The sequence below is a fragment of the Anopheles marshallii genome, chromosome 2 (assembly GCF_943734725.1).
Source record: "Anopheles marshallii chromosome 2, idAnoMarsDA_429_01, whole genome shotgun sequence".
NCBI lineage: Eukaryota > Metazoa > Arthropoda > Insecta > Diptera > Culicidae > Anopheles > Anopheles marshallii.
In genome coordinates, this window is record NC_071326.1 from 66,256,978 (window position 1) to 66,320,454 (window position 63,477).

Genomic DNA, 63,477 nt, shown 5'->3' on the forward strand with positions numbered 1-63,477 from the left:
GTCTCACCGATAAGGTAAAGGGAGGATCCCAACATCCTGTTGCATTGCAATCTGTACTTGCCTTGTTGGCGGGACCAGTTAAGCTTCAATATAATGTACTGCACAACAAACTTACCCGAGATCCGAGTTCGCTTCCAAAAATCCCGGAAACGTTGTTGCCATTTACACCCATCCCCAAACTCTTGAAAGGCTGCACCGCGCTGTTGGTTGTGTTTTAAGGACAGGCGGCATGTTAAATGAAATCTGAAAACAACTTCCGGAACTAAAACAAAAGACTATTTGTATTTATGTAAAATAATGTGTATTTAATTGTAAACTTAATTTATGTACATGTACATTTTCCAAACTCACTCTCACTCCTACACACCCACACACGGACGCGCGAGCACATTTACACACAAACACACGTCTGACACACAGGACAGACTGCGTAGGGCATAAGATTGACGGGAAATCGGCAGGAATGGACGGACAGAGTGTAGGCACTAAAGAAATCTGGGAGGAAGTCTGTGCATTGTGTGCACCTGAGGATTTTTCTTGATCGTGTGTCTTGGTGTCCACCACAAAACGGAACGTCTTGTTTTTGGCCCGCAACCCGCAATGGGGGTGTGCCATAGCGTCGGTGTGGGGGATTGTGCCGTGTTTGGCAGGTGATGTCGCACAGAAGGAATGTTTTTGAGTCTGTGATTAAAGCTTCCATCACGAACCATCACCCGGAAAACATCATTGCAAAACGGTAGATGCAACAGAAACAACAAAAGCAAAAGGGGGGAAGTTACACAGATTAGATCCAACGACGAGACAGATCGAGAATAAAGGTTTTCCCCTTTCTTTACGGTTTCACAAAAAACCACCCCCAAATGAATGTTGCATTTTGCGTTATTTTTCGTCAAACGGTTTACGGTCCGTTCTGCGTAATCTCACATCCCCGGCTGTGCTTTATGGTGTGGCTGGGGTTGATGTGGGAAGGTAGACTTGTTCGACAAGAAAAAGAATACGAGAGCTCATTCGGTAAAGACATAAAGGGGGGGTATAGAACCTTTAGAAAACATTGTCCTTGTAAGCAGATACGGTTTCCGTTTCAATGCTTTTTTTTTAAACAAGAAGTAGAAGTGGCCGCCACAACTGTGCAGCGGATACGTAACGTACAAGAGTATTAGCAAAGTTTTTTGTTTTACGTCCCGGAATCGAACTATCTCGATATGAACACAGCTAGTGGACGACATACCGAAGCAAACGCGCGTGTGTGGATGAGTGAGTACATCCGGTGGCAATAGCGAATGAGTGGAATGGAGGAAAGGTTTTGAAGGATGTGCATATTATTGAGCTTAATTACCAAGGGTTTTTGCACGTTTTTGCATAATATCGCAAGAAACGAAATGAATCCAACAAACAAAAGGGAGCTATGCAAACAAAAATGGCAACGGGCGATAAAATAAGAACACTGATCGCGCGTGCAAAACAATTAAGGATAAAACTAAAACCAGCAGAAAATGGGAAAGGGAAACAAACTATACATTCATATGCGTTCGTTACACGTACATGTAGTAATATTCGATCATTATCATCATCATAGGTGTACGGAAAGAATACAATCGCGAGACGAGACAATTTTTCAAATAAGCTTAGGGGAGAGAAGAAACATAACAGCATTAAAACATCAGCCAAAACCAATTAAAAGAGATAGGACAACTGTTAGGGCACGGCATGGAGCAGCTCGAACTCCACAACATCTAGGGCGACCAAGGTGGTCTCTCTGTGCCGTGTTCTAAAGGACGAATCAAGTTCACTGTATGGCGCCGCCAAAAGGCGCGATAATAGGGGCTGTATTGTAGGATGGAATAGTTCTTATTTTACCAAATCAAATCCAGATCTACTGACAACCGTTGTCACCCATACGATGGTGGGGTTACGATCGAACTCCGTGTCTGTGAGGAATAGAATGGAGTTTGGAATTTCTTTCGCCGAATCGGTGATCGCGGTTGTCCACTTTGCACAAGAACAGATTTAGCAAGAAGAAAACATCAAGAGGAGAGAGAAGACACACATACGTAAGAGATACGACTAACATCTTCGGTATCTTACTAAGACCAGACAGAGGGAGAGAAGAATAAAGGAAGAACACACGCGGTATCTCTTCATGTAAGAGATACTGTGTCCCATAGGGTCACGATTGCCAACGATCCCACACCAGTTGCGTGTATATTGTATATAAATAGGGAGTGACCATTACTGGTGCGGAACATCTGACCAGACGAGAGATAGAAGACACACACACACACCGATACAAAACGATCAAGAAAATCCCATGCCAACCAGCCCATTTGGTAGGGCAATCCGCGCGCACATGTCGTGCAGATGAACAACCCAACACCACTCAATTATCACCACCACCTCCAACAGTTATATATACCCCCCGTGGAAGGAGTGGTCCCATGCGTGTAGTGCGCGGATGATTAGGCATGGGTAGAGGCAAACAGTGGAAATTGTGGCAAAATGGTTTCCTCCGAAGCGAGAGCAGCCGATTAAGTCCCTTCCGCGCGTTTAGATGCTGAAACAAACGGAGCTGGATGTCACCGGGTGCTCAGAGTGTTACTCATGGGCATAATTGCTTCTTCGCGAGGAATCGGTTTTCCCACGCTATTTTCAACTGGCTGATCCTTTCTTGCCTTCGTTGTGGTCGCACGGAACCCGCTGGATGAAAATGTAGTTCAATACGTCTTAATTCAGCAGGAAGAAACGTAAGCTGGTAAAACATACTGCGCTTTTGAGGGTTGTACGGTCAACAAACCCGGCGAATCTTCCTGTTCCGAAGTCAACATGAGCGCAGCGAGCATTCCTGAAAAGGAAGCACAGGCAAGCGAGGAGTTTGTGAGCACAAAACACAAACAATCTAGTTCCATCGCGCACACACACACACCCTCAAGTGGAACGGAAACGGAAACACGTGTGCATTAGATTGTGAAAACTGTTGAAAACAAACCGAGTGTTTTGTTGTGAGAGGAAGCTTTAAACAGAAAAGGAAAGGAAGATCCTGATACCGTTAACTAGCTAAAAACAACACACCGACTACCTTAACCTGCTACGCGTACATTTACTTTTAACCGATTAGTTACAAAGTGGAACACAACAATCCCATCTTTTGTTAGACACAACCGTAAACCTTTGTAATCCGCCACCCCGTTGGACAGCAATATTAGGGGTTTATGCGGCAGAGTTACAAAGGAAGCAGAAGAGAATGAATATAACAAACAAAACCCCCGTAGGTACAACATTCACCTGAACTACTCGGAGGGGTTACAATGTAAAGATCTACCGAAAATAATGACAATTGCGAACATCATCATGAAACACAGAGAGAGAGAGGGAGATATAGAAAGAGAGAGCGAGTGAAAGCGAAAGAGAAGAAATTCAATGAAAAAAATGTGAAAAATTATGAGAATAAAAAAAAGAAAACAGAAGAAACGAAGAAGAGAGTAGTTGAATGAGACCTTCTTTTATTCCGAAAAGTTCAGCGCCGTGCACGCACGAAAGAATTCTACAGCAATCAAAGTCACTGCAAGCTATTCCCTAACACAACACCCAAAGTAAATTATTCCCTAGATTTTTAGACGCTTCGAAAAGTACGATGAGACTCGTAAGGTTCCTGTGGTCGATAAAACAAAGCAGAAAACGAAGTAAACCCTCATTAAGATGGAGTGGTGACATAGTTACGCTAGAAAAATCGGGATAATGGGCCAACTTAGAGGACTCCTGTAGCATTCCAAGACCGTCAAGCGATTTTACTGCCTGGTAAGTAAATACGTAGTCTTACACGCACAGTTGTATAATCTCAAGAATGCTGATAGCAGATGAGTTTAGTTTTTTAAGTTAAAGATGTTATACAATTTAAGTAAGAGAATAATAAATATCCCCTCTATCTTCAAACGAATACTCAGTTTACTACTGACGATGTTGACGATTGCAAATCCGTCATGACCAACCATTGTGCAATAGGAACACGGTGGAAAATGGAACGCACGTTTGGTCGTTGTCAATAAAGAGCTGTCAAAATATCACAAACACAAACAACAAATAGTCGCACATGGTCCAACGAAAGCATGGTATCACTGCAACAGAAGGCCAGTAAGAATATAATTTGAGTGATTAAATGTGTTGTTCTTTGCCAAGTTTGAAGAGTTATCGTTCGCAATGAAGTTCGCTTATAAGGTAAGAATACAGTGACAGTGAATTAGCTACATTTGAACACGAGGAATCTTTGTTACAGTTTAATAACCTGCTCGGTGCAGTTTTTCGGCGGGGAAATCTCTTGTTTACACCCGATGGCTACTCGGTGATAAGCCCGGTAGGAAATCGCATATCCATTTTCGACTTAAAGAAGTAAGTAGAAAGATAGATTGAAGTTAATGGCAAATAATTGTTAACACATCTCCCTCTCCTCTTCTCCTTTTACAGTAACAAATCCACCACGCTCTGCATCGAAAGCCAATACAATTACACCGCTCTCGATCTGTCGCCCAACGGATGTCTCCTGGTGGCGGTGAATGAGATCGGTGAAGCGCAGATGATTAGCATGATCTCGCAGACGACCATCCACCGGTACAAGTTCCGCGATGAGGTAAAGCATCTGCGCTTCAGTCCAGATGGTCGTTTTTTTGCCGCTTGCGTAAATGCGGCTGTGTTGGTGTTTGTGACACCGGGCGAATCTTCCGGATCGTACGGTTCGTTCGTGGTTCACCGTGCGTTCGAGGTTGGTTTCGATGATACAGTTTTCCTTGATTGGGCACCGAACTCACGGGTGCTTGCCATTGGCTCGCGGGACAACACGGTCCGACTGCAGAACGTAACCTGGCTGCAAACGTTCCGGGCGTTTGTACTCGGTGGCCATCGTGATGCGATCGTGGGATGCTTCTTCGAGGAGAAAACGCTCGACGTAAACACTATCAGCAAGGAGGGTCTGTTGATGCTGTGGGAGTGTGGAATGCAGTTGGAAGATTTGGATAAAACTCGTGAAGAATTAGCGGGCGAAACGGAAGAGTCAACCGGTAAGAAGAAGCGTGTCACCGGCAATGACAGTGACGATGAGGATGTGCCGGACACATTTACCAATGAGAAGGATCAGGAAGGGGACGATGTTGGTGATCAGCTTGAACGACTTAAGGAAGCGGCATCGTCCAAAGAGGGCGAAGAGCGAGATGAGCAGGGAAAGGTGATTGCGCAAACAAAGGGCCACCCGTTCTATTACAAACGACTTGCGCGTCACTATCTCGCGAATTTGCCACGTGCCGAGAACCGGAATGCGTACGTTACGGCGGCGACGTATCATCAAAAGTTGCGCATCCTTGTGGTAGCGTTTTCGACCGGCTCGTTCTACCTGTACGAGCTGCCGGACGTGAATCTAATTCACTCGCTGAGCATATCCGACGCGAGCATTGGTTCGGTAGCGTTCAACGACACGGGTGATTGGTTAGCGTTGGGTGTATCCTCACTTGGACAGCTGCTCGTGTGGGAATGGCAGAGCGAGCAGTACATCATGAAGCAGCAGGAACATTCGCAGGGCATGAATTGTTTAGCATACGCCCCGGACGGCCATCAGCTAGTCACCGGGGGCCAGGATGGCAAGGTAAAGCTGTGGAACGTTACGAGCGGCTTCTGTGTCGTCACATTTTCCGAACACACGGCCGCAGTGCAGGCGGTGGAATTTAGCCGTAACAAAAAGTTCCTCGTAAGCGCTTCACTGGACGGCACGGTACGGGCGTACGATGTGATACGGTACCGTAACTTCCGCACCTTCACATCACCGGAACCGGTACAGTTTGCATCGGTGGCGATCGATTCTTCCGGTGAGCTGGTGGCTGCTGGAGGCCAAGACGTGTTCGAGATATACCTGTGGTCGATGAAGTTGGGACGGTTGCTGGAGGTGCTGAGTGGACATGAAGGACCGGTCGTAACGTTAGCCTTCTCACCGCTCGCAGCCTCGTCAGCAATGGTGTCCGGTTCGTGGGACCAGACGTTACGCATTTGGAATTGTTTGGAGTCATCCGGAGCCCACGAAACGGTACAGATGGGATCGGACGTGGTGTGTGTGGCGTTCAAGCCGGACGGCGAGGAAGTGGCTATTTCCACGCTGAACGGCAACATTACCGTGTTCCACGTGAAGACCGCCGCACAGCTCGCATCCATCGAAGGCAGAAAGGACATGGAGGGTAGCATCTCCAAGACGGATATTGTTTCGGCCAAAAAGAACCTAATGGGCAGGTGAGTTCAATCGTCACGGATGGTGCTGTTTTCGAAATGTATTTTAATTGTTATCTTCTTTTTGCTCGCTTAGGACTTTTACGTCGATTTGCTACTCGGCGGACGGGGAATGTTTGCTGGCAGGTGGTAAATCTAAGTACGTCTGCATCTATAACGTGAAAGAGGCGATCCTGTTGAAAAAGTTTCAAATCACGCAAAACCGCAGCTTGGACGGCATGGATGTAAGTTTGGTTTCGAGTGAGCTTTGACCTTGCGATGGCAACACTGCGACAAGAACGGAACAGAACAGGTCCTTTTTTTTTAAATCAGAACTGACAAGTTCATTCGTATCGTTCCGATCGTGTAGTTATGTATTATGCGGACAGAAACGGCTTCATTGGAAGCTCATTATTGCCCAATACCGTTGCTACGGGACAGTACATGGGTTAACGGGTAACACACAATTTTAAAACGAAATAACCGGCTAATTTTTAGTGTCGTGGTGAAGAGATCTTGTGTTGTTTGTAAGGTCTTATTAAATTATCTGTCAAACCTAATTATAAAATCAGAATCATTGAGGAAAGCCCATCACTAATCTGATCTACATAATCAGAATATGGAGCTTTATCCAGCTTTAGTTGTATTAAAAGGAGGTCGTAGGCGCATCCTGTGATCGGTTTTATCCTTATTCTATTTCCCCTTATCTATTATTTTTTCCCTTGAGCTATATGACAGGTCGTTGGGACAATCATGCTAATTACTACAAGTAATCTTAATTTATTACCTTCCTTACACAGGAATACATAAACCGACGCAAACTGACCGAGTTTGGCAATATGGCGCTGATTGAGGAGCGTGAAGCGCTAGAAGGTGGTAGTGTGAAGCTTAAATTACCGGGCGTAACGAAAGGTGATCTAGCCGCGAGAAATGTGCTGCCGGAGGTGAAGGTGGTTTGCGTTCGTTTCTCACCCTCCGGCCAATCGTGGTCAGCCGTCTCGACGGAGGGTCTACTCATGTACGCACTGCACAAGGGCATTGTGTTCGATCCGTACCAACTGTCGACGGAGGTGACACCGCGGGCAACGCGCAATCTCCTGCACAAAGAGCAGAACTACGGCGGTGCACTACTGATGGCGTTGAAACTGAACGAAACTGTACTGATACAGGAAGTGGTGGAAAGTGTACCTTACCGCGATAGTAAGTTTAATTGCGCAAAAAACACAGAACAGGGGCGCTGAAAAAAATATGTTATTTATTTCAAATTTTCACAGTTGAACTAGTGCTTGGTTCGCTGCCGGATGAATATGCGCTTCGTACGTTGCAGTTTGTGGCGAAGAATGTGGGCACCAGCCAACATATCGAATTCTACCTACGTTGGTCGAATTTGCTACTTACAAGGCTAGGCCAAGACGATTCACTGCTAGATGCGCAAACGCTGGTAACGCTGCACCAAAATCTAAACCGAAAGTATGAACAGCTGAACAAAATGTAAGCGAAACTACCTGGTCCTTCCTTTACACTCTACAAGAATGCAAGATCACAGTCGATTGATCGTATCTTTCGTTTATTTGCAGCTGCGATTTCAACAAGTACACGCTGCAGGTACTGAAAACGCTTTCCACCGCGAACACTTCATCGGCAAAGGTATCTAAACACGGGGACCAAAATGGGAAAAAAGACGATAGTGAGGATGAGGATACGATGGCCGATGGACGTAATGGGGACGCGTCATCCGACGATGAGGATGAAAATGAATGGATGTTGATAAAGCAGACGGCAGGGTTGAGTAAATCAAAGGCCGACGAGGAAAGTGACGAATCAATGGATGATGAGAATTAGCATGCACAGTGGTGCTAATTTAACGGTTACAAGGCGACGAGTACGGTTAACGAGAAGAACCGCACGTGGTACAGAGCAAGCTAGAATAAAATAAGCTAAACAGCATGTACAAAATATTAAGATGTTTGCGTTCCCAATTAATGGAAGCAACAAATCCGATGGCTGTGTGCAGAAAAAAAATATCGCTTGTGAAGGTAAATATCGTTACATTTTCTTTCCTCCCAGTATCAAAATTGATAGCTAATCGTATCGAACTGTTTCGTTATATTTTTGTTTTAAGTTTCTTACTGCTAAACTAGTATTTTCTTCCCCTTTATTTTCTCTCACACACGCACTCATTCTTTCTCAGCTCTAGGTAACTTACATTACTATTCCGAACGTTATAAAACATCTTTGGATGTATAGGGTGACAACAAAAAAAAAAACATAACAACTGTGGTTTTTAACAAGGTTTAGTCTCTCAAGCGTGTCCATATTGTTGGGAGTTAAAAACAAGGAAACAGGAAGTTGGGCAAAAACATGTTTCGTGAGAGCATAGTTCTTCTTAACTGTTCTGTTTTTTTTTGTTTTACTTTCTTCTGTTCACTACTCTACCGGTTGCACTGTAGCGTTATTTGATTTTGTTGTTGAAGCTCAGTTTGTATCGTTACTTAAATGACACTATTTACATTATACTGCACCATGCATCGAATTATTACTGTTTCCTTTTTGTCCTTTTGTGTTTTTTTAGCGCGTCGTGTTGGCGCATCGTATCGCAAGCCGGGTATGTATGCATGTGTATTATATGACTCTCTTCGTTGTGCTAGCGTAGCTTGCTCGCGTGTTTGGTTGATGTGTATTTATGATTTAATTGCTGTTTGCTTTACGGTTTATTGATTTATTATGTTTTGTAGTTTACCTTTGGAAATGCACTATGGTAATTATTTGTTCACTATATCCCCTTCCTTAATTACCGCAACCGCCCCGTACACCATCTGATTTCTGTTTGCTCTGTAGTCTAAGCTTTTGTCGATTGAGTCGTGTTTGTGTTGGTTTTTTGCTTGCCGGTGTATGTTATTGTTTCCGTTTTAAATTTTCTATCTAGCTAATAGTTATCACAATGATTTGCGATTCAATTTTGTGTACAAGTGTTCGCAGCAGGCAAGCGGAATACACCTTCTTCGCAAATTACCGTCCACTCTCGAAATCGGGTGCGCCTTATTGTATACTGTTACTTCGATAAAGGCATTACTTCTTGTTAGGTTTTAGTTTGCTACTTTTAGTGTGTATTAGTACCATCGCTTAGTACGTGGCGTTTTACTCGGGGAGGAAGTTTTGTGAGTTTCTTTACACTGCTACAAACAGATATGTGCAAATGGAGACACAGCGCTGTGAAATGGTTCATAAGCAAAAAGCTTCTCTTGATGTTCTGTCGATGTTCAAGTAGAAAAGAATCTGTATTACAGTTAAAAGGCAAAGTTCGTTATGAATGCTTGAGTTCTCAAGTTCCAATCAGAAATATTCAGGGAAGAAGATTCATAAAGACATTCTAATTGATCAAACACCAGAAGGCCTTAAAGAACGATGTAAGCGTATCTTATGTTATCAGTAATATAGTTCCATGACGTACATTTCCAATCAGTAGTACTTCCCCAATACCAACTACGGTACTGACTTTAGCACCACGATCCTCCACCTGGCTGATGATATTGCTATCGTAAGCCAAAGCTGCTTTGACATGCAGAGTAAACTCGAGGACCTGATTGAATTCTCCTCAGCGGCGAGTCTTTACAGTCAACTGTTTTTGAGTTGGCTTATGAAGACTTTGTGTCTTTCGATTGCATTCGTCTCAACTCTCGTAAAATCAACGTCAACAAGACCAATTCGTTTTACGGTAGCGCGGCAAACAGTGGAGAACGTTGAAAGTTTCCAATATGTTGGTAGCCAAATGACCGTCGAAATAGGTGCACCGAGGTGCCAAGAAGGTCTTTGCCTTTGCGAGATTAAGAAACCATTGTAAAAACAATCAGATTAGTCGACGCGATATATAAATCATGGTCGCACAGTTAGATCTCTAATACTGAGCTTCAACGACGATGCCTCCTGAAGCAGGGGTGGACACGAAGTTTGCAACTATGTTAGACTGGAGCCCAACAGGACAACGCAGCAAAGGCAGACCTAGCGGTACATGATGGCGCATACTTTATTAAAAAATCGAAGAAGTCAACGAAAACCAGACCTGACCACAGGTTAAGGTGATATCTGGGAATCACCCAGGATGGAAATCTTTCACGTCGGTCCTCTGCACCAGACTGACCAGTGCTGACTATCAACCCAAAGATAAAGTTTTAGATGTTTTGGATGATTTCAAAAGTGTGACCTCCATGACTCTCTGTGGAAATCTTCAACCTCAATGTGATGCGCCAACTTGAGAATTGAGTGGTTTAGAAAATAGAGCTAGGTGAGTTCTCTTGTTAGGTGAATAAAGTCCCAACAAAAGATTTCAATGCGTCGTAGGAGACATTGTAAATTATGAAGAGATGGACTAAAGACGAGGCGAACATCTTATTGGGATCTGTCGTGTGCCCGAAGATTTAATCGAGTAGTCATTCAAAAGTGGTTGATATTCTAGTATCTTCCTTGACAGTTCCCAACTCTCGCCTGAACCAATGGGACAAGCAGATCTTGCAGATCTAAAGACAATATCTCGTAGAAGACACTCAACGCCGTAATCAAACTGCAGTAGTTGTAGCATTCCAGTTTATCTCCCTTCTCTGATATGCATTCCAAACGATTCCATAATGTGATCAGTTCAGCCCAGGAAGAAAAGCACCCACAACACTCACCCATGCCAAACGCCACGTATCAAGTCCAGGAACCAATAACGTGCACAGATAACAGTTGTCCTTTTTGTGTTTGCTTTAATGCATCGCTCTCGTTACCTTTATGGCGCCCTCGATAAAAAGATGGCCGAGCTTACGGCTCGGCAAACATAATAGTGGAATAAAGTTTTCCTTTTTATGAAAGGCACAGCGTTTTGATGCGTTAGTGTCGTTATCCGTTTATCCATTCCGCACCGCCAATCCCATTCCCGAAGCAACGCAACGCATTGTTGCCCGTGTGTTGTTAAGTTCTGTTCTTACCCTCTGCGTTTGTCCTGCTCCACGCTTTTAACACTATACGTACTTAAATATATAAGGTACTTATTGCTTTCACAGCTGCTGTTTAAATTCTACTGCCTTTTTTTCTGTTGTATATCGGAACGATACAACCTACTCTACACTACGGTTTGGGATGCAGCTTGCGGATAGCTGCGAGCGCGCGGGCGGTGCCATTTTGTTTAGCGTAACGGTTCCTTCTACCAAAATGTACAATCTTTTCAATCACGCTTCCGTACCGCCATTTTGTGCCGCGGTCGTGCGTATGCGTCGGTGCGGTCGTGTTGCTTCAACTTCACTTCTACTAATGCACGTATTATGATATTGTCCTTGGGCCAGCTGTTTGCTGTGATCGCCTGCGAGCTTGGTGATTAGAGCGCCTAGGGCGATCCGGTAGCTAAAGTGATCGTAAATAACGTTATTTTGTTTTTGGTTGACGTTCCACTTCAATCGTGGTGTTTTCCATTTCTAAAACCTTTCGAAAGAATTCGTCGCTTGCAGACAGTTTGAAAGATAAACTAATCCTAAACGGGAGCTGTTACAGCAAATAACATCCTTGTCCCCTCTTGTCGTTGTAGGTTTTTTTTATACGTATATATATATATAATAAAGCTTTCTTTTTTTACCTACATCTTCCTACCTAGTCTTCGCAGTGTTCACTGCTTCACTTTGCTTTTGAATTAGCTTACCTATCCGTGTAAGATTGTGGAAACCGGTGTAGTAATGTGGTTTGTTTTGTGCATTTTAGAATGTTTGCCAGAGAAGCGGCTCCGTGTGCTGCTTGAGTATTTCAATTACATTCGCGCGGAAAACCCTGCAAAACATTGACCCGTCCCTAACGGCGTTCCAGTTGTGCATGGTTCCACTATATATGTATGTATGTATATATCCTGGACCTGCTTTGAGCGTAGTGTACTAGTGTTTGTTTTGTCACGTCAAGCGTCACCGACAGCAGCGTTTGGGAGTCTTTAAGGCACCGCATGCCACTCCCACATTACGAGGTTTTAAAAATCAAGATCGGCCAATAAAGCACGACGAAGACGAGAAACAGACCGGGAAAGATGACGCGCGACATCTTGTCGATCTCGCGCCACATTATCTTCTCGATGCCGGTGTCCGTGTCGGTCCAGGCGACGGACAGGATGCTTTGACGGCGTGTCGGTTGTTTGGTTGGTGGCAGCGGTGGCTGTGGGCCACCGTTCCCCTGCAGTGACACCTGGCCCGGTGTTGTTGGCGTTTGGGTCGGTTTCCGGGGACGTACGTTCACCGTGCCGCCTTCCCAGTTGGCGACGGTACCCACGCACTGGCCCTTCTCCATCGCACTGATGCGCATCGGCAGGACCTTCGGTACCTTGTTCACCTGATACTGGTACTGCACGTCCAGCACCTTCACGACGACAAACTCACCGAGGGCCGAAAACACGAACAGCATGCAACCGGCCATCCACAGATCGAGTGCCTTGAACGCAGAATGATTCCCAATAGGAATGGATTAAACGCTAGGTTGCGATTTTCTTGATCTTGAGGCTGTCTTAAGGTAGTATCTCACCTTCACGTAAGCAACCGGCGGAATGTCGGCTCTCATCCCGGTGAACATTGTCACGAGCGTCAGCATGCAGGTGACGAGCAGCGTTACCCGACCCGGTATCGCATCCAGACCAAGCCAGAAGCTGAACCACGACAGCATTACCACGAGTGAGGACGGTGCAAACGTCTGTATCAGATGGTGTCCAATCTGACGTTCGAACCGAAAGTATACTGCCAGACGGGAAAAGTTTCCTAGAAGAAATAAGAGAGAAGAGAATGAGAACACGTACAGGCCGCTCTGAGTCATCTTCACTGCATCTCTATGCGTACCATACTTTTCCGGCATGTAACCGTCCGTCTCCTCGAGCTGTAACGGTTGCCCGAGATTGTACTGGAGCAGCTTCAACTCGGGATTGATCGTCACACCGTTGTCCGCCCACTTGAGCCTGATCTTTTGGTTGTGGTACGAGAAGCTTTCGATGTAGATCGGACAGATCTGTATGTCCATCGGGTACAGCTGGAACTCCATCTGGCAGGCGATGATGGCATGCATCATGCACGCGTACCGCACGGTAGAGTTTTTGTACAGCGTCACCGACGAGAACTTGTGCGTGAGTGTTGCAATTTCTGGTTGCGAGAGGACAACGTAAATGGTTCGATTGTTAGTGAGCAGGTGGGAATTATTGCTGTCGACAACTACAGATATCGTTTGCCGTCGTTTGTGGATGATGCAATGATTTCACAAGAGGTGGGAGAGAGATATAACAATAAAAAAGTCCTAAACCAAGAAAGACATTTACAAACTAAGGTAACTTAATCTGGAAATTTAATCTTAGAAAAACGAAAGAGAGGCGCATTTGGAACTACTCTTGGAGTTGTTGGCGATCTCTGTGATTGATCTGTGTGGATCATAGTCTGCTAACCGCACAACGATAATTAAAGATCAACCAATCGCTTCAGAACCATTTCCAAACCATCTCGATACGTGCACAACACATAAGAACGCAAACAAACACCTATTGTAGCTAACCGTTCGTCTACAGCCGTAGGCACGCTTAAAAGGTAGCTGAAACAAAGAAAAAAAGAATAACGACAAATCATCTATGCAGCTCTGGCCAGCAGAAACAAAGGATGCAACACAAACCCCCCGAACACAAAACATTAAGCAAGCAACTCATTTACCAGCACCAGCAGCAGCAGAGGACCTCATCAACAGCAAAAAGCAGCAACGAAACAACACGATACATCGACGAACGAAGGTGTGCGTGCGCGTGTCGGGAATGTGGATGAACCAATGTTTGTTTGTGTGACCGTGCACTACCTGCGCGCGTTTACTACAAATGGCACTACACCGTATCGGGAGGGACACGCCTTATCCTACCGGGAGACGTACATGAGTATCGCTGAAGATGAGTGTACAGATACAGATGTGTGTGATCGCTTGTGATCGTTTGTGATCGAATGTGTGAGTGGTGAGAGGTGTGTGTCTTATATCCAGAGGTCCGATTCCTCGGTTCCGTGTCGCCACCATCTTGTCTCTTCAGGGTACACTCACCTTGCTGGCGCATGGCCGTCATGCAGCTGATCTTGCCACACAACACCCTATTCATACCTTCATTAATAAATGTTTGACCTGCGAATGAGGTATGTAGCTAACGTGAGCATTGCGATAAATCATACGAACGACTGCGGATCGATTAACCGTTGACCAGACGCTATATGTACTGGTCGTTCAGTTAGAGGGAATGTTCTTATTGGGAGCATAGTTCTGCGTTGTTGCTGTTGCTAGTTTGCTGCTGCTAGTGGTGTGGTGTTGCGTGTGTTTTTTTTTGTGACAGGAATTGTTACCATTCGTTGTGTGTTAGTGGCAAAGTGTTTGAAAGTATAAGACTGTATTGTGTGTTTGTTCAAACATAGAACGAACAAATCAGTGCAACTTGAAGCTGCCGTTGTTGCCGTGGCATCTACTACAGCAGCGCCATATGGTGTATACTTGAAGCGCCTTAACCTCATTGACTGTTGTTGACTCATGTATTAGGATAAGCTTATGGGCCATGCAATGCTGTTTATTGTTTAGAACATTTGTACAAATCTGACGTAGTCCGTTACTGAGGATCTTAGAGGTTGCCAGCAAATTAAGATGTTAAAGAAAGCGAAGTAGTATGTGAAGTAGTTTTAATTTTCCGCTCTTAAAAAATTACTAGCTTACTACAGTGTTGGATTAATTAGATGACGCTACCTATGAGTTTTTTAAGGTCTTTCACATAAGCAACAGACCAATTTCAACTGGGCTATTGCATGATTACAACTTCCACAAAACTTTGTCAACCGTTCTAAGGTATAGTGAAGATAAACTAGACCATCAAGATCAAGATCTCAACTCTCAGTAATGATTTACTGTATTGGGACACATGGCTTTGTTTCTGAAGTAACTGCAGATTTAAAGAGATCTCCGGCAGATATCAATGAGCGGTTAAACACGCGACTGAGCGGCGTGTGTACGAAGAAAAACTAGAGGAATACGTCCTCCGAAAGTAGCTTTAGTAGCAGTGTGATGTTAGTAGCAATTATCCAAAGTGTCGTCATGTCCATCATGGACATCTTCACTCTCTGTGTTCCAAAGAAGTTCTCGCAGGATATCGATCCTTCGTCTTTCGTAAGACGGACTTTTAGATGGCAAAGTATCCTTGCAACACAAAAAACAACTGAAGACCTCACACCTGACTAGAGTGGGACTTCCCCATTCTCAAGGTCACTTTGAAGTTGCAGCGTGAAGAAAAGTTTGGAAGAACTTGTCCAATATTCATTTCTATACAAACAGCAATATCTACATTTTATTGAAATAGTTATGTTATCAACACTTTAAATGTGTATCTCATTTATTACATGCTTCTCTAACGGCTCCAATTTCAAGTTCCTTGTGATGTACTTTGGTACCAATCGGCGTCAGACGACGTTGCAAATCCGCCCATGGACACTGAACAAAAAACACAGAAAAAGTTTACCTTTGGCAAAAGGTTATCATAGACATTTCATCAGCTAATGCAAATTCTCTTGCATCAGACATCTAAGAGCCGTGCCGGGAACCTTGAGCATGAACTTGCGCTGAGCCAAGTTGGAGGCACTTTCTTCCCCGCATCCTCACACCACGTGGAAACCTTCGATAGGACATTAACCGGAAGCTTTCCCGATGTGTTACACGGCCATTAAAGCTAGGCAGACATTAGGCGATAAGGGATTCAACACAGACGGGCAAGCATACCGATGTACAAGGCTTTTGCACGATGCAAGGCCATTCAAAAACCACCCGATATAATGATTTTCGAAGCAGTTGCCGTGGGGGAAATTCACCGACTTCACGGTGAGAACATTCCGGGCAGGGATGATCCCACGATCGATGGCTGTCGACAAGTTCTCGTAGCATGGCGCGGGCCAAGGTTAACAGTGTGCGTGGATTGCTGTACGAAAGCAGTAACACGCAAAAGGGCACCAAAAGCACAGGAAGGAAGGCTAAAATCAATTGCGATTGTAACGAGGCGATGGCAATTACGGTCAGACAGCGTGGAGATGGGTTAATTTTTCAACCACTGGGCAAGTTTTTCCTCACATGAAGGAAAGAGAACGGCTTTAATGTGCTTCAAGCTGCGTTTAAGTTATTATCAATACACTAGCACAGTGAACGAAATGTATCACGCTGTACTGAGATTATTGGAGGAACATAAAGTTTCATAAGTATAAAGACAACTAACAACATATTAAAACGAAGCAATTGAGTTTAGAAAATCTCTTTTACCACACTAGCTATAACAAATCAATCTACTGCTACTAACAATGCACAGTGGTTGCAGCTACTTTTGACATTTCTGTCACGTTTATAAAGAAGCGTTTGGCACTTGCAGAAGGTGAGAGAAAGATGGATTCACACGCAAAAACACGAACCGAAAGTAAAACTCGGAAAGTAAACACTGAAAAACTTACATCAACAAAATTAAGCCTTTAAACTGTTCTACACAGTTTGTAAATAAAATAAAAATAAATCTGCTTAATTAATAGAAATAAGCGAAAGTATAGAAGGAAGCATTACAGAACGAACGAACGGAAGAGCCAGACTTGGTAAACCCGACGGATTAAAGAAAGAATGGAAGTTCCACACACCGTCACCACCGTCACCGTAGCGGTTAGTCCATCTAGTCCGGACGTGCCAAATACACCAAAACATTAGAACAGCCATTTACCTGATATCTTCGAGTTGAGAAAGTACGGATCCGGTTGCCATAGATTATCGAAAAACTCCGGCGGAAGTATCACGTGATCGTCGCCATCCTCGAAAATGTCGTCGTGCAGATCCAGCCTCGACTCGACCCACTTCTGGTGCACGAACATATCTACTCTGGATATGCCGGTGCCGGTGTTGATTTGTTTCGTGAGATTTGTGTGTTGTTGTGGTCGGGCCGCGTTGGTCGGTCGGTCGGTTGGTTCGTTTGTTTGTTTGTCGGTCGGCATCGAACCCGTTGGAAAGGTGCAGGCATACCAACAACAACAAAAAAAAAAAAAAAGGGAAAATTGCATTATTAATCGATTGCTTTCCCATCACGTCCAAACCCCCCGGATGAAGGGGTTTTTCCACAAGGTTTTCGGTTTGTTTGTGTTGATGCAATGCAAGTTTTAAAGGACCGGGATACATGCGAGGTTGTGCATTGTGGAGGTGCAACAGCCTTGGACATGAACCATTTCAGGAGCAGGCAGGCAGGGAAAAGGAAGGAAAATTAGCAAATGAAACAGCAATGAAAACAACAGAAAATGGGAAACAAAATTTAGATGTACGATTTGATTGTGAATCATTTATGTCTTCTCTTTCCCACGCTCCAACGTTCTTTTCCACTCGTTTACTCTCATTCGTTTGGATTTCTTTCCTGGTGGGTGTCCCCCTGTCACTGTGACAATCGGCAAATCCCGTGCAACTGCACCGGAGTGTCACCTCCGGTCCTCCGATGTCACGGCGGAAGTAGGCTTGTACCCATTGGCAATTGAGCCGACCGCGCGACCCGCCCAAGTTATGGGCTGTTGTTTAGTGTCGTGTGACCCCAAACCCACCCACCACCCATCCGCCTGTTCAACGCAACTGGGTTTGGTAATTCGGCTCACCGGGCTGGTCTAATTGAAGGACACCGGGCCTAAATTGTGGTGCGCCATTTTGGTGCCACCGAACCACCAACTGGCGCGCGGTGGTAGTGGTGTGACCACAGCAAGCGCACGTCATTCGCGGCGTGGATACTAAGGCAGCACGGTGTGGTAGTAAACCGAGTGTGTGCATTTTATGTTCATGGCCGTCGTGCACCGCCATGGTGCATGAGTTTTGGAATGAGTGAACGGAACAATAAGTAGCGATCGAAACCGACCGTCAGTTAGGTTTTGTCGTTTTCGTGCTCGAAAGATTTCAATCGTAGCTGTTGTATTTCTAGGTTGGGTGACTCAGATTTATTGGTGGTTGACCTTTTTTTTTGCTGTGTTTTGCATATCATTTGTTGATATGATTAGGAATTTAGTCCAATTTTAGGGCTTTAAGAAAGGATTTATTCCAACGAAGAAGTTTTATACACTTTTATGTGTTGATGTTAGAATAAGAAACTACACGCTGGTATCACTACGCTAATTCCTAATCAAAATTTGTGATCAACGTACTGATTTATCTTCAAAGTCTTGACTTGTAGATTTCATTAATTTTGATGTTGTGATATGTCGACCAGAACCTACCGGGTCGAAGTCATCCGTACAAGTAGCTTCGGTAGATACAACCAAGCATAAACGAATCCGAATTCCGTGACCTCCAAAGAGGTCCATCGACCGGTCGCTTGCCTCATAAACTTGTATGGGGCTCCAGGGCTTTGAGGATTAAAAATTGTCAGAAAGTCCCTGTTTAAACATATTTTTGTGATTGTTACCACTAGAAAGACCTACATGTCATTTTGAATTGTTCAGCGATTTTAAAAACTGAAATAATTCTCTGAAGGTAAAATAATTCGAACTTTGCTTGCATATTTAAATTTATTATCTACTAAAGTGTGTAATTCCTTGCATTAAAATAAGAAAAAAAAGAAAAGAAAACTCCATGCTTTTGTTATGTCGATCTACTCTCGACCATTACGAAATGATTTATCGTTCTCAAAATGCCAAATTGAACGTTGATATAGTTAAATTGCAGCCAAAATCCCATCTTTTCACAAAAACTCGTGCAAAACTGATAAAAAAAACTGCACAGGGGACTTCGATCTCAAACTTGACAAGCCATTTTGACACGTCCGGTCGAAGTGACATTTACATTTAATCCTGCTAAAGTATTCTCATGTAACGACCTTGATAAACGGTGTACGAAGCTTTAGCTAATTTATATTAATTTAAATCAATTTTCAATCGTCAGGCAATGTTTCATTAGTGGTAGTCACAACAGACGGTTTTTTCCAATGTGTTTGCCTACCTTTAGGCGTACAGAACTATTGCAAGTTTAATATTTCGCATGGGATCAGGGTTAGCATTGTGATGGTTCTTATGTTGGGTGAATCTGAATCAGATTTATGATTCTGATGAGTTACACGAATGAATCTGAATTTACATTCTTGCAAATATTCGAGAATTCGTAAACCTTTGAGTGATCCATGATTCTCTAAGGATTCATGAATCTTTTGAGAGTCAATTCCAGATCTGAATGACTCGTCATTAAAGCACTCTCCTCAAAAGATTAATTAAGCACAGCACTAAATGATTCACGTTTAGAGTTGATTTTTTAATGGTGATTTGTGAAGTTTTCTTTAGATTACTGTTTAAAAATTATGCTGACGAATCGTATGAAGGTTAGAAATAGCTAGTCATTTAAAAACCATAAAAAGCGATTATGCCGCTGCAGCGCATATGCAAGATGGAGTGGGTACAATATATTTGTTTGGTTATTGTTTGCTTAGCTGCTTTCGATACCTAAAATCCATATCCTCGACATTTATGGAATTGATATCTACCACGAATATACTGAACTCTACCACAACCGGGCTGCCTTTTTGTGACGGTGGCCGAACCTCTGAAACGAAGAAAAAGAGAGAAAGAGAGAGAAATCATTAAACAAATGAATTGAATGAAGCAAAATCCGGTTGATGAGTGCACCATTGAAACATTTTCGGACCTTTTCTGCACATAATCCTATAAGCACTCATAAGCGGTTGGCCAGCTCGAGCAGCCTGGTGGGTTAAAAATAGTACATTCTGCGTACAGCAGTACACCGGTTCCGGGTTTCCCGTGCGTGCATTTATTTCCGGACCGGAAACACAACGCACTGCCGGGTTGGGTGGCTGTTATTTACCGTGCCAAGCGAACATGTACAGCACACCAACGCAGGGAACCAAGGGCGCTAGGCTGCAGTGACCTTGTGAACTTATTACGAATCGTGGTGGGCGCACGGGCGCAACCATAAATAAGTAGGCACGTTGCAATTGCACTTCCGAAATTCGTAAAACATTTCCGCGTTCTTGGTTTACACTGGCCTTCCCCGATTTGGAGTGGTGACTGGTGTGAGTGATGCGAACGAATGCCCAAGGTGCGAAGTGCATTTTAATGAAGCTAATTAGCTGTGAGTAGTTATTTTTCACCACCGGTAAGTTTATTCCTGAAAGGCACGAAAGAACAATTCTACATTTCAATTGTGTTTTGCATACGAAGTAAAGTGTGCTGGTGCTTGATTTATTTCCCTTTTTAATAAATGTATTGCATTAGCAAACTGGTGCAGATACATTTTAGGCTCCCTTTTTTTTGCAAGCGGAGATGTAGTTCATTGCCATCTTCATTAGCACATATTGGATTTTAATTGGATACGAGATCTTTGGATGTCGAGAATTGGATGTGAGATCTTCTTTGACCGAACTTTAAACGGTTGTTTTGGGTCGTTTAGTAGAGCAGAGAATTTGCTGTTTTATTTAACGCATTCACCGAAGATTTCCACAAGCCTAGACAGCCATGATCAATCGCTATCGAAGCAATGTACTCAACAATGTTGAGGCTATAACGAGCTCTGATTACTTTATCCGCAAAGTCTTGGGTATTCTGACAAAGCGTTTAGAATATCGCTTATTTGACTTCCTGCTCATTGAAGTATCTCTGGAAGTGAATACACTGAGCTCATGGTTAAAAGAGGTGCCTTTGAGGGCAGCTTCTTCGAGAGGTCGATTTCTCATAACGAGTGTCTTTGGACTCCACATCAGTTTTGCATGGTTTGGTGGCAGAGTATGTGGAGTGAAGATAGACTCGGGAGGTCACACTACAGGTATCCTTGCGTTTCTGGTGTACCAGGCTCCCGGTAGTTCATTCGTAGGATGTCTAGACTTATGTCGAACCGTTATGCAAAGAATGCGCACCTTCAACGAATAGGCATGTCCGACTCCAAGGTTTGTAGCTGTAGCATCTAGTTCCACGACATCGATCAAATCCTCTGATCATGTGTGGAATACGATGCGACAATATCCGCGCCTCTAGCAGCCGTTCGGGCATCATAAAGAACACCTGCAGTGGTCCCATTCTCCAATTGCCTCATTCTGGATCAGATGGTCTACGAAAATGCACCGATGCTGTTCGACTTTGTCAGAGAGATCGGAGTCACGGAATGATTCCTTCCCTATCGTGTAGGTAGTACGCACTATCGCCTCCTTCCTTGTTTGGGTGTAGTGTGTTATGTGTGGGGTTCTTGTTCCTACATCAGTGGTTAGCACTATTGTTGCGTGTTATTGGTCCACATCTACATTACATCTTCTGGGTGGAGAGCAGGAGCAGCAATGCCTACCACATGTAGGAAACACCCTATTATAGTCGCAGGTCAACGAGACCAATATAAGACATCAGCTGGCAGTGTAAAATTTGTGCATTTGGACATCCGGGACTACATCGTATGGAAGACAGCCTGTTGGGATTGGAGATGGCGCTACAACCACTTCAAGGCCAGGATGCCGCTAAAACACTCACGGCGGAGTGTCGTCGTTTGGAAGTACTTTACACTGACCTTTTTGGCGGACTCATTAACGCCATTTGGACCTACCGGAGGCGCGGTCCATGTGGAGGGCTTAAAATGACTTTCACGAGTATATCGTCATGGTAAACATACAGGACATGTGTGGATGTACACTGTATGCAATTTACATTTCACCTGGAGTTCTCCCGTGATAAGGTGCCACCTTAGGGTTATGCTAGTTAAGAAGGATAGTTTTTGAAATTGTTAGTTAAGAAGGCCAGTTTTTGAGATATACAGCCCGGGCGTTCCTACGCTAACAAAAAAAGCAACCAAATAAGAGTTGAACAACATCAGGTGATCGTTTCTACCTACACGCAAACAATTGTAAAATTGCAATTCATTAAAAGGATAGCAATTATTGGGGCTTTATTTTTGGTTTTTGTGTTATGCATTCTCTCCCATTTCACTGTGACCCATGATATCTTAAAGCATTTGGCCAAACAAATCATACTTTTAAATTAAAGTTATGATGGTCCCTCCCTTCCAGTGCAGTGCATATTCGTCTCCAAACAGCAGGCAAAAGTAATCGCTACAAATGGACTAGTTGTCAAGTTGCCAAATTGTCTGTCGGAACATAAGCGATAAGTATTAAGGATCGAATCAATTTTTTTTATCACCCTCACGGTCTTGCTATCCATTAGAAAGACAAAAGAGAGAGAGGGTATTGTTTACCGTTTCATTTCCTAATTAAATACAACCACGCTTCAGCAGGTGGATTTGTGTATTTTCCACTATGGAATAGTATTGTTTGTATACTAAAGTGGAGCCAACCGGTTTTTGCTGCTTTGCAGTCCGAATTATCAATACGGGCGGCTATCGTTCTGTACTAATCTGAATCAATCAAACTAAACATCAAATTAGAAATTACCAAATTGATTGGCATGCTGAAATTCTAAACTTATCGATGCATCCATTCCAACTGGGTTGCAGTTTCGAAAAAAAGAAACTAGGAACGATTCAAGACGTCTTTCTAAATATTCTGCAATAATGCAATCACTGTACGATATTTAACAGGTGAATTAAGTCCGAAAAACTCAATAAGTCAGCTAAATTGATGAACTGTTTGATATTTAATTTGATTGGCGTAACATGGTTAATGTTTTGAATTTGCGATGCGATGTTGTTTTGTTCGTTTGTTCGATTGCTTCGGCAATCATCAGTGGAATTATGCACTTAACCTTTCGCTTTTGCTTTACACGTTCCGTAGTTTCGCGTGTATAACGTTTTGTATCCACGGTTTTCTGTCGAAAAGTAGGAATCGTGCTATACACGTAGAATTTGTTTTGTAACGAATTATGACGGATAACGAACTGAATGCATTTGATCGCTGTCGGATTTTCGAACGGTTTTTTTTTATGGCACAATTTTAACCAGCACGGTTTTAGTTGCACTCGTTCAAACTTATTGCCGCTTAATCTCATCAGTTCTAATAAAAAGAGGCCCTTCGGCTCGAAACTACTCGATTGTGATCGCTCTCGCCATCTGCCGGAACCAACCGCTACTTCCCTGATGTTCAGGGGCGTCAAACTGCTTTAACAAAAACCTTGAAGTAAGCACTGTGCAATATTTTTATCTATCGTTTTTGAAAAATGATTACAACATTTTAATCATATAGAGACATTTTCAACGATCACCGTAAATTCTCCCCTAGGCAAACGGCTGCATTCTTTATCGCTTCCCACTCATCCGTTCATCAGAAGTAAACCTCAATACAACACGACATTAGTCATCGATCAACGCAGGACCTCTAAGGAAGAAAATGCATTCTTGTAGCCCGACTCTTCGGAAGCCAACATCCTCCGCAAGCGCAATTCCCACTATAGAGCATTTCGCAATAAGACATCTATCACTTATCTTGGGTCAAAAGTCAACACCGACTATAACATTGATGTAGACATACGCGCTAGAGTGCTGGCTGCAAACCGGTCATTCCACAGTCTGAGGAAACTTCTCCACTCAAAACACCTGTAACGACGAACGAAGCTAGGATTATACAGAACCTATATAGTTCCAGTACTCACATAAGCCTCTGAGACATGGAATTTGTCCAACACTGACGAATAGTTATATAATCTCGGCAGTAGATGCATTGTAGTGGATCAGTTTTTACATAGTCTCGACAAGACTAGACGATTTGATCACGATTTTTACGAAATTTGGACTGTGCAAGAGCTGATAATTTGATGCATCTTAGTGCGGCGTCTTGATTGCTGCTCCACTCACGTTTCCATGTTTAAGTTGACACTCTATTTGCGCATAAACAAAAATCTACATAACATAACTCTGCTTGATGTAGTTTGTATGACACATGGATATACACAACATAGCATGTTGCGTCCCTCGTTTTCCAACGCGAAGGCCTTTTCGTTGCCTTTTGGCTTGGTATGGGTTGGAATCCAGCAAAAAGTTATATTTTTTGTATGAGGAATATCGTCGAGATGCGTCGAGAAGGGTCTTTGGATCTCTCGTGATCTATTGCAACCAATAAACTATCGCTATCCTGAAAGATAACATTAGGTTTGGAAGGGTTCATCAGATGCTATGATCTATGCAGTTGCCTCTGCCAAAAAGATTGAGGTGTGATCCACAAGCTTTATTACACAATTCGATTTCGATGAGTGTAAGTACTTTAGGGTAGTTGTGATTCCAGGGATGATTTCCGGACGATTCCGGGATGCAATTAATGTTACAGCGTCCGCGCATGTAAAAGCTCTTATATCAGGTGGTAGATATGAATTTATAGACTCTCTACTTATTGGCAACAGAGTTGAAGGGAACATAGCACCTTGAGGTAACCCATTCTCCAACTGTTTGGTACTGGAGTGGTTTCCACCGAAAAGGACCCTGAGTGTTTTTCAACACTGATATCCAGAATTTAAATGATTTCTTCTGTTCTTGTTGGCTCAAACAGCTGGTAGGTCTCCCAGCTACGCGGAAATTCAAGAGACGTTGATCTATGCGGTCCGCATTCGGAAACTTCCTAAACATTGGATCTATACCAAAAATATAATTTAAATTCTGATCTACAGAAAGTTTGCCCAATTGACAGAATAAGAGGCAATTTTTGTATCATGGCAGTTAATATTTATTAGCGTTTTTTTTAAACCATCAAGAATCTCCTTTTGTGTTGTTATAGCCCCATTACAATCTACAAGCAAAATAAATGCGCCCAACGCTTCCCACCAGCACAGAAAGATTGACGTGAGTTAATATATCACCACGTGGATGCAGCTACCGTATTAGACGAAGAATAATCCGCGCATTGAGCAAAAGGAATAGGAAAGGCCATAGTGCCCCACATCACGCAATGTGGTTTTCCCCTCGAGGAGGTTTGAATGGACAACAAATACTGGGAAATGGGTTTTTCCAAGACGCGCAATAGAACCTCGGGCACCTACATTTTGATTAATAAATGATGCAATGCAGGCGAATGGATTATTGTGGTGTTCGGTAGGTGTTGGATCACCGCTCGCTCGATGCTATTTACGATTGGCGAGCAAGGACTTAGGGATACTTTTGCTGCAGCACTCGCACCACGGGCTGCGGGGGTCATTTGCCCTCTCGACGCTTGGGTTGCGTTAGAATACAACAGTGAAATTGGCTTTCGCCTTTCGGACCAAAAAAGATTATTAGTTGTTTTGGCAAACGAGTGGGTGCTAATCGAACGTTGGCTGTACTCGCTGATGTTGTATATTGACTTAATCGAACGCCAAAACTCGAATATTTACAATTTAAGCCATTCATAGTGATTCATTAATCGTTCAAACTTTTGTTTTCTAGTTTCTCCACACTGTTTCAACTTTCCGATCTCGCTTATACTTAAAAACATTAAAAAATGTCCACGTTTTACATATTTTTGATCGGTTTAATCCCAGCAGTAGTCTAGAATTTCTCACATTAATAACCGACAGTAGTTCCAAACAGAAGGAAATGAACGAAAGTAGCAACCCAACGGCACAAATTGTCCAGCAAATCAGTAAATCCTGCACATCAAATGCACGTGCTGTATCTTTTCCGGACGCTCTAAACCGGTTGCTAATCTCAAGAGTGTCCCTCTCATCATGGTTAAACCAGTTCCGTGTGATCCAATACCGGAAAAGATCACCCTCGACGAAAGCCGTCCAGTGAAAGGTGAAACCAGATGAAACGCATCCCAACGTATATGGCTCCACCGTTCGGCGACATCGCACGGTACAACAACGTGATACTTCTTCGGTTCGTCGCCGACCAGGACGTCACGCTCATTCGAGAAGCTAACCGAGCTAATCTTCCTCACGTATTGGTTGACGTAAATAGGCAGACCGGACCGATTCACCTCGTCCACTGTGCGGAACTCAGGATAATACAATGCCTGCGAAAGTCGAGCAGTTAGTACGGACTGGTAGACGGTTAGGAGAATAAGGCTGGCATAGATGTAACCGGTCAGTATGCAATTACCCGCGGAGGTGTCGGTTCTGGCCCTCGGCGGCCCATTGATGAACGTCTGGAAGATGTCAAAGTTGACACTGAGAAACGAGTGTCCCGTCAAGTAGCCGTAACGTTGCACCAAATAGCTCGTGAGCTCGGAGACAAGCAGTAATGCAAGCCACACACTCCATTGAAATGGGTCGGTCAAGAGTCGGATGAACGGAATACGATCACTTCGCGGCGAGAGTATGCAGTGATAGCTGAACTGCTTCAACGAAATGCGCCGTACCGGATTCGCTTTGAACGTATCGTACACGATGCCAAAGTCCATCGGTTTGTTTTCCCGCCATTTGTGCAGATCGTCCGTGTGGATGCGGTAACTTGCGTTGATTGAACGGCTCAGTACGTCGATGAAGTACCAGTAACGGTTTGACGGCAGCATGCTATTAGTTTCGTCCCCGCGTGTGATGTATATCGAGAACTCATAGCCATGCAGATTACGATACTGTTTTTGGAACAGTTCCTCGAGCGAGGAGAACGACGGCCGATCGGGTCGATGTACGATGGCTGCCTGCTTGAACGAATCCAACGATACACAATCGAACGTTCCGAGCAAATCGTAGAAAAGCACAACCGAGTTATACGGTCGTTTGTAATTTTCGAAACGAAACATGGCAAATGCATTCTGACTAGGATAAAGAAACAGAACCATCACGATGAATCTTGCATTGCCAAAGCGGTACACCTTCCAGCTGAAAAACGATTGGAACGCTTGTAAACCCTGCGTGATAGGGAGATTGGACTATTAATGCCATTTGACAGTGCATATCCGCAAAACCATCACTTACGCTGGGTGAGTTGTTGACGAATATGATGAAGTACTTCTTGGACGTCATGAATTGTTCGATTGGATCGTCTTCCATGTTCACCTGATGGGCACAGGAGTATACGTCCAACCCATTCAACACGGTACCGAGAATGTCATTGGCCTGAGGATCTTCGTGGAAGCGCATAAACTTCAGCTGATAGACGACATCGTTCGCACAGATTGGTTGAAGTAGCTCCAACAAATATCTGGCTACTGGTGCATCTGGACGCAGATATGACGAACTCCAGGAAGGTAAGAAAAGCTCATGCCGAAATGCGCTAGTAGCTTGCCAACATCCAATATTGGTGAAGAGTACTAACAGCAGTGACCGGTCTCCTGCAACCATCGTAGCCAACTAATGAAAGGCTACTTTTGCACCTTCGCACCTGTTGTAAACATTTCTTCGAGCACCGAATTATTCAGCGGAAAACACTTTAAATAATGAAAAATCACAAGTATGATTCTGGGATTTGGTTGATTGCTTTAATTGAGTTATTTTTTATGCAGGAAAAGAAAGAAAGAAAGAAATTCGTTCATGCAGGGAAAGAATTCAAGGTTATTTTTTATCATTCAAATGAACAGACCGTTGTAGATTTATTTTCATAACATAGCAGTTTAATCAAGCCCCAACCAGCTAACCGAATTTTTCGTTGAATTATCCCTTGACGGGCTGCCCGATAACATCCTTAACGGGCTGCCCGATAACATCCTTAACGGGCTGCCCGATAACATCCTTAACGGGCTGCCCGATAACATCCTTAACGGGCTGCCCGATAACATCCTTAACGGGCTGCCCGATAACATCCTTAACGGGCTGCCCGATAACATCCTTAACGGGCTGCCCGATAACATCCTTAACGGGCTGCCCGATAACATCCTTAACGGGCTGCCCGATAACATCCTTAACGGGCTGCCCGATAACATCCTTAACGGGCTGCCCGATAACATCCTTAACGGGCTGCCCGATAACATCCTTAACGGGCTGCCCGATAACATCCTTAACGGGCTGCCCGATAACATCCTTAACGGGCTGCCCGATAACATCCTTAACGGGCTGCCCGATAACATCCTTAACGGGCTGCCCGATAACATCCTTAACGGGCTGCCCGATAACATCCTTAACGGGCTGCCCGATAACATCCTTAACGGGCTGCCCGATAACATCCTTAACGGGCTGCCCGATAACATCCTTAACGGGCTGCCCGATAACATCCTTAACGGGCTGCCCGATAACATCCTTAACGGGCTGCCCGATAACATCCTTAACGGGCTGCCCGATAACATCCTTAACGGGCTGCCCGATAACATCCTTAACGGGCTGCCCGATAACATCCTTATCGGGCTGCCCGATAACATCCTTATCGGGCTGCCTGATAACATCCTTATCGGGCTGCCCGATAACATCCTTATCGGGCTGCCCGATAACATCCTTATCGGGCTGCCCGATAACATCCTTATCGGGCTGCCCGATAACATCCTTATCGGGCTGCCCGATAACATCCTTATCGGGCTGCCCGATAACATCCTTATCGGGCTGCCCGATAACATCCTTATCGGGCTGCCCGATAACATCCTTATCGGGCTGCCCGATAACATCCTTATCGGGCTGCCCGATAACATCCTTATCGGGCTGCCCGATAACATCCTTATCGGGCTGCCCGATAACATCCTTATCGGGCTGCCCGATAACATCCTTATCGGGCTGCCCGATAACATCCTTATCGGGCTGCCCGATAACATCCTTATCGGGCTGCCCGATAACATCCTTATCGGGCTGCCCGATAACATCCTTATCGGGCTGCCCGATAACATCCTTATCGGGCTGCCCGATAACATCCTTATCGGGCTGCCCGATAACATCCTTATCGGGCTGCCCGATAACATCCTTATCGGGCTGCCCGATAACATCCTTATCGGGCTGCCCGATAACATCCTTATCGGGCTGCCCGATAACATCCTTATCGGGCTGCCCGATAACATCCTTATCGGGCTGCCCGATAACATCCTTATCGGGCTGCCCGATAACATCCTTATCGGGCTGCCCGATAACATCCTTATCGGGCTGCCCGATAACATCCTTATCGGGCTGCCCGATAACATCCTTATCGGGCTGCCCGATAACATCCTTATCGGGCTGCCCGATAACATCCTTATCGGGCTGTCCGATTGTTATGTCTTGGGGTTCGGACGGATGGACGCGGAAGCACAGATCGTTTACCATTGTTTGTACGTTAACTTATTACATTTATTAACAATAAATAGATAAAACACTGTGACGTGCGGCAGCGGTTGCCAGCACGTCTGCTCACCGCTGATGCTCAACCCGAAGTCTGTCGATTACGCATACGCGTTGATATCGGGTCAATCACGCATTGACCCGTAAGCGACGCACCTGTGTCACGCACACATCTGGATGTTGTCGCATGGCGCAAACAACCCAGAGCGCAAAACATGCGACAAAGTCTGCGTCTGCAACATCTCCCCCTTCAGGATAGCTGATACCCGTCGAATCTTCGTGGGGCTCTTCTACACCTAGAAGAGCGGCGAAGTGGAGGTATCGGCTTTGCTTCCGGATGATGTACTTGTTGTTGTTCAGCTGGTGCCGGGGAGGGAATCGGAACTGACCGTTCCGATGTTTGCACGTCCGGAAGCTTCGTTGTCAAAGGTAGAGACGCTAATGATGACGATGAGTTCGCTGACAACCATGCCGCAGACAAAGACGATGATGATGATGAAGACGAGGACGTAGGTGATGACGAAGACAATGACTTAGATGATGGTGATAAAAACGATGACGTTGGGGATGACGATGACAATTGCTTAGATGATGAATATAAATCCCACGAATCCAGTAAGACATCTAATGGTAAACGTCTCGACTTTATGTCCGATGATCGACGATCGCTAGCGATCATTCTTCGACGCAGTTGATTAACATGACTTCTTATCATCCGATCACCTTCGATTTTGACTTGATACATTACGTTTCCATTCCTTTTAACGATAACTGCCGGGATCCATGTCCATGAACCTCGCCTATAGACTTTTGCATATACTTGATCGTTTGGCTTGAAACCTCTTACACCTGTTTCAACTGTTTCATGCTGAACCTTTGCTGGTGGACGTAGCAACTCATGATTGGTTCTTATAGTTCTGCCAAACATCATTTCTGCCGGTGTTTTGCGATGTTCTAGTTGTGCATTTGGAGTAGTTCTATACGCTAGCAGAAATATATCTATTGCTTCTTGCATTGTTGTATCTCCGTGCTTGATTTTCACCAACGCTCGTTTAAAAGTGTCAACAAAACGCTCTGCTTGCCCATTTGACTGTGGGTGGAAAACTGCGGTTCTTATGTGATGAATACTATTTGCCGTACAGAATTCCCTAAAAGCCTCACTTGTGAACTGCGTTCCATTATCCGATACTAATGTAGTGGGCATTCCAAACCTTGCAAAAACACCTCGCAGAATAGCTATCGTTGCTGTTGTTGTGATACTTCTTGTTTTAACAATTTCCGGCCACTTTGAATAAGCGTCTACTATCAACAGGAAATAATCCCCCTCTATGGGACCAGCATAGTCGACGTGTATTCTCTCCCACGGGAAAGAAAGTTTACCCCAGGGGACTGGAATCTCGTGTGGGGGTGACTTGGCCGCGGCAGCACATGATGAACATGCACCTACTCGTTCAACTATATCCCCATCCATACCGGGCCAATACACGTAGCTGCGGGCAAGCGCCTTCATGCGTTGCACTCCCGGAATGACCACGATGAAACTGTTCCAAACATCTTTTCCGTAGCTTTTCTGGTATAATCAACCTTTCACCAAACAGAATACCTCCGTCTATCGTCGACAAGGCTTCCTTTCTGTAGTAGTAGCGTGCCAAATCTTGCCCTAAAACCTTACTCTGTGGCCAGCCTCGTTGAATGTATTTGTAGATTTGACGTAACACCTTGTCGGTCTGAGTGCTAGTTACTACCTCTCGGAATGTTAAAGGAAGAACGGATAATGAATTTGTTGCGACCGACCTAATATCCTTTTCCAGCTCAATACTTGCTACGACGTAATCTTCCTCCGGCTGAATTCGCTCCCTTATGAGTCTGGACAGCAAATCAGCATTTCCGAAATGATCAGTGCGAATGTACTCGATATCAAAATCGTACAATTGTAGAGTAAGCGCAAAGCGTTGAAGTCTATTTGCGGTATAAATAGGAATCCCCTTCTTTGATCCAAAAATCTGCAGCAATGGTCGGTGATCTGTTTGCAATCTGAAGTGACGTCCGTATAACATTTTATGGAACCTTGTGACTGCAAAAACGATTGCAAGACCTTCGCGGTCTATCTGGCTATACTTCTTTTCAGTTTCTGTGAGTGCCCGTGATGCGTGTTGGACTACCTTAATAGTACCGTCTTGGAATTTGTGGCTTATGGTTGCTCCTAATCCAACAGATGATGCATCAGCTGAAACTATGATGTTTGCTTTCGGGTCATAATGTGTGAGCAAAAGATTTGAGGAGAGAATCTTCTTGAACTTTTTGAAACTTTCATCACATTGTTTTGTCCATTTGAAACTTTCACCCTGCTTCAAGAGGCAATCTAGGGGATATCTAAGATCCCTCATACGTGGAACGAACTTGCTGTAGTAATTTATGGCTCCAACAAATGAGCGTACTCCTGAAACATCTGTTGGTGGTGGCAAGTTAATAATGGCTTCAATCTTGGTCGGGTCTGGACGAATACCATTTCCGTCTACAATGTGACCTAGGTACTTTATTTGTTTCATTCCGAAAACACACTTGTCTGCACGGATAGTGAAACCATACTCTTTTATGCGACCAAGCACTTCCTTCACGTTAGTGTCGTGTTCCTCTTGTGTTGTTCCACCGATGATCAAATCATCCATATATCCGCAAACTTTCATCACGCCTGCCAGCATGGTATCAATAAGTTGCTGAAATACGGCAGGCGCAATTTTGATACCGGGTGGAAGACGGTTATACTGATACAGGCCGCGGTGAGTGTTTATAGTAAGTAGCGGGCGGTATTGTTCTTCTACTTGTACTTGCGAGAAAGCATCTGATAGGTCGATGGTAGTAAAAATCTTGCATTGCGCCAACTTGGTAAAAATGTCTTCAGGTACAGGAAGCGGATACTCGTGCGGTTGTAGGGCCTCATTCAATCCCGTAGAATAGTCACCACATATTCGGATTTTTCCATTTGACTTTCTAACAATCACAACAGGCGCTGCCCAATCTGCGTAATTTACCGGAGTAATCACACCATTTGCTTCTAATCTATTTAACTCCTTCTCGACCACCTCTCTCATTGCATAGGCAACGGGCCTTTTTGGTCGGAAAATAGGGCGAACACCTTCTTTTAGCCTCAGCGGCACTTGGACCTTCTTACACACACCTGCTTCACTAAACACTTCCGGGTAGAGTTTCTGAAGACTTGTTAAGGATGCTTCTCCCGTTTTAGTTGCGAGACCGTTGCAGAAAACATTCATAGGCATCGAACTCAAATCAAACAGCTCAATAACATCTGTTCCTAATAGCTGTACATGTGCTTCTGCTACACGAACAGTCGCTAAACGTTTGACGTTGTTGATGACCAGATACGTTGAGAATTCTCCTTCCAGTCGAAAATTCGTGCCTGCTGCTGTTAGCGCTTTTACGGTTGGCTTGTCCAGCTTCGGTTTCCCTATCTGCTGCCAAATCCGTCGGTCTATGACAGTGATGTCAGAAGCTGTATCTAACTGTAAGCGTAGCGGGTTTCCATTGATGAAAACGGTGACGTATTTCCTTCTTATTGTCACGCTACATGAATTTACATGCACTACCTTCACTGCTGTTCTTTGATGTCTAACTCGCGATCTGCTTTTGTTGCGACAAAACCCTTCTTTATGCCCCATTGTTCCACACTGCTTGCATTTATGGGTTTTGTAAGCGCAATCCTTTACCCAATGCTGCGTACCACATAACCAACATGGGTTTCTAGGCTTAATGCTGGATGAGCTTGACCTTCCATTTTGAAAATGCTGTGCGCCTTTTGGCATGAAATGGCGTTGCTTCGGCCATTTTTGGATCATGGATACCTGCTTATGCGCACTTTCCTCTATCATGGCGCTGTCCGCGTGGAGATTTACAATGCCCTGGCATTCCGAGGATAATTGCTCTAAAGTGATTTCAGCGTTTTTCTCGATACGGTTTAGTAACCGGGTCCTGAATTCTAAATCACGTTCACTTTTCAGACCGCACACGAACACTAATGCTTTTAACTGATTTTCTGTCATTTTCTTTAGTTCAAAATCCTCACACGCACGGTTTACTCTACATGCGTAGACCATAAAATCCTCTGATTGTAGTTTAGACAGATTCAGACACTTGTATCTTTTACTAAGGATGGTCTCTTTGGCGCCAAACAATGCCTTGAGCTTGCTGACTGTCTCGTTAAAAGAAAAATTTCTCGGATGTTCCGGAAGCACAAAATTTGTATATCGTTCGTGTTCGGCGATTCCTAACTTCCTTAAAAGCACTCTCACCTTTGCTGCGTCTTCTATGAGGCTAGCGTCTTTCTCAAAAAGCTCCTCATATCTCGCGTACCAAGCAGCAAACGTTTTGTTTTCTTCCGGTTCATAACGGTACTCACTCAGTGATCGTGCGATGAAATCCAGTGTAGATTCACCAGGCGGTTTGGTGCTCGGGCTAGGTGCAGGACGTTGCATAAGCTGCATCAAAATCTCCTGCTGTTGTATCATTTGCTGTTGCAGGAGCTGCATCATGTTCAAGATTGTAGCGTTGTCGTTCGGGCCGGGGGCGGTACTGGTTGGCTGAAAAATATTACCACCGTTGTAATTATTTGAAACACTAGGCGCGGCTTGCCTCTGGTTTGACAATCTTCTAGGATTGTCTTCTTCCACAAATTCCATCCTATCCTGTTCCATTGCACTTTGCTTGCGATGGCTGATGGTTTAAAGCGGGACACGGCGTCGTTTTCGTCGGATGATCGGCGATGGTGACTTCTGTTAGGACGCGGCGTCGTTTTCGTCGGATGATCGGCGATGGCGGCTTTTACTGGGACACGGCGTCGTTTTCGTCGGATGATCGACGATGGCGGATTTGCGGGGACGCTATGCCGATGAACTAGCTGTTCCTTTTTCCTCGTCGCCAGTTGTTATGTCTTGGGGTTCGGACGGATGGACGCGGAAGCACAGATCGTTTACCATTGTTTGTACGTTAACTTATTACATTTATTAACAATAAATAGATAAAACACTGTGACGTGCGGCAGCGGTTGCCAGCACGTCTGCTCACCGCTGATGCTCAACCCGAAGTCTGTCGATTACGCATACGCGTTGATATCGGGTCAATCACGCATTGACCCGTAAGCGACGCACCTGTGTCACGCACACATCTGGATGTTGTCGCATGGCGCAAACAACCCAGAGCGCAAAACATGCGACAAAGTCTGCGTCTGCAACACCGATAAAATCATTTATACCTTATTATTGGACCTCTGCCACTCGCAATCGAATGGTACAGCCTAACTAAAAAATCTGCTCGAATGTATAAATTCACATATTGATGCTTGACTGGGTCGTTGTTACGGGGAAACGGTCCGGATGGGATTTTGTACCTTTCCTAGCAGTGTGGGAAGGCTTCGGTACAAAATATAGAATTTTACCAGAGACACTTTCAAGTTAAACCGATTTTATAAATTTCACAGTTTTTTACACATACGACTTATAAACACGATGTTTGAAAGGAAATACACAAAGGACTGTACAGCGTATAGCGTACAGTGTACATGTAGCGTGCAGCGTACATGCCAATGAGATAAATTGCGTTAATTTACCCTTAAAATAGGAAAAAATGGTTAGGGAAATATATTTGAACAGCATCTTGAGACAAAAATTGTCCACTGATTGGTTCTAATTTTACAGTTTATTTTTTAAATCCTTCACACTGTTTTCTCCCATCTGATTGTCCCAAATACACCATCTGGTAACGTTGGCCTACCTTTCACATAGTCCTCCGGCAGCACTACTCGTGGTTTGAGTGTGTAATTTTTCGCCGCCAGCACCTCCTTCAGCAAGCTGCAACGAAACGAAAAGAGAATAATATGCGTGAGCCGCTGGGTGGTCTAGAACTGGGTAAAGGAAAATCGGAAATGAAACCGATTCCGTTACATCCCGGAAGTGTTATTACTCTAATGGTATTAATCTATTATTAAACGCACCGTTTCAACGTCCTGTGGGGTGTTTGGGACACACAAAAAAACGCACGCACACACACACACACATCCTTCGATCGCAGCTCCGATAGCAAACAAACCCCTTTGGGAGTCCTGCAGGGAGTGTTGATGCAAAGCGCAAGTGTTGCGCCGTGTGTATGTGTGTGTGCGCGCGCGATTTTCTTTTTGATTTTTTTGCTCATATCCATACGTTCTCCCATTTGTAGCGTATCCATGACACACATCGCACACTGACAGTTCTTTTCATGATCGAACGGTCGAAATGGCGCGAACGGTTGTTAGCACCCCACGTGAGACCGCGAGGCGTGGCAGGATCCTGCTGGGTGGCAGTAGGATTTCTGATGGGAAATGAATTAGCATAAAATGACGATACCGATAACGCTAAAGAGTGTGCCGGGCGGGACCCGCACGTCCAAAGTTTGCATTCCAGCGGCGTAACTGTGTTGCACGCCATCGGTGCAATTGACAGCCGCAGACAACGGTCGAATCGAATGGCGTCGGATGGGGCTAACCGGTCAATTTCCGTTTCGACATGCCGAAAGAATAAGCTTAAGCTCTTTCCTGGATGTATAAATAACTATTGGGTCGAACAGAGAATCGAGTAATTTTTCTGAATTACCTTAAGCCGGTCAGCATTGTCCAGCTTGAGTTTGCTGAACCGGATGTATGATTCTTCTGACATGACGGCAAGAAACAAACAAACATGACTTACATTTTGATGAGGCCAATCGAGGATTTAGTGTCCATTGGAAGCCTTTTTTATGAGATCGTGATATGAATGGAATGGCTACCAATAGATGCGTCTTACGTCCTACCTTACACCAGCGACTCTCTTCCACTCAAGAACGAAAGGTGCTTTTTTGAATGTCTGCTTAGGACGAATGCTGACAATCAATTGTTAATGAATAAACATGAGTTGTCGGAGTGTTTGGAAGTTAGTTTAGCCAGTGCACTCCAAAATAAACCGTGTGCAACTCTAGCAGCAGCAACATCGAATCAAATGTGAGGAATAATGAGCTCCACCGCTTGATGGCTGATCGCAAAGAGATGAAATATTGAGAAGTCATGAAAACGGTTACGGTATGTGTGTTTGTTGGTACTGATAATACCCAACAGATTTAATGTGTACTATTTAAAGTGCGTAGATGGATGCGTTGGTAGATAATGTATCTTCTAAATTCGTAGTTCCCGAATGAATAAACGAATATAATAATAATCTCAAAGGAAAGGCATCTTACTTATAGTTTGTTTTCTACAATTTTCTGAGCATATAGTGACATATCAATTTAAAGAAGACTGGGGAAATTTGTTCGGTAATTTGCCAGATTTTTTTATAAATACATCTATATTGAATGACTATTCAGCATATCATATGAAGATTGCAACAATAAATCTTTTCTTTGGCGTTCCGATCTTCTAGTGTTTGTATGTCTGTCTGTCTTACAACGGTTTTCAGATTTAATCTGGACCAAAAAAGGATGTTCTACTACATCCAACGTTGTGTGCCTTATCATTTTGTATGATTTGTATATTTAAAAGCGATAGTGATTGGCCAACAAGCGGCATTGTAGCTCTCTTTTCACTCATTCAATTATTACGTAACGCAAAAATTTGACAATTCGCACCTCTCTATTCTAACAGTCACGCCGTTACAGTTACAACAGTTATAGCCAATAAATATCTTTTATTAAAATGATTGGAACAAAAGGCATGGACCAGGTTAACTAAACCCAGGCCAGGTTTGTGAAAAGAAATACATCTTTCGGAGGACACTTCGTAGCCATGTCCCTATTCACTACCTAACCACAATCACTTAGTTTTCATCTTTTGTATCTTACACATTGTTCATCACTCTTTTTATTTTCGTTTCGCTGGATACACAGATTTTGAAGCACTACTCATAACCACTGATCATAATACCGCACGTTCTGGTTGTCAAAAAATGATCATTGCTCCGAGAATAAGCGTCCGAGCACTAAATTATGTTTAATGTTGAACTGATGAATGAAAAGAGAAGTGCTATGCTCATGCCTTTGGATGTACAAAAAGGCAATGTTTTTATAATTGTGAGCAAGAATGTGGGTATTTGCCAGCAGATTTTAAAATGGGTGCCGCATTGGGTGCTCAAACGCGCAAGACTTCTGAGAGTATTTAGAGCTCTTTATGCCCAAATGTTTTTTTAAGAATTAAAACAATCGATGTAAACTGAATCAACCACTACATACCTAAATAAAAAAATCATCTCCTGAATGGACATTAGAAGTAATCTTCAAATCTCCAGATCGAGAATATAAACCATTTAATATCAACACCCCACAAGCCCTCCCCTTCCCTACACCCCTCAACATTCAACGTTACGTAATAAATTGATGCTCCATAATAGAACTAACATGTAAGACTAATGGAACAGAACAGAAACATAAATAACGCGGCACAAATTACCAATTTAATCGTTAAGCCTCAAAGACTTCGTTAAGTAAACCGTAAAGATTCATGAATCTTCAGATTTATTATCTTTGATTCAGATGGGATTTATAAATCTTTTGAGAGTTCAAGAATCTACAAGGGTTAATAACTCTTTAACCATTATGACTCTTTGGGGATTCATGTATTTTTGAAGTTTCATGAATCTTTAAGAATTTATTTGGATATGTTGTAATTAACATCGCCTAAAAGTATGCAATTATTATATAAAGACCTGTTTGCAGAAATGTAAGTAAGATAGCTGGCAGAAAATTATTCCTTCGCGTATAACAACTTTGTTTTTCAATTCAGTTATTTATTTGCACCATTTTACTAATGAGAAATGATACAGGCGTACACAAACAACTGGCACGCGACCAACGAGCAACCTCGACCTTGTTGGTTGGCCATTTTTCCATGCCTGGGCAAAATGAAAAACGTCATTCATTAACGATACTCATCGAGTTTTGACGCCACCTAATGGTTTTAATCAAAATAAATTGTATTATCTGAGGCAAATATCTAACGCACGTAGTGCTCGCGCCGGGGCCCGATGACAGAAGCTGGTGGATTATTTTTTCTAATTGTCACCCGTTAAAGTATGGACCGGACCTCGACTTTGGCCGCGAAAACATTTCCAGCCGATTGAAGTACGGTGAACCAAAAAAAAAAAACACAAAACCACGAATGAAAACATTGCACGATGGTCATACAACTGTGTGGTTTATGGGGTTTGCCGGCACGAAAAGCGACACGGGCGCGAACATGAAAGCGCGTTGATGATACACGGACGATAATAGCCCCATCATTTGACATTCCATTCCGTTTCAATTCAAACCCACATCGTTCGGAGTGGTTGCCGCACCGTTCGGGCTTGGTGTCTTCCGGGATGATAAAATGATCGGATTTGCACGCATCTTGACCAATGCGCGACTGGCGGGAAGATATGGACGGTGCTATTTTGTTGCACAGTCGGACAATTATTTCATGCCCGGAAGCGCCAGTTTGCATGTGGCCGGATTCATTCCAGGCAATCGAATCGTCCTGTTATTATTCCATTGGGCCGTTTCGTTGGTGTCTAATACGCTACGAGATTAGTTCTTACCCTTACAGGGAAATAGCACGCCAATAAGAGGACGGTTGAAAGTAGAAATTTATCTGCAAAAAAAAATCGTCGCATCGTTGCAAGAAAAAAAGTATACAACAAATACTACCAATTAAGCGGATGATATCTACTTCAAATGATGTTTTGAATGTTTGTTGAAAAAATATTTTCTTAACTTATAGTATAAAAACAAATGTTTGGTAAGGATTACAAATTAACTAAATTGTCGCAATATTTTGGAGTTTTAAGAATTTATTTGGAATGGAATGAACTTTGAATACGTTTGTGAATTGCGGGTTAAATTCACTCTTTTCACTTATATTATATTAATTAGGTTTGTATCGATATTGTCTATATTCGACTGTCTTTGGAGGTAAAACAGATTAAAATCGTGTATCATAGGGTAAGATTTTTATTGAACATTATTGATGATTGTTGTATTGAATGTAATGTTTTAGTCTGGTTTTTAACTACTTACCATAATGGCCTTAAACACATTTTTTTCTTACTCAGTTTTGGAGTTACCACATCGATTGAGCAACTTTATAATAGATCACCACGAGTAGTTATCGACGAATAGTAGTTCAATGCTCGAAAATCAATTGTACAATTTTCTGTTATTTCATGTATAATCCATGAAATTAAAGAACGTTTTGTCGATTTCATTCACGCAAGCCCCAACATACAGTGACTTGCTGAAGAAATAGAAACAAACTGCTAGACGATAACTTGAATCTCCAGAATTGCTGTAGTCAGTCTTATATAAGACACCGGAAACAACATGGCTGGAAATCGTGCTGGGTTGCCGGGTGCGATTGTGGGAAATTTGGCGTATTACATACATTGCCTCAACTAAGTGGAGTGTTAGATTAGAAACTAGGACTAGATGAAAAAAGGAGAATCTGAAGATGATCATCCAAGAAGCAATTTTAGAAAGATGATTGATCCAATCGTTTCTGTTAAAGTTGTTTGATGTTTGATGCAAAACTAACGATCACTCTTTGAAGCTTTAAATGCCTTTGCCAAGCATACCAGGTGGCTACGCTACGTATTACGGTGCGACCTATAGTGCGAAGTAACTTCGATTGCGCACGTTTATCGCGAAACGGATCCCTTTCTCAATACTCAAATAGATTGTAAATTTAAAGGACTACTTCAGAGAAGATCAGAACGCAGTACGCCTCGCGCAAACATCCGTTCTTGAATCCATGTTGGTTGCTAACTACTAATTTTAAACCTAGACCTCAACTCTTCGAAGAAATATAGAGAAACTCTTCGAACCGGGCGGAGGTTTCTTCCAAAAGATTACTTCAGAGAAGACCAAGTGCAACTTGCATCGGGAAAACATCCGTTCTCGAATCCTATCAAGATCTCTAACCAACATCAACGACGACAGCTAGCCTCTGTTCTCCATGTTGGAGGCGGCTGGTTGTGCTTTCTGTCCTTGCATACTACGGGGCTTTAAATAGCTAGGATGCGTAGGCCATCCAACGAGGCAGGGGTTTGGGGGTGAGGCCTTGCAACCCACCTCCAATAGTACCGCAATAAAAAATAAAGAAATCATTTCGAACGACTCTCGGACTATGCTGGCCGAGGATGCCAATACACTCGCTATTTTAGAACGGCGGGTGCTAAGGATTATCTTTGGCGGTGTGTGCGAGTAGGGAGTGTGGAGAAGAAGAATCAACCACGAGCTCACTGATCTATTTAGCGGAGCTGATTTCCTGAAGGTATTCAAAGCCGGAAGGATACAATGGTTGCGGCACGTGATGAGGATGCCTGGCTCATGCCCTACCAGAAAGGTTCTCGAATGTGCACAGCGAATTCGTTGGCTGGATCAGGTGGAGTAGAACCTGTAGGAAATTGGTAGCAGCCGTGGATGGACGAATGCAACCCTGGACCGAGTTTCCTGGAAGCGGATTGGCGTCCTGGCCATGTCTACACGGCGTGGTCAACCCTAAGCAGGCCAACAAGAAAAAGATGACCGATCTCCAATGTTACTGTTGGAGATGTTCTAGTGTGTGGCTACTACGCTTAAGCCACTCACAGGTGACAGGACATGGCCACCTGATGACGTGTGCAACAGCCACACACACACTCGGGAGCTCTCTCTTCCACGTGCCTTGGTGAAGGACAGTCGGCTTCTCTGCGTGCAATATATTTTTATTAATTGTACTGTAACTTTTAATTGTAGAAATAAATGTTGTATTAGCAACACAACAGTTACTTTTAACATTTTACCTAATGTTATGGCTTGACCGATCGAGATTATCTCGTGGTTATTGTATATTCATATACGATTGTGGTGGCTACCACAATTAAAAATAAAGAATAAAATCTTTGTATCCTGCCAATCCTTTTCTTCCTTCCAATGATGAAAAATCATTTTATTCGTTCGCTTCCAAATGTAAAAAAACTTCCCTTACTTCCTGGTCCTGACAGCTCGTGTTACAAAGTGCCACGCGCTCCAGCGCCCTCCGTTTAGTGCGTACGCTTAACTTCTCCTTACGCTAGTTTACGCTACCGGATTCTCTTCTACGCTGGCCATGTTCGCAACATTCGGTTTGTTGTGCTGCTATTGCTTTTGTGCTATTTGACAATTACGACTCTGCTACAAGTTACAGGTATTGAAGAATTACTTTCGAAACTACTCGTTGCGTTCGCAACAGAATTATCGTCTCGTTCCCAACACTACCGCTTTGGATAGATGTTTCAGATAAATAATTCCTGAGAGTTGTTTGGACCTTTGGTCTACGAGCTTTACGCAGAACTCACTATCATACAGCGAATTAGACTTGCCAGACTCCGATGTCATTAGAATGACACTGGACGACTCAGTCTGCAAAGCTTTCTACGTCGTCCAAATCAACAGAGGACGCCGAAATTGAGCTGAAGTCATGGTGTCGATGCGTCAACCAAAAAGGCCTAGGCGTTAGCTTGATCGTCAGAGGACTCTTCTAGCACATCATGATCGCGATGGTGGTGTAGTGCCCAACAATCCAGTAAGTAGGTTGTTGGGTCTCTTTAAAGTTAGGTAGGTAATCTCTTTTGTCATTGAACAATTTTAGGCTGTTTATATTTCAATACTTTAATAAAAAAAAGTAATATCTCTTTATTGCATTGATGAAAACATTGCTCGTTTACAGTTTTATATTAGACTTAATCTATTTTATTATATTAAATGGTAAAATAATAAATGTAAAGTATTATGCCATACTTTTCCGCCCGAACCACCGACAACATTATTCTTGCCAAGTAATACACAAACGCAATAAACAACACCTGAATCGCATCACCCGACAGCCAACCATTTCCGTAGGACAGTTACTATTCTACCGAAAACAGCTTTATTATGACATACGTACGGCACACTAACGAGTCGCGTGTGTCTACCCGTTTCGGTAAAATTTTATGCTGGGGCAGGCATCGTTTCGAAAAGAAAATAGAAAACAAAAGTTTAACTTCTCCCTCCGTAAATAGAGACTTTAATTTCGTCAAACTTCAGTTTATTCTGCGCTTCTTGGGCAGGTTTGGTTTACTCAAAAGGCTGATGGTAGTGACAGCGGGAGTGAGATAGAGAGTGCTTGTGAAGACAACAACAAAAAATACACGAGCCAGTCGGTTCCACAATTTTATGCACCGTTCTACCGAACAAAGGCGAACCACGAGCAATGTGCAAAGTTTGGGGAACTTTTTCCTCTCTGTGGTAGGCGCATGGTTTTAAAATAATTGCACCGCGGCACGAAACCCTGAGGCCCAGATGAAGCCCTTTTTGCCAATGGCTAGCGTCCGGTTTTATGGGTCATTTCTAGGGTCATCTTCGTACAATTTATGATTTTGCTCGCACACCGTTGTTTCGGTGGTCGTCATGCGATTTGTGTCTTTATAGAATTTTATAGAAGATAGAAGGTTTTTTTTTCGTTTAGAAATATGATAATTTCATAGTTAGAATAAAACAAATACAATAAATGAAACAAGTTTCGGTTCAATTCTAAATTATTCTCTGTTTTTTTCGTAGCTATTTTTTAACGACCGCGGTTAAGAATAGATGGTTTTGTATATAGACTTAATATCGACTCACAACCAGTAAACTATACGATGCCGTACATTTATTCCTTCCTGCGCATAAGCTTTGCAAATGGCTTTAAGAATTTTTTCTCCAAATCGCTTGTGTAGCATCAGCCCAAATTATTGCCATTTCCTGTGTAACAGTCGACGATAATTGCAGTTTCACTGCTCTAACCCTTATTATACACCGACAGGGCTAGTTGCAAACGGTCCCCCCGAAAAGCGAAGAAGCAGAGTGCACTAAAATGGTCCATTTTCCTTTCGATCGTTTGCACGAAAACTGAACCATTTTACAACGATGTGAAGTTGTTTCGGTTCTGTTCGTTCTGTCGTGGTGGAAAATCCACGGGTCGGAAAATACCCCCCCTTCTCCCCCGCCTACCCGACTAGCACAACCACAACACAACGTTCAGTGTCGAGATGGATCGGAACATGATGTATGTTTCCTTTGCATGCACTCGATGCCGAACTTGGAGATAAGCCCGCGGAGACGACCCGTCCGTTTGTAAGCCGACCTTCTTTTTTTGGGAGGGGGTTTGCTTCGTCACATACACGGTGCTTCTCGCGGAAGAAGGCACCATTTGAAGGTATCGTTTGTACACTTAGAATTCGGTTGCAATAAATTAACACCAACTTGGAGCGAAAGAAAAATACTCGCATACAAACAACTGGAATGAATTTGCATGTACTGTTGCAGAGATGTCAAACCTACAGAAGGCGAGATAGGTTTATCTGTTTCAAGAAGGCACAACGAAGAAGTTTGTGATGTTGCTAAGATTGGTAAAACTTAGCATTAATTTCCATTTTACATATGTAGTGAGTCAATCAGAGAGATGTATTTTATTAAACCATGATTCTTCAAACGATTATTAGTCCTCGACGCTATTTAATAAACGTACGATACTATCACTTTTAAATTCCTCGGTGGACAAAAATGGATTCGTTGTTAGGTCTTGTCCACTGAAGGTTGTGAATCGATCTTATTTGGAGCGGTGTAGACTGACTATTTGGCTAAGTCGTAAAAATAGTCCAATGATCCATTATTCTGATAGGCATGATTTAGTTTAGTTTTTGTTCAGTGTCGTTAAAGGGCCTCCCACTTCAAATTGCATCACAGATAAAAAACGTCGTTAAAAAGTAACCATTTAGGGGTTTCTCTTGAATGTTTTACTAGAAGCAGTCTAGAGTGTCTTGTTGAGAATGTTTTTGATCGATTGAAAAGATAGTGTCCACTCAAAAACAACGCCACGGAGAGATGTGCAAACACGTGGAAAATAACCACATCGACAGCAACTGACGGATCCTCATTTTCTTATCATGGTTACGGGGCTACTATTCTTCGCCACCAAATGTCCAGAGGTATGAAGGTAACACAATTCTACAAAGTTTGCCTTCTTTGCAATACCAGATTCGGGAAGCGATTTTCTCAGGCGTTCAAACAAAGTAGTGCGCATTCGTTAGTTCGTTGATTAGTTAGTTACAGAGTGCAAACGGGGAATGTCTACCTCAAGGAAGGTCTGAAGATGCGTCTGATTCCTTTGTAGAAACATCACGACGGCCATACGATCTTCTGCCCTAATCTAGTTTTGTGCCATTATACTATTTTTCCCGACAGTGATACGAAGCCAAATTGCTCACTTTCGTACCCAAGGGCAAGAGACCTTCGAACGATCCGGAACTAAGGCTGGCCTGTTATGAAGCATATACTATGGAAGCACTTCAAGGAGATCAAATCTTAAGCCGACTTGAAATAAAAAAGTGTTTAAGTGCAGAAGGAACTGGAGTCACATATTATACAGCACCTAATCAGCATAATGATAGGTAAGGTACAAGCTCACAGATATGGCATAAAAGTAAAATGAAATAAATTTTCCTAACTCTTACTAAAGGTTTATGTTTTATTGTATTAAAGTTTGAACAGGATCGTTTAACTAGGTAGTATTCTACAGTGTTTCATTTCCGTGGTGCAATTTGATGTGGGGCACCCTTTAAACGAAGAAGAAATAGCCGAAAAAGATAAATGGAGAAGTCTATACCCGTGGTGTGGATGGTACCAGCAGCATTTCTCAGGATGTATCCGGTATCTGTTGTCATCCGGGATATCCTTATATTACCCAACTACGACTAAAAAAAGCCAAAGCAAGTCAAAATTTTCAAGCAGTCTCAATACTAAAGAGCCACAAACATAGAAGAATTATCACGGTGTTTAAAGATAATTTTTATAGCGCTACTACGCATAGCTACTCACAGTAAACTATCTCAAATTAGTCCCACCAAATGATAATACAATAATGTTTTGCAACCAAGTACGCTGGATTTTGATTAAATTTTTAAAGTTTTCTAGTTGAATTCCGCGGTTTCTTTGACACAGAATGGATTCAAGATAATTGAGATATTTTGAACATTTATGGAATACCCACGGAATGAGATTAAGTTGAATAAACGAAACAAAATGACACATTTATTTCGTTTTAAAGCACAAATTATTAACGCATCGATATTTTGAATGAATTGCCTTGAAAATTATCAAACAATTAGTGAGGAAGTGAAAATGTTAAATACATCAACAGCACAAATTCCTTTTTACTTTACACGTAAATAAAAGATCCTATTGAAGATCCTACACACTAACACATAATTGATTTCACAAAGTGATACAAATTTATGAGCGGATGAAACTTTATCAATTAACAACGATGGCTTACAGTCACGAAACGTACATTCCGCCAAGTTTTGTCGTGCAAGATCGTGGGCATTTTGTGAATTCGTTTCCTTAATCGCTTCCTTTCGTGACGATCGATGAGGTGCTGTGTGGTGAATATAAAGAAACATCAACGTCATCCAACGACTGCTGAAACGATAGGCCTGTGGAATGTTCTTTTTGTCATAATTTGCAAATTTGTAACAACTTGCAGGAGGAATATTTGCTCTCTTTCGACTTTCTACTTAATGTGCAAGCCATTTTAAAAAAACTCAATGAGAAAAAATAGAACTGATCAAGGGCACAATAAAATTCAACTTCTTCAAACACAAAACATCGACCTGGACAAGATATAACGAAGAATGATATGAAAAACTAAAATTTATTGGCGTTCAACGTTTCAGCGTCAGTCTGTGAAAAATTAAGAGCCATATGTTCTGGATACACCATTCAAAGAAGGAAGAAAAAAGTTTAGCCCCAAAAAAAAAACCTGCCTGCTTTATAAATAAGGCACAGCACATTTTGTTCGTCCCAGGCCAGAAGGTGGAGGCGGTTGAATGTCGATGCCAATAAAATCGTTGCTTGTGTGCAAACCCGTTCAAAACGGAAGGCAAGAGCTCCATTTTGGCATCTTCACCTTGCCCGAAATTCAAATCTTTACAAACCGGGCCCATCGCCATCGAGAGCAGTATGCATTATGCAGCGAGGCAGGACGGAACACCAGCCCGAACCATTTCGGATAGCCACCATGGAGACGTTGATGCGGTCACAAACGATCGTTGAAGAATCGGAATGGCGAACTCCACCGGTGGACGGCACATTGGCAGATGTCCCGAAATAGATCAACCGGTGCGTAATGGTGGAAATCAGTGTCCATTCCAGTCGGCCGAGACTGTCGGGAAGGAAAATAACCGCATTGCAAACTCGGAATCAATGCAACCGGAAGTGTGGTACAAAGGCTATCGCACCCTCTCTCCACATAAAAGGGCCGCTGCTTTATGGGCGTACAATGAGGGGTTTATTTATTTATTTTACCCCGGCTTGTTTGCTGCGTTGATGTACCCCCGGCTTTCTTTTTTCTTCGCTCTGTTCGCCTTCCGGTGGCAAGCCATGCCAAGGAAACTGTTCACGCATTCCGGTAGGTCATGGTTCCGGAGTGCCAAAGCGGAAGAATCAAAACTTCCACCGGTCCACGAGCCCCAACGTTCCACTTGCTCCAAACGGATGGACGTCCTGGTGGAAGAATGTTAGCATAAACCTACCCCTCGGCGTATGCAGAAAAACGTCAAACTTTCCATACCACGCATCACCACGTTAGCTCCACTTCAGGGACAGTAAGTGGCGGTACTCTCTCCCCCATTATGCCACCCAGCAGGTTAAATGAATGGTGCAGGAGTTTGATGTTTGTTCACGAGCCAGCGCAACGCGCACGGCAAAATCGAACCGAGCGCTCATGAATTATTTATAATGGGAACATTTAATTCCTTGCTCTACGGGCTCTGACATGGGAGAGGGCAGTGTTGTGGCACCATTGTTACACACGTTATCCTGTCGTTGAGTCCATTTGGCCTGCCAGCCTGAACTCTGCTCTGTGTTCCGTATGTTTATGGAATGCGTCGCTGCAGACTTTTGTGTGGTGGTATTGAAGGCGATGGCCTAGTGGCAGGTATGCCTAGCTAGTCCTTACCTGCCATCGGCACGTGCGTCCCCCTTCTCTCGCGGCATCGGTTATTAGCACATGCTTAAGAATGTTACAATGTCCGTCGTGTATGTAAATAAAAACGGTTTGATGGTGGTGTATGTCTATGTTGATTGGTTATCTGAAGTATTCAATTTCTGCAGAAAATCAACAAAAACTAAATAAATCAATGTAGAATTAGCTAAAACTTTCAATTACAGATACCAAATAACCAATTCTTATATGCATCACCTGATGTAGGTATCCTGTTATGCATATGTAGCTGGTGTTTGTTAACGTTATTAGTAAATTTATACTATCGTCTACAAAGATAGTCAAAAGACAACTGCTTTCGAAGATTTGTTTTGTACTGCAGGCTCCAGCCCAGAGCGAAGCAGCTAGAAGCACTTTGCGTCCATTGGATACAACAGATCTGGGATCTTTAAGGACAACAAGAACCATTTCAAGAGAAAGGCTCTCAAACAGAAGTCTGCTTAAGGCAGCAAATGTGATCTAAATGCGGAAGTGATCTAAATATTTCTTCTTGTTTTTAGTGAACCTACAACCTCATTTTAGTCAACCTATGCTTGCCATTTAGAACTTTCTTTAGCTTTATCTACTCGTAGCTGGATAGTTGATCCTGTGTACAGATCTAAAAGTTTTGTAGTTGCTAATGATGTACATCTAGAAAAAAATCTCTTCATCGTTTGGACAAAATGTACAAAATGGAGATTGTTAAGTGTAAGTGTCAGTCGATGTCGGTCTCATATGCCTTCCCGAAGAAGGTTCTTCCGTAGTTGGCGATCAGCGAAACAAGCCTTTCATTCTGTAACAAAATTAGATGCGAAAATTGAAGCGGCGGATGTGGAATTTTGATCCAACCAGACCTCGGCCTGTTGTGAATGTATGAACTAATGAAGATCTCTAATGGCTCAGATCTCTAAAGGCACAACACGATATCTAGAGGAGATGGCCTCTGTGAAGATTTTCAGGCTAAGATGCAGTTGATCGAGCAATCAAACTTCCATAATCTTTAGAAGGATTTAGTGCAGTTCTTCTTTTATAGCGATATATCAACCTCAAGAAGTCTAAAACTTTATTTTCCCGTAGCTGTATAGTCAGTCTTGCGTGCGGAGGATTGGTCCAGATGCGATTTTTGTGTGAAATTGACACCGATACCGAATCGGCCGGGCCTCCTCAATCTATTACATTAATTAAGGAAACCATAAAAACCATTTGACATGAGTCTTTGATAAAGTTTCAACCTAAATGTTCAGGACCGCGTGGTAAAACAAGAACTTTTTTTAAACGCTTAATCAATTCCAGAAACAAATGTTCTATTCAATTATCGTTAACATACAATTTTTCATTGCGCATCACAAACTGGAAAAGACATTAAATAGTTTTTAAAAAAATAAGAAATATCCTATTTGCATCAGTTCTGTTTCTAGTACTGACGACAAACGAACTGGGTTGGTCTAGCCCATATTCGACGCCAACTCCAAAATCATCCCCTGCTCACCGACATCACTAACAAAGGTTTGCAAAAGGGCATTCAAAAAAGTTGACAGAAAATCAATGACTTCCAAACCCACTTCCGTACTGACGATGTCAATGCCGCCCATCAGTGCCCAAAGTTCAACCCGTCTGGACATGTTTCGATTTCTTATCGATGGTCTTGTATCACCCGTGAAACACCTGGCCCCTTACGGATACAGCACTCAGACTAATCACCCAGACAGCTTTCGGTTGACGAGTCGGCGAAACGTCAAATGCAAACCGCGTTGTTAAGTTCCATTTTGCTCACGGGGCGCGCGGGTGCTTTTCTTGGATGAGGTTTTGCTTTGTGTGAAACCCTCACGTGAACACTCGTCCTGGCCGATTATGCTACTATTTACTAATATTTAAACATCGTCCTTGTTGTCTTGTTAACTTGTTCCCGCCCATACCGATCAATGAAGTCCGATAATCGTAACATCGGAATCGAATTAATTTCAGATCGCGAATGTTTTCTGCCGCCTAGGAGACGAGCGGTTTGACACATCCGAACGTTGGGCACTCTAATTCGCATGAAGGGGCTTTGGTGGCTTCTGCAGCCCAAGTGTTCGAAGGTTAGCTCATAGCGGCTTAGACATTTTTGTTTTCCCGTACATTGGTTCAAGATCGATAACTGGTTTTGAAGGCGGCTAAATGCAAAAGAAGAAGAATAACTGTGACACGACCGCTACGGCTGACGAACACAGCTTATTGAAGACTTGGCTTGTGCTGCACATGCAACCCACTGGCCTTCGGTTAGTCATCGATAGGCTCGCGGAAGCTTAAACTCCGTTGTTTGATTGCCTTTGCGCTGTTACACGTTTGGAGCGGGTTGCAGTCAAAACTGCATCCACAATTGCAGCATTACCCGTGTTTAGACCAACGTCGACGAACGGTTGACTGTAAAAGGAAAAAAAAAAACAATAAAACAAAACAGAAAAATCAAAGTAGAAATTGATTTTCCCTTTACACCGAACAAAAGCCGTTCGTTAGCTTTTCGAAGAACCGTAACGACGGTATCAGCATTGTGGCGAGTTTTGCTTAAGCACCATTTTTATTATGCATTATGTCGTGTATTATGGGATCGATTCTTCACGCCATACCACCATCGGCAGCCCTTACAGTGAACTTACAGCTGGCCAAATCTGGTGTGCGTGTGGGATACAACCAGAAAACCAATTCCACACCTCGTCGAGCATACGTAATACTATCCCCGAATGGCACCGAGTGCTAAATAATACACCTTGATTATTGTGCTGCTCTTCTAAAAACCAACGACACGGTTTGTGGCCGTGGTTGGATTCAAGATTACAGAAAGTCATGGTTCAAGTTTTATAGGTTCATCTCGATGGACGTATCGCGACGAATGTGTGATTTAAAAGGTGCACATTGGGGTTGTTATACCTGCATGAATACAGTACATTGTTTTTCGGACAAGATTTCCATTGTTTTTTTAGCAAAAAGTTATTTTTTTCTTCCATTGTAAGGTGGAGTTGCACGTAACATTGGTTACAGTGCAGTGCAAAGCAAACTGCAAGTTTGAACAAGATGATAGAACAATTTTGTCAAACGCATTGCATACACTAAGGCGTTGTTTTCACTGTTTGCTCTCTCGCTAAAGTTTAGGAAATATTATAAATCATCAAATTGTCTGATAAGAACAATAATATATATTTTAAAATTTGCAATTGAATATACGGACGAATCTTAACAGTATGACAGCGGTTCATAGAAGTTAGGAAGTTTGTTAGTTCACTGAAGTTAGAGCGCTAATACGCATAGTTACTCCATCCATTTTTATTCTTTTCTCTGGAAGATTAACCATTAGTTCCTAGGTATTGACGGAATAAAGGTTACATAAAAACCTTTTAAGTAAAAATTTATTATCAAATCCAACTAAAAAAGTCACCTCCAAAATAAATGAACGGATTAATTACGATCAGATGTTACCATTTTTTCATAACAAACCTCACGCGACGACACGACGATGAAAAATCCTTTCAAAAAATATTGTTTTTATCTTTTTGCATTCGAACTGGTGTTGCGTGAATCTGATTCTGATGGATTTTTGAATTGAGTTAATTAATCTGAATCTCTATTTCAAAGGTTCATGATTCAGCACGGCATGTACAAAAGTCTGTTCGAGTTACGCAATAACAGCTTACGCAATCGAATACTAGCAGTTCTTAAGTTGATTTCATCTGAATAAACATTCTTATTTCAGTAGTAGAAAGAATCGAAACAATCTTAAACTCATACTTATAGAGAGTAGATGGAGATCCATTAATCTTTGGGATTAATGATTCTTTTGAAAGTTAACTCCTGTTTTGGATGACTCTTCACAAAAGATCCTTTTAGCACAACACTGCATTCAAACGATACGATTAATACACGAACAAGATTCGCGGACCCTTGCAGAACGTACCAATAAATTCACAAAAACGAATAATAATTAATAAAAATAATTAATAATGGCAGTACCAAAGGGCATAACAAAATGAAATTATTAGTGTTCTACTTATTCCATTTTACTACCCCAAGTGATTAGTTAACAAAATGTATGTAGTGCCATTATTAAAATTATTGTCCAAAGAAAATCACTTCACTTTGAGACCACCACATTGCAATGAGCAATGTGTTGTAAATCTAGTAGGTTCAGACAATGAAAACAGTACAGAAAGTAAAATAAAACTCACCACAACACAAACAGCTGCACCAGTGCCAACGTGATCGTTGTGCTTTTGGGAGTGCTCCGCAACACGGTGGCTGCCATTTTCCCGGTTGGTGCCGTGCTTCTCAGGCTTCTGACTGGCCGGTGATGTTGGGGACACACCGTAGGCTCCACCGTCTCCGACGTCGCCACGGCCGACGCCGCCGCCTTCGACGTTGCGGTCGCGTCCACTGCTCTCGTGGTCGTGGTCCGGAGCTCCGCTGGGTAGAGTTTATAATCATTTCATGGTTGTTAAGTGTGTGGCACGCACCGCCGCCACGTCCGGTTGTGCTACACAGTCACGGAAAGCCACTGCGCGTGAGTGTGTGACACGACAGTGTGCTACATACACACTGATTCAGGTGCGGTTTCTTTCACCTCTACTGCTGGCCCGTCTTTCAAGCACACACACTACACATCATCACATACACACCGCTTTGCCTGTTTTGGAGATAGATCACTTTTGCACGCGTGCACTAGAACCACCTAGAAGGAGCGATATTCGCCGGGTTATTAGCACGAGCTCGAGTCCTCTTCTACGGGCAAGCACATTCGCAACTAATCGTCACTTCCGATGGATGTCAATGTAAGGCGACGCTGTTCGCTCCAGCCCGAGATCGCCACAGCACGTGTCGGAAATGGACGCTAATCAAGTCGCGTACTTCATTGCCCATGGTCACACTTGCAGGGAAGCGGTTTATCATTGCTGCTCTGAAGTTTGCCGACTCTTGTAACTTGCACTTCGCTGGCCGCAACCAATTTATGCACGACACACACACACACACACACTCTAGCTGGTCAGCTACAGACACGAAGAAGAAGCTGTCGTCGATCACCATCTCGCACTGGCTGGGAACGTTGAGCATCTCCCGTCCGCGACATGATACGATGATGGGAATAGACGATAAACGTAGACATGACATCTGTTACGTAGCGACGGCCTGCTTACATTCTTCTCCTCATAAACAGTAGACGCGCTGTTTGCACTGTGTTGACTGCTCCGCCCGATGATGAAGCACGGAGACACTGCTTTCGCACTGCCAAACGACATCATACGTGTATTACGACTTCTGCTCCCATGGCTGACAAACGACCCAGTGACGCTACCGAACGACACCTTTTTCGTCGTGCTCGCACAGTGGCAAAGTGAAAATTTGCATAATTTATCGTCGCGCTAGACACAGACGGGTAAATAATAACGAGGATGTCCCTAGGGTGTCCTTGTCCATTAAAAACAAAAACGCCCGATGACCAGTTTGGTTGTGGGACGAAGTTGATCTGTCGTAGGTAGAGTAAAGGTGTAGGTGTCGAAGGTAGAGTAAATGACGAGGTGTGAAAGTATTGACAATTAACCTCCGACCCAATGCAACAGGTACTGGAGATACTCATCTCCAGACATTGAGCGAACAGTTTAGAAACTCCTTGGCACATCCCGCAACAAATGCGAGTTGGTGCCACCTGAGGATGTTGAGTAAATTTATTAATTAATTGGAATTTATTGGATCACACCGGTAAGGAATTGCGTGCCCAGGTGTGCATCGATCGAGGTTGTACGCTCGTACCCCGAGGTTGTACAAGTTTGATCGTCGGAACAGACGTCTGTTTGGTTCAAATTTCATTTTGACCATCGGTTCGACTGGTTGCCCTTTCGGAATTTAGTTTAATTCGACATGAAACGGCATGATTTCATCATGATTTTATGAGCCATTTTCTCGACCACGTTGAAGATTGTGAGAAAATCGTACCAATGGCGTCATTTGGCGTGTTTTATTTCACCAAAACGTTTTTAAATTATACTTCTAACCATTGTTCATAAGCTTTAAACATCTGCATCGAGTTTGTAAGGAGTTATATTTAGTCGTTATCGTCTCGTTGGGCCGTTCATTATCTCACGTATGTACAACATGCTTATTCGAATGACATGCTTTAAAAGAAAGACCATCTACGTGACTCTTAAGCCCTTGTTTTTACCAAAGAAAAACTACCAATAACTTCCTTGAATGGGATGCTACCAGCTGTAGATGGGGTAGCAAAAGCACAACACGCTTTCATTGTTGGAACATGTGTTTTTTGCCTTTACAGCCGCCAATAAGATGTCGCCTGCCCTAACTACCCAGGCACGCAACGCCTGAAGTTATGCAATATGGTTGTAGGTAATGATGAAAGTCATCTCTTTCAGGGAACATTTTAGCTGGATAATAGTGGCAATTTATTCTCTTAAAAGTAGAATAAGTAGTCATGTTCATGCTACAAATTTAATGACAAAAAATAATTCATTTCCTGATAGTTGTCAATGCTGAGCCACTGCAACATATAAACGAAATTTAAAGAAAACAACATCAGCCCAGATCAAAAACGTAACAACAAATCTGGAATAATCCATCACCTTTTTGGATGATTTGACTCACACTTTGCTGAAGCTTCCCGCTTCTCGGTGTCTTCAATTTCTAACGCTAATTATATCCCAGGAGATTGGTGCTTGCTTTCTTGGCTGTTTCCCTTTCCGCCAAAGGATACCGGCACAGTTTCCACGGCTTGCGAGCCTTGCGAGCCGCCAAACACAAACCACTCTGATCGAATGACAAACCAATGGTCGATAGCTTAAGCAGAAAAAGGATAAAGAGTGCACGTTGGAAGCGACAAATCGGCAACGACCTTTTTTTTTCGTTCCATCTCGATGCCGCAAGCAGGACAGAAAATCGCTCTCCATTTATCCTTAAGCGAATTGTGCGGAATCGAGTGCTGCGCGTTAAAGACACTTGATTTATCTCACTTAAATTAAACTCATTAGCACTAAGCAATATGCTTTAACGCGCTTTATCGCATCGTAATCGTATCGATTAGCATAACTTATCAAAACATTATAATGATATTGTTCGTATTTTTCCTCCGTGGTTCGATTATTGTTACAGCTTTGTAACGTTCGTTGGTTTTGTTCGATGAAGTTTTTACACTGCCGGTGACGGTTACAACTGCAACTACCATAAGCGGAAGGTAACGGAGCCGGAAACACATTTCGTACACACAAACAAATAAAAGGGAACAATAGCGGCAACAAAGCAAACAAAAAAAACCCCCGCACAGCCGGAATCATCGAAACGGGTGCCTGGGAGAAGGGTCCAGCAGCACGGAAAACCATGGACCCTATTTTTAGTGCACCAATCAATACTTATTATATCAAATGGTATCCCATTTTGCGTTCGATGCACTATTCTGCATTCGGTGCAGTGTGACGATTTTAGGCGGCCGTTTGCCGATTACGCTGCTTTATACACGTTTCTTGGTATTTTATATGAGAAGATGTATCGATAACAAGTTTGAATTTGAATGTGAAGCGTATCAGTTGAACATTATTCAAGCACGTAAAATGTAAGGAATGGAATATATTTGAAAATAAAATAATTTAAAGTTTTCAAAATCAAGCATAAAATATGACGTTACAAGGAAAATAATCAAATCTTGCCTTGCTACATGCATTTTTGCTTGTTTTTTCCTATATTCAGCTAAATGATTGTAGAGATACCCTTTTTTATTGGTTGAACATTAAGTGTCATTAGCGGCATATTTGGGTTTATGTGATTTAAATTAGGCTTCCGCTCGTAATTCCATGATTAGCACCACAACAGCGAACAAAACCTACCATCGGCAAAGGGTAAACTGTGAACAAATCGCTAGACAAACGCGCCTTTTTTATGGACCTTTAGCCGGAAGTAGGTTTCGCGCCTCGGCACCCATTTATCGACGGCCTTTATTTCGTTTACCTTCCCTTTGTTTCCCATCCCATTTCCCATCCTTTCACCGTTCGGAGTTCGGGGATTAATACGGCGAGGGAAAGCAAACGTTCGGCCGTGCAGCCGGAAGTTCTCGAGCACGGTTCATCAAACAAAACACGCATCCGTATGGTTTATCGCTGAGTACACACCACCAAGCAAAGGAAGGAAAAACAACATATTTGGACAGCGGCGAAATCACACCGGTCAAACGCACCAGGCGCCTCCATCGACCACGAATGGCACGAATCGATGATAATATTTAATTACCGCCTGCCGCTGACATGCGAAGGTGATCAGCGAGTGGGTTTGATTTTCATAATCCGGTCACTTACATCCACCACGTACATAGACACGCAGCGCACGCACTCATACAAACACTAAACACAATGATAAAAACCAAACACAGTCACGAGGAATTATTTTCCATCCGATGGCAATAAAGCCATATTACATATTAATAGCAACAAATAACCACCCCTGTACAGGGTTCGTTGTTTTTCTCATACAAAACACACACACACGCACAAGCACACATACAATAACACACTGAAGAAATGTGCGCGCTTGATTTCGGTACGGATAAAACGTGCGAACCACCCGACGTACGGCCAACGACTGAAAAAAAGCTTCGCGAGTTTCAGCGCGAAAAGTAGATCGGGTTTTGCAAACTTCGGGCTCACTTCGTGAAGGACCGCGCGGTCGGATCGGGTCCCGCTGGTGTTACGACGGACGCGTGGAAGCTTTTCCCACGCACACGCGATCAGTCGCCGCCGTCGGTTCGTTCGTTGTTTGTGTTGTTATTTGTTTAGCGTATTCTTTTACCATTCGGTGTCGTGGTGAGACCCCGCGCAAAATGTCGTTTGATCGTTTGGCACAACGACACGGTTGCAGGTGCAATCCGAAGCAATGGCTGGTGCACGCTTCAAAAGTGCATCTACTTGTAAATAGGGGAAAATTTTAAACTCATTCTTGCCTTTTTTTGTATTCGTTTTGTTTGGGTCTTTCAATACAACGGCACGTCCTTGAGCTCCCGCTAGGTAAGCAAGGTAAGCACAGGGTTCGTGCTGGCAATGCTAACGGCATCGAGCCCGTAGAACCTTGCCGTAACCCCGTCATGAATGAAAAATGTCCCACAATGTGACCATCGTAAATGGCCATCGATTACTGTCAGCCGGGCAGGGGCTGCTCTGTTTCGTGCATAATGCGCTACGGCGCACAGCTGAAGGGAAAATAAGCAAAGCACCACGAAGACACATTATCATCAAGCTTATTGATTACGATCAGCTGACCCACGGAACAGAACGACCACAACCCTCCTCGCTCGCTAGCAGGGGTCTTGAGCATTTTATTTGCGCAGGACCTTATGCACGTACCTTAGCAACAGTGATTGGGAACAAACGGGGAGACAGCCTGGCGTCGGATGGAATGACATTGCGTGACTCCATGTACACAACAGATGCTCTTCCGTATTTTAATAAGCATTTGAACTTCCAACCGTACGGCGGGACGATAACATGGCCGCCACTTAGCGCCAAGTCGGAAAGGTAAACAAAATACCAGGCTGAATTTGATTAATTATGGAGTCAAGATAAACAAATCACGATAGGGATGGTAACGAGTGAGAAGAAACGAATTATTTATTGCATCATCGTAAGCTTGTTCACGAGCCACTTATTTGACTGTATTTTTCTTGTGTGTATGTGTTGGTGTGTGTCATTTGAATAAATCTACAATCAATTAAATCTCCGTTTCAAAACAAACGAAAAACAATAATCACAATTACCCCTGCAACTGCACTGAATCGGTTTCCTTACCGTTTGTGTGTGCAGGTCAGGCAAACCTGAAAGCTTTCATGCAAAGCACGCATGCAAAGTTTCGCGTAGCTTCGAAAGCTGTCAAACTGCTCGACCGTGCTCGACTCGAACATGCGTGTGCCAGTGGTGTCAAACGCGTAATGGGTTTCAAAATGGTTTAATTTTTTACCTAAGCAATAGAATGGTAATAAATTATCAAAAAATACCCAGAATACCATAATAAAAAGGTAGAAAAGGTAATATACATAAAATTTATTAAGAAATCACCATTAGTCATTATTGGGTTGTGGCCTTCCTACGTAGCGGATGCTTACCAAAGGGTTGAGCAGACGGTGGAAAACCTTAGGTTTTCGGAGTAACGAGACAAAAATCAAATTGATGGTGACACCGCCAGCAACCCTGCTGACAAATACTAACTTATACAAGGGTTGACCTACTGTTAGGGGGTCTCAACACCGACACCGACAACAGTGTTGCTGGTTGCTCCGTCAGTTAGTCAGTCTGGTCACGATTTTCATATACAAAACACCTGCCGAGACGAACGAAGCTGGGAATAAAAACAACTTATATAGTTCCAGTACTCACATACGCCTCTGATACATGGATTTTGTCTAAAACTGACGAAACCCTCTTAATCGCGCTCGATAGGAAGATGCTCTGAAGGATTTTTGGCCTCGTATGTGTTGAAGTACAATGGAGAAGCCGCTATAATGACGATCTGTTGTATGTGCTGTATGACGAATTCACTATCATACAGGGAGTTAGACTCGCTCCGATGGGTTAGTGATGTAATGGGAACGACACCAGTCCGTAAGGTCGTCCACATTGGTAGAGGATGCGTGGTAGGCTCGAATTGATGGAGATGGAGTTATGGCGATGAATCTTCCAAAAAAGTCTGAATATTTGATTGGCCAACACAACGAAGCGGTTGGAGCGTCTGATAAATAAGTAAGTAAATTCAAAATATCAAAACTTCTGAAACCACTAAATCTCATCCAATCCATCCCAGGGGTATGAAATCTTTATCAAAATGGCATGAAACTTTGAAGTCTATCCAGTAATATACCAAAACAATGGTGTGGGGAATTGAAAGGTATCTGAAGAATAAAAATTTAATTTTGCATTTCAATATGTTTGCTTTTTCGGTGCTTTCATCGACTGCTGTGCAAATACGCATTCTTACCGATGAACTACGTCGGGTGCTTTTAGACAGTTTTTGCAGGTCGCATTTTTATTTTGCCACTTTGAAAATGAATCATAATAGTTAACAGTCATAATTGATTGTAATATTAGCACTGCAATATTAATAAAAATCTAAGAAAGAAAGCAATTATTATAAAAGCTAGACAGGGAAAATTTATACTTAATTATGCCATTAATCTTAATCCAAAATTAATGAATATTGACATCCGTTTAAATTATTATGTAATATTGCGAAACTGACTGGCCCCGGTAAAGTTGATTTTTTTGCACTTAACTGGGATTTAGAATTGCTGGAAGTTCAACTGGGCCCTATACAACTCATAGTTCATTAGATTAAGGTGCCTGGGTTTGACATCACTGGTTTAAAGCTTTTTGAATTTTAATAATTTGCATGCCACTGTCCTTTTGCAAATTTTATAAATTCTGTGTTGCTAAAACCAAAATTTTATTCTAAATGCTAAAATATGAAAAAAAAAAGTTATGAAAGTTGAAAAAAGAGTTATGTAAGAGCTTAAGTGTTATTATAATAAATTATTATAAGATATTTGCTTTTCACCGATCTATCAGACGTTTATGGGCTGTAAAGTATTACATTTTCTCGAGGTATTTACTCCACGTCTTTATGCAAATATTCAACTATATTTAAACCAATAAAATCTTCCTCCGATGCAACACATTTATGGAAAATGCTGCTTCCTTCGTCCCGCTGCAATAGACTGGCTCGACGAAAGTAATACCCCTCCGTTGGTAAAAGTACAAACACAGCAGACCCGATGACAAATGGGAATCAAACCGTCGTGACTCGGCACCCATTTCGCACCGTACATCGTTTGAACGCCACTTTAGCACGTCGGCCGGCCGGTGTACACATTTGCATGACCGAAAGCAAATTTGTTCTGCCGCCGAAGAAAGTGACCGACGGTTGGACCGATCTGTGTAATCTGCGGTTGGTTTCGAGTGGTGAAAACAGAGCGAATTCCACTCCATTGTGCCGGGAGTCTGCAGAGTACGATCGCGAGTGTGGCTGCATCAACGCAGTGCATGTGTTTATGTTTCACCCGCACGCATTCAAGATGCAAGCTGTAATTTGATGCAACAAACAGAAAAGGAGGTGAGTAGGGAAAAAGGTGTTCAATGAGATGCAGTTTGCAAATTGCCGTTTTTTTATGGCAAATCAGGTTTCCATTAAAAAGTGAATGATTTGATAATGAAAATATTGATTTTTAATTCCACTCCATTTGATAATATTTGGATTTTGTTAAAAGTCTATGTACTAGAAGTTACATACCTTTTTCTTTGATATAACAAAGTTCCTTTTTTTCTTTAAGAGTTTTTACGATGCTTTTCAATTGATCTGCATAATGAATGATGGGATTTCCGTCTAATTATCTCACACTTCACAGCAAGTTAATCATCAAAACGCTGATCTATGGTTTTAATTTGTCCAGCTGATCCACCAACGACAGACAGCGGCTTCCTATAACTTTCCCTGTACGAAACGAATGACATCCACTTCCGGCGCACAATGAGTTGGTGTCGATCGAATGCCGTCAAAAGCGTCCCATTGAAAAGCGGCCCGTGGACAAAAGAAAGGCAAGAAAATCCGCACCCACCGAAGAGAAACGCAACACATGTTGTGAACAATCGGCTGTCCGCAGGAGTGTTGGGACTTTGTTAGTTTCGCGGGCAGCTGACATTGCATGGCGGTGCTTTCGGCTGCGAACACAGGCTAACATTTACAAGTACCTGACACTACATCCTAGAGAAAATCAATCATGAGACTTAACTAATGGATCTGTCCGGGTGCATCCAACCGCCCCATTGCACGTTACCAATTTGAAGGCACAAAAGCTGTCTGAATGAATCGACGATGACGTGGAAAGAAGGATCATGGGAAAACCCAAGGTAACTGTTGTAAAAAATCTTATTAAATAGATATGTTTATAGATTAAAATGACTATAGAAATGGAAAAATTATCTCATTAACTTTTACATAAATATAAAAACTGTCTTAATATATAGAGAAGAGGACCTGCAAACTACATTTTTAGCCTTTAAATTCAATTAATTATAGCAAAACATACTATTTGAACGGTTGAAAAATATAACAACTTTGATTTAATAAGTTATTTTCATAGGTTCCAAATTTTTACAACAGCGTCACGGGCCGCACTGAAGTCTCTCGAGGGTCGCAAGTTAACGCAGATTAAACAAGTTGTAACGCAGATTGAACGAGTTGTAACGTAGGTTGAACGAGTTGTAACGCAGGTTGAACGCAAGATAACGCAGGTTGAGCGGAATGAAGCGTTGGTAGTTGGTGAAGCGAACTAGAACGGAGGAGCGTTTAGTGAGCGATCTGGAACGGCAGATTGAGCGACTTGTGTGAACGAGAAAAATGATAAGAGACGCATTTTTTTATGTGAGAAAAAAGAACGTTCGTTCGTGCGTTCAGTTCTTCATAACGAGCGAACCAGTACGATCAAGTTCTATTAACACATTTTCTGCAAGATGGTCAAACAGTCACTAGTCAATAATAGAGGTGGATACGATACTACTGTTATTCATATACGCCCTATTAATAAATATTTAAAGTTATCTTTGAAAATCAAAAATTTAAATTTAAATTTAAATGCTGCAATCTGTTGCCAAGTCATCACCGCTGAATTTGAACAATTCCTACAAGGCATTTCCCCTTTGCATTTTGCTTTTTACCGGCAAAGTTCGAATATTACTCCAATCAATACTGCACTAAAAGTGAACTCTTTTTTTTATAACATAACTCCAAAACAAATCCTTCAAAATTATTATCTTAACGCAAAGCACAAACAATCGAGCGGCAAACTATGCACGGGCGCATACCGTACCGTTCTCATCGTAATTGCTTTGCATTTAACCTTTCGCACCTGATGCGCATTTTATTGATCCAATCCCAAGCCACCGGCGCTGTCCTTTCGCATTACGAGCGGTTCACACATTCACTCGATTGCACTTGAACTTCCGAACTTGTACGCCTTCATCCACCATCCTTGTCTTCAAAGACCACATCTCCCTAAGCGTTCACTGGGAGAGAGAGTGCGTGGAGGAGAGACAACATTAAACAGAAGGTATCTCTTTCCGAATTGTGGTGCACAGATGCACAAATGCATTGTGGACGGTAATGCCCACGACCCACGCCCGTTAACCACCCATCAATCATTGACCCAATCCCAGTGCCCAGGTACCCGCGATGGAGGTATACAAATTGCTGCGCTGCTGTTTCTCTTGTAAAGCCACCGGTTTCCTCGACCCCACGGTCCGGATGGTTCAAGTGCAAGTGGTGAAGGAATCGGTTTCGATCGTGACGCGTGTCAGGCTGAAAGGGGACTTATTTCTCTAGTGTAATGTGGCACCCGGAGGCGTTTTGTGGAATGTGTCATTGAAGATGGACGACAGACGAAGAATGTAAAGATCGTTAGTTCGCTGAGTAATTAATAATTAATAATTATTCAATTTTCTAGCAAAGAAATACATTTCGAATAATTTAAAGCACATCATTGAAATTTTAGTCAACATAAAACTAAAAGTAGTTTTTAGTAGAAAATTAAAAAAAAATAAAATTTTATTAGGTAGACATTTTGACATTTGACAAGCAACAATTAAACTAATTGCATTTTTTTTTGTTCCTGTGTACTTTTGAAAGCCTTTTAATGTAGAATAGTCTCAACCATTTCCTGCATAATGATTTCCTATTATGTTCAATCTGTTGCCAAGTTGTGCTGATAAGGAAGAGGTATTTAGACATTTCCCTTTTGTTAGACAATCAAGCCGTTGACCACTGACGCTATGTGGAAGCCATGGTAGGATATAGAAAACCACACAGTAACATCCTACGGTAGCAATACATGTTTCCTTTCTTCCTGACATATCGAACTGCAGCATACATTGTGCGCGGAGTAGGCGAACCATCGATCAAAGCAATCTGTTTTGCCATTTCTATTGTGAGTGAATCAAAACAGTCCACTTTTTGCGGTGCGGTTACGACTATGCAATTGTAAAACCGCATGCGAAACACAAAGGTTTTAACCATTTCCCATTACTTTCTTTTGATTTTGTGTACGTAAACAATCGCATCAAGGAACGGGAAGAAAAACTGTCCCGTTGCAAACAAACGAGGTTCGTTGCCTTCCCGGTCGTTGAAGTTTTTTGTTGTTATCATTACTGCTTCAAGCGCACACACACACATATACAAAATGAAGGTCGACCACTGTGCAGGAAGATGAAAATTAGCCTTATGCTACGATTAGCCGCGAAACTGCCATTAATCGAGCCGTAATCTCGAAAAGCATCAAGCCCTGCATGGTTGATGACAATCGGCGACTGCCGAACGTCCGCTTGCATAATGCACCTGCCCTACTAGTATGCGTGGGGGGAGTTTTTTTTGTTTGCAGCTTTATTACCCAGCAGGAGATCGTGTTGACTCGTTTGACGTTTCTTCGTTTGCTAGCCTTCTGCGTTAACTCTTCAAATGCTGTCAGCACACTGGCGGAGTAGTAACCTTGCATGTGATAACCTCTAATGCAGCGTACCAAGAATCACATCACGGGAGGGTGGTGTGCGTTGTCTCGGGCTGGTGTGCTGTTTGAACCGGGTACTCTTGATGAAGGTATTTAGTGATCATTTGCTTGCTTCCTTCTCTCGATCCTGCTCGGATAATGATAGCGGACACGTCGTGTAGTCCTTCAATTAACAACAATACGTACAGCATATTACGTGTAGCGCTGCCCGTCGGTGTTGCCGTGTGTGCCGAGCAAGAAGGCAGGCATGAGCAGGCTTACGGTAAGAACAAAAACTGCCACCCTCATATCAAACCAGTTTCGCCCAACGCTGGTAACTCTCACCAGCACGAGGGGGGAAAATAAACACTTGAGTCGAACTGCTCAAGGCAGTTGCCGATATCAATCAGAAACTCGTCAAACGATGAAGCAGCACGGTTGAACATGGGTGGTTTATGATTGGGTTTTGTGCAGGTTTCAATCGATTTACTTCATATGTTTTATTCGAGTCCATCCAACATTATCCCGTTATGGAGCAGTTTTGGTTTAGTTAGATTTCTTTAAATTTCTTTTTTTTTTAG

General features: G+C 43.0%; 2 protein-coding genes across 2 annotated transcripts; one reads left to right on the forward strand and one right to left on the reverse strand.

The window, feature by feature from the left end:
- Positions 1-4,191: 4,191 nt before the first annotated feature.
- LOC128707288 (periodic tryptophan protein 2 homolog) lies at positions 4,192-8,076 on the forward strand. Its single transcript, XM_053802240.1, has 7 exons — positions 4,192-4,209; positions 4,268-4,380; positions 4,456-6,258; positions 6,332-6,479; positions 7,035-7,434; positions 7,509-7,725; positions 7,812-8,076. Exons 1-7 carry the CDS (start codon positions 4,192-4,194, stop codon positions 8,074-8,076), a joined length of 2,964 nt encoding a protein of 987 aa, XP_053658215.1.
- A 4,131-nt stretch (positions 8,077-12,207) lies between these two features.
- LOC128719113 (glycine receptor subunit alpha-4) lies at positions 12,208-51,637 on the reverse strand. The gene is made up of 7 exons (XM_053812736.1): positions 51,561-51,637; positions 35,079-35,155; positions 19,710-19,809; positions 16,976-17,130; positions 13,071-13,367; positions 12,763-12,992; positions 12,208-12,672 (listed from the first exon to the last, which is right to left on the reverse strand). Exons 1-7 carry the CDS (start codon positions 51,635-51,637, stop codon positions 12,208-12,210), a joined length of 1,401 nt encoding a protein of 466 aa, XP_053668711.1.
- Between the last annotated feature and the right edge of the window lie 11,840 nt (positions 51,638-63,477).

Coding starts and splice junctions, on each gene's coding strand:
- LOC128707288 (XM_053802240.1), top strand. Junction 6,259..6,331: donor AAAAAGAACCTAATGGGCAG/GTGAGTTCAATC, acceptor TTGCTCGCTTAG/GACTTTTACGTCGATTTGCT. Junction 7,435..7,508: donor AAGTGTACCTTACCGCGATA/GTAAGTTTAATT, acceptor AAATTTTCACAG/TTGAACTAGTGCTTGGTTCG.
- LOC128719113 (XM_053812736.1), bottom strand. CDS start 51,637: ATGGCAGCCACCGTGTTGCGGAGCACTCCCAAAAGCACAACGATCACG. Junction 35,156..51,560: donor GTGCAGCTGTTTGTGTTGTG/GTGAGTTTTATT, acceptor GTTTCGTTGCAG/CTTGCTGAAGGAGGTGCTGG. Junction 19,810..35,078: donor GCCGGAGGACTATGTGAAAG/GTAGGCCAACGT, acceptor TCTTCGTTTCAG/AGGTTCGGCCACCGTCACAA.